A 72,089-nucleotide genomic window follows, 5' to 3' on the forward strand; every position below is an offset into this window, starting at 1 on the left:
TGAAGGCTAGACTGTGTCTTATCAACCTTGGTAAACCCTCCCTGACACTGTAGTTGCTCAAGAAATGTACTGTTGAGCACTGTTTCTCAAGTGTAATTACTAAGCATCTTCTGGTGATAATAAAGAAAATGATCCTTTTAAATTACGCATTTTAAAATTGTGACACATGCCACGGTAGCTCCTAAACCTTTAAGTCCCAAAAGGCTGTTTTTTCCATCTGTCATGTTTGCATTGAGCTGAGTAATTTCTCAGGAACTGAGATATAAATATGCATTAAATGAGTACACATGCAGAAAAGAACACCTGTGGTAATGGGGTCATGGATTGAATAGCCCAGGCTACAGTCTTCATACTTGAGGATGTATGTTCATCCTTATTTGGGGTTGGAGAAAAATCTCATACCCCAATATGGCAACAATGGGCTGCCCAGAGCCTTGAGCCCATATAACTGACTGCTCCCTGGGTCCTGTTGCAGCCGTTTTGGTTTCTGCCAGCCTTGATCACTGGGGAAACGTACAGAGTATGTGGCCTTTGTAACCCCAACACATAAGTCTTGGTGGAAAGTTGCCATTCTCAGGCGTCAGGCATGTCCATGAGCAAAGTCCCCAGGGGGACTCTAGGGCAGAAATATCTCAATTTAAAAATATTCTCCAAGTGGCTTATAAAATGTGTACAAGTTCAATTACTCCCGGCTTCCTTGTGCTGTGGCAGCTGGTCTGTCTGTGTTTATTTGTTCCTCTGACTTGTGATTATTCAGAGGGACTATATTTGTTTCACTGTGTCTCCTCTGTGAGAGGCCAAGAGATTCTCAGAACAGAGGTCTGTTACCTCAAATAAGTGGTGGGCCTGGCTGGGCAGGAACATTAATGGGGGGTGCTGATCCCCCTGCAGAGGCTGGGGACAGCCTGGGCAGCAGTGGGTGGGGCAGGATGTCTTCTGGTGGCAGTGTGGCCATCAAGAGACAATAGTGTGCTTGCGTTCTCTCCACTGGCAGTGGAAACCAGCCCTGGTGACATCTTGACTCTACTTACTGTAGGTGGCCAGTCCAGCCCATTCTGTGTCCTTGGAGGTAGAGTGGAAGCAGTCACTTGCCTAATAAGGCAGTGTCAGAGGAAAGTTGGCAAACATTATAATATGATTTAAACAATAGAATCCACAGTGTTAAAAACAGAAAGGCTTTCTCTAAATCTCCTCTGGCTGGCAAGGTAACTGGGGATGACCATACTAGTGGGCTAGGACTGGAGTAGGAAACTCCACACCAAAGATTTTGGAGAGATGTCAGCCAAAGGAGACATCCAACTAGGCTGCAAAAAGAAGGTGGGTTGAGGAGATAAAACGAGGCCCAGCCTCCCTTCTTCGGTCATCCCATGACCTCTGCGGCTCAAAAGGCACCAGCTGACCTGAAGTGATCCTGCACCCAGCTAGGACTCAAGCCGCCTCAAATACACAGGGAGGGACAAAGGGGCCATATTATAAAGCCCACCTAGGTAACTTTGGTTGGCAATTGATTCTCCACTTCATGTCTCCTGGTGTTATCCCCAAATTGATCCTCCTGGCCTTGGATTTCAGCTTTCAGTGTTGGTGCCATAGATACCCACCTCATATTAGTCTAATTTGCTCTCCACCTTTATGTGGCTCAATACTGTTGTAAAGCCCTTCATATTCCTGAACATGACAAATCTGAGAGGTAGATAGAATTACCAGGCCTATTTCATGGGTGAGAAGGATGATGTTCAGAGAAGGGAGGTGACTTGTACAAGGTCACTCACTCCACTAGTGAGCAGTGGAGCCAGAACCAGGACCCAGATATTCCAGCTGTATTTCCGCTTTGACACATCAGTTATGTCCTGACATCACTAATAGCTATATAACCAGGCCCTGCAATGTACGTTCATTTAATTACCCATAAATTATAAAATACATGAGGTGTTAATATACAAGCACGTTATACAACATATGGAAACATATTTTAGAAGAGTGAAAAATGAAATTAATAATATAGTTTTTAAAAACATTTGTTGGTAGGACCTGGGTACATGGGGATTTATTTTATTATTCTGACTAATTTTGCATATGTTTAAGATCTTCTCACTCAATGTTATAAAAAACAAACAAGGAGCAAAGAACCAAGAAAGGGCCAACAGTTATAGAAGCTCTGGGCAGGAGGCTCAGACCCAGGCAGGGTAAACTGAGAGAGGGGCCAGGACTGCCCTTGGAATCGCCTGCACTCTTGCCAGGCATGTGGGGTGACAAAGGCAAGGGCTTCATTAATTCTGTTTCCACCATCTCAGCTACACTCCTGCAGCACGTCTGTGCTCCTGCCCCTGTGCGGGGCCATGCAGGGTGATCCTCAAGAGGCTGGAATTCAGAGCTGGATTGTTGAGTTCATAATCCTGGCTCCGCCACTCCCTAGCTATATAATCCTGGAAAGTCTCCTAACTTCTGTATGCCTCAGTTTCCTCCTGAGAGGAGGGATAAGAGTGGCTGCTTCACTGAGTGGTTGTATGGATCTGAGAATATATGTACATTATTTGCTTAAATTAATATTTAAAGTAGGAGGACAATGTTTGAAACACAGTAAGTGCTGCACAGCCTTGCTATTGTTAGAATTGTTATAATACTATTATTTCCTCTACCCTTGTCCGCCCTTTCTAGATATAATGAAATCTGATTTCTCAGGGACCGTGTTTCCTCTATTTCCACCTCTGACTCAATCTCTGAAAATGTCTGAATTAAACAGATGCAAGTATTTCCTGGGCAAATGTGCTTTGGGAAAAAAGAAAACCAGCTTTGCCACATGTAATGGGAAACAAAAATCTGATAGAAAGAGGTGGGGTGATGATTCAGGAAAGCAGTAGAAGTTCAGCCACACTACATATGCTATCCACTTTAGTGGGTCCTGGTTCATCATTCCTAAAGTGAGTGATTTGCAGTAGGTGATCTCAGAGTTTCCTTTCAGAGTTGACATTTCTTCCCTGTGTTCTGCTCTACTTTGAGCTGTGATCCCTCTTTGGATTATGAATTTCAAACAGTCTCCTAGGTTTAGAGCCTGATCATAAGATCTCCTGATCTCAGGTTTTTTTTTTTTTTTTTTAAGATTTATTTATTCATTCATTCATTCTTTCATTCATTCATTCATTCATGATAGACATAGAGAGAGAGAGAGAGAGGCAGAGACACAGGCAGAGGGAGAAGCAGGCTCCACGCCGGGAGCCGGACGCGGGACCCCATCCGGGGACTCCAGGATCGCGCCCTGGGCCAAAGGCAGGCGCTAAACCGCTGAGCCACCAAGGGATCCCCATGATCTCAGGTTTGTATATATGCCATGTTACCACTGCCTTGTGACATGTGCTAGGTTAATCTTTAAAGTAACAAATCACAAATTATATATGAAACTTATAAAAGAACAAAATGGATCATATTCTTTGTTATACACACAGGATGATTGGTTGACAATGTAGGAATTCATATTAGGATGCCAAAAAAAACATACACATGTCATATAAGCTGATCTCTGTTTGGGCAGTTGTATATAGCTAGCTATACAAATCTCTACTTGCTTATAGATATTTTATGATACATATATCTAGTTATACATAGGTAGATAAAACTGAGATACATATCAGACACCACCCTATTTCCTAGATCTTTGTGTCAGGAATATATAGAACACTGCACTGAAGAAAATATAGGTCTTCATAATTTTTGAAAATCTACAACTTTTATGAAAAGTCACATATGTGTCTGCATATCTATACAAATATAAATATTGATGTATAGATTACATAGATATATAATCATTGAATGTTAATAGTTATTATTTCAAGGTAGTGGCATTTCAGGTGAATTTTTTACTTTTTTCCTTATGGCTTATGTATTGTGAATTTTTTTTATGTTGAGTATGTATTATATATATAATCAGAAGAAAAAAGCCCTTTCTATGGTGAAAAGGAGAGTATCTAAAGACACTAACTCAGATATTGGTATAAAGATAAAATTATCAAAGGGAAAAACTAACAAAATATCTGATGTAGTAACTGAACAAAGAAAGAATACCCCAAATCTCCTAAGGTAAGAAACGTTTAATGCATTTTTTAAAACAGATTTTATTTACTTGTTCATGAAAAACAGAGAGAGAGAGGGAGAGAGAGAGAGAGGCAGAGGCACAGGCTGAGGGAGAAGCAGGCTCCATGCAGGGAGCCCCATGTGGGACTCGATCCCGGGACTCCAGGATCGTGCCCTGAGCTGAAGGCAGGTGCTTAACCACTGAGCCACCCAGGCGTCCCTAGTGCATGTTTTTAAATGTAATGCTTTAGAGACTTTTGTTTGTAATTAAGTTCTAGAGCTTCTTGAACATTTCATAGGACTGGTTGTAGTCTTATGTTTGGAGTGGAAACTTTAGCCTTTTGAGGACAATCGAGTGCTTTAACACATTTCTTTGCATTTTCTTTTCTTTCCCCCCAAACTTCAATTTATCACATTTGTATTGGGGTTTTCAATATGTTAATATGTGGCACCCTTACATAGGTCCCCCATCTTAGTCTGCCCCTCCCATGACACCACACCTACACCCATAACCACCAGTCTTTATTTGAAAGAGAGCCCCCCTCTCAGCTGCACTCCTGCCCCAGGCCCCTGAGGGCAGCCGTTCCCACAGGGGACTATCAGGAGAGCCATGAGGGCTGGACAAACCCGGGAAGCAGGGGCAGGCTCTGAGCTGATAGCCTCACAGACTGAGATGTTCACCAGGGGCAGGTAAGAGACCTGGGCACACTTCCTCCTCAGTGGAACTTGTCTCCCTTGCTCTGGATCAGGTTCTTCTCGGGAACAAGGAGTCTCACTGAACAAAGGGTCTCAGTTCCCACTGCTGTGGGAATAGGGGCAGGAGGAGAGGGAAGGTGAGCATGGCAGGAGCTATTCCTCCTGGGACTGTTTAGGATCTGCTCATTGACCTCCTTGGTGAGGACACTCCCACCCCAGAATCCAATCAGGCAATATCCCAGGGGGCTGGAGAAGAATCCCCCTTAATGAGGCCAGCCCTCTGCATTCTTCTTGCCTGAGCTCAGTCTCGTTTTTAAAAATTCTACTCAAAATACTCATTTAGTAGTGAAAATACACTAAATAAGCACTTATAAAGTACCAGGGGCTAAAACAATTGGATGCTTTATATGTATGAGCTAATTTAATCTTCTAGGAACTATTATCACCCATATTTTACAGATGAGAATACTGACCATAGGGAGTCACTTTCTGTAAGTCCTACAATGAATTAAGTAGCTAAGTTGGATTCAAATCCAGGTCTATCTTCCCCTTGAGCCCATGTTTTTAACCTGTGTTCTATACAGCCACACACTGCGCTCAAAGCTGTGAACAAGACAGGCATGGTCCCTGTCTTCATGGAGCTCACAGTCCAACAGGAAGAAAGGCTGAAGAAGAGTAATGTGTATGTGTGTATGAAACATGAGGGAGAGAGGAGAATGCAAAGTCTATAGCACTTACAGCAAAGAGAGCTAACTTAGGCTGGTCAGATGCTTCACCTGTATTTGCAAAACCATCTTGTAGAATGTTTTGTGAACATAAGCCTAGCTTAGAAAACAGAATCTGGCTTGCCTAAATCTTGTCTGAATCTTTGCTGTGAAGGAACTGCAGGCACTTGGGTGAGCCAAGCTTCACAATTAGTTGGGGTTGGTGGATAGGAACGAGGTGAGGCAGAAATGCATGTAAATCCAAGGTGGAAATTAAGGACTCTCCTCTGGCAAATCCTTTACTTCATCTTGCCCAACAATCTTGGAATTCCATCTGGCAAAGAAAGTGGGAGATTCTTTTTCTCCCACAACATTTCTTTTAGCAAATATTTGAGGGTTCTAAACTGGCCCCTGATCTATTGGGTTTTGGTTTGAGAGGAAACAGAGTCTTCCAAGAATAATGGCAGAAGAACAGCCATGTGTCAGTTTCATCCCCAAAGCCTCTTTCCCTTCCATCTCTTAGTGGGGAAATTTAATTACAGACCAGACATAGTAGAAAGGGCTAATCCTGAGTGTTGGCCTCCTGGAATGGAAGTTTAATTTCAAGAAGTACCTTATATTCAATATTTATGTCTGTCTCCATGAAAATCAAACATTATATTTATATCCTAAATACTTTAGTAAATAAAGAACCCCTACCCCCAGTCTGTTCCTATAAAGATAGCAGAAGAGAGTGTCAAAATATATTCCAACAGATGAAGTGTCTTCATGGCAGGAAAATGGATTTGGAACTTTATAAAGCGTTTATTAAAGGAATGGCAAATGTCAAAGGTTTCAGCTAGAGCTTCTAATTGTCAAGTTAACAATTCTGGGAAAGACTCAACCAAGCTCTGTGGGGCCTGATAAATATCCTCTGGCCATTTTGATTCAACACTCAGTTTCTTAATGTAGTGGCAGAAAGGAGCTTTAACTTGGAGTCCAAAAGACAGGATTCCAAACCCATTTGTTAACCGACCTTGACTCAATTCTGAAAACTCTCTTCATCTGTTGACTAAGGGTCATATTTACCTGACAAGATCACTTAAAGGATTGATACAATGATTGCAGGTGTTCAAATAAAAGACATCCCCTTTTCTATCCAAGTCTGGAAAAATAGGCGAGAATGGCACAGCAGCCAGGTGGAAAGACATCAATATATCACATGTATTACCGATGAGCCTAAGGGTCAAGGCTTAGCCTATGGTATGTAACAGCAGTGGGCTTTTCTTCCCAGTCACCCAGCAATGCTGGACATAGCTATACCCCTGTCCAATGGTGAGCATGAAGGAGCAGGCTAAATGCTAGCTTACTGATGGCAGACAGCTCCCTATGAGGAAGAGAGAGTAAGGGTCACCCATGCCCACAGAGCTGCATCATGACTTTTATGGGTCATAGGCACTTTTGCCTTCAGAGGTCCCCTCCTCCATAACAAATACTAAAAATTATATATGCATTAGCATAAGGATGAATTTAGCATTACATTTCTTTATTAGCATTACATTTTAACACGTTTTCTTGGGGGTGCCTGGGTAGCTCAGTCAGTTGGGTGTATGGCTCTTGATTCTGACTCAGGTCATGATCTCAGGGTCATGGGATTGAGCCCTCTGTCAGGCTCCATGCTCTGCTTGGGATTCTCTCTCTCTGTCCCTCTCACTCTCTCTGAATAAAATAAATAAATCTTAAAAAATAATTTTTTGTTGGACCCAACCTAAAAGATTTTTTCCAATTTTATTTTAAAAAATATTTTATTTATTTACTTGACAGAGAGAGCACAAGCAGGGAGAAGGGCAGGTACAGGGAGAGGGAGAAGCAGGTTTCCCACTGAGCAGGGAGCCTGATGCAGGGCTCCATCCCAGGACCCCCAGGATCATGACCTGAGCCGAAGGCAGATGCTTAACCAACTGAGCCACCCAGTTGCCCCTTTTCTTCTGATTTTAAAAGAAATTAAAACTTTTTTGTGTGGCCCTACCAGTATTTGGGACCCTAGCCACTGTACTGAACAATCAAGTTGGCCTTGCATGGCCTATCCTTGTTCCCAAATATCCCAACTAGATAAGCCCCTCTTCTGTTCTTATGGAGTATTGGTAAGACCAACGTGGAGGTACTAGGTATTGCTCCAGACAGGATGCTCCCTAGAACCCATGAAAGTAAGGTGCTAAACAAATGCATGATGTAGCCTAGACTGTGAATAATAACAAAGTGTATAAGACAGTCTCTGTTTTCAAGAGCTGATTACAGCATACAGCGGAGGGATATACGTGCAAAACTGGAGAATAAGTCACATGCTGAGGGAATTTCCAGAAACAGTTCCTTGAGGTAGTGATATTTTACTTGGCCTTGAAGGATAAAATATTTTTGCTAGACAAGGTGGGACAGGATGAAATGGAGAGGTCATTCCAGACTGTGAGACTGGCAAAGAGATGGATTTGCTGGGACACAGGAATGTTCTGGAAATTAAGTTTAAAAAGCAGCCACTTACCTTATTCTTCTGCCCCCACCAGACTCCCTGTTTAATGTATGACTGTTTGTTTTATAACAGTGGGTGGAAGGGAGGAAAGCTATTATTTATTCGGCATCTACCATGTGCCAGGAGATTTACAGGCATCGCCTAATTTAATCTGCACTGTAGTAATTTGAGGTGGATATCACCACCCCCGGTTTTTCAAACAAGGAACTTGAGACCCTGAAAGTATAAATGACTTACCTGTGGCCACAGAACCTAGCTGGCATCAACAGATTGGCTCTTGATTGCCAGCCCAGGGCTCCGTTCTTTGACTCCTGGGAGATCTCAAAGGGGTTTTCTGAGAGTTATCCAAAGAGCTCTTACAATTATAGTTCAGGTGGAATGTTGTTCCAGAGCCTCATTTCTGGCCCTCCAGTATCTGGACTCTTAGATGAGGATTTTTTTCCCTCTCCTCACCCTGAGCATCTATCTGTTGAGGCCCCTTCCATGCCTGTCTTCATCTGTTCACAGCACTGACTTCCTTGGCTTCCTATGCTGGTCTAGATCTCTGCTGTTCTAGGCTTGCTACTTGTGATTCCAATCCAAGAGGGACTGGTTCTAGGGGCCGCTGTGTGCTGTCCCAAGACTGTTGGGCCTGTAGGAGCTAACAAATAGTGGCCCACCAGCTAATATTTGGTAAGCACCTGCTCTGTGCCAGGCACTGTGCTTAACACATTCTCACACTTTGTTTTCTTCTTGCAACCTTCCTCTGACATAGGCATTATTATAATTTTACATGTAAGAACACTGGAACCCGGAGGGATCATGCAACTTTCCCAAGGCACCACAAGTGGTGGTGCTGGGGGGTAGGATTTAACCCCAGCAGCCTGACTCTAAATTCTCATCCTGAACCTCAGTGGAGTCTAGCCTCTTAGAATACTTAGAGCCTCACATCACGTCTTTAGTATTTGTGAGAAATTGGCTTTTGCTTTTCTCCAGTTGATCTCAGTTTCTCAAAGTTCTTCCGTATTTGGAATCTTTCCTTTGTTGTCTTTCGAGTTAACTTTTATAGGCTTGGATTTTATTCCCTCAGAATTTTGTCATTTGGGGGTTTCCTGTTCAGAAATTTTTAATTCTCTTATATCTGCATTTCATTCGGTCTTTTTGTTATAGATATCTAACAACTTCATTGTTCTACATCTGTTATTTAATTCTTTTTGCTCCTAGCTTGCTTTCATCTTCCCCTTGCAATGGTCAGAGGGTAAGCACAGAGACTTGAATGTCGAATTCTTGGCTAGAAGTCACCTCAGGAGTCCTCCCTTTTTCCTCTAACAGGACAAAGCCATAAGGGAACATCTGTGGGTTTTATCTCTTCACATCCATTCCCCTCCTTCATCAGCATAAAAAATTCTGCTTTGAGGGACATGCTCTTTCCCTGTTGATGTTAGGGGGAGCATGACATGGTGGCACCACATGGCCTCGGCTTAGATCCCAGTTCTGCCACTAGACCGTCTGTGCTCATTTGGACTGCTAACTCAAACTCTCCGTGGTTCGGTTTCTTAACTAAATAGTATCCTCTTCATAGGTTTATTGTGATAAGAAAATGTGTGTAAATATAGTGCTTATAACAGTGCCTGGTAGAAAATAAACACACCACGAATATTAGTGATTTTTTAAAACAATCTTTCCAAGGCTAGGCTGAAGGAATGTTCTTTCCTGGAATTTGAATCCTTCACAGAATGGCAAAAAGACAGAAATCCATTAGAGCTAATTTATTTGGGTATTTGTGCCCCAAAGAAATGGTTAATTAGTTCCTGTTCCCTGGATCCTAGGCAGTCCTTCTTCTGGTTCTCAAATCTGAATCTTCAAAAGTTTTTCTTTCTTTTTTTTTTTATTCTGCATTCCACTCCCAACATTCTTCCAACAAATGTCCCCCCTCCTTCTCATTTTCCTCTTCCTCTCCATCTTTCCTCTCCTGTTCCTTCCATTTTCTTCCCCCACCCCCAGCCTCTCTCTCCCTCCTCCCCAAGCCTAAAGTGGTAAGCTTTGGTTTCTCACACTTTCTGCCAAAAAAGCATCCCATGAAAATGGCTCCTTAGCCTTAGCCTAAATACTCCCATAAAACAGCTCCCTCTTTTTTTAATTGACAACCTCTGAAAGTACCTTTCTTATACTAGGCAGAAAGCTTTTATAGGACTCTGAAGCTAGAACATTTGGTTTTGGAGGCTGGCTCAGTCATTTACTTACTATGTGGTTTGGGCAAGTTGTCTAGCCTCTATGCCTTGGATTCTTCACCTGTAAAATAGAAGGTAATAATAGTAACCAGTTCATGGTATCGTTGTGAAGATTTGATGTCGTGATACTTGTGAAGCACTTCGATTTCCAATAAGATTAAATTCATGTTAACCATCCTCCTTCTCCTCGTTCCTACCATAGATCCTAGCTCCACTCTTTTGAGCTGCCCAGAATAAGGCAGATCTTCCTCTTAGGCCAGTCTTTCAAATACCAGCAAGCTCTGTTCATGTCCCTTTTTCCTCTGGGTTCAGTATGCCTGACTTCCTTCTGCCCTACCTGTGTACTTCTTCCCATCAGGCCAAGCCCCTCTTTGTGATCTCAACTGATCAAACTAGAAAGATCCAAATCTGTCTTTGACTTGTCTACCTCATTACTTTATCAAAAGTAAAACACAAATAAACCTCTTATAGGGCTTCCCCCCACCCCTGGGGATGGTCTGTGCCAACAGCTTTTGGACTCTAGAGTCTTTGAGCACCACCCCACTACCTGGGCCTGGGGATAGAGATGCGGTCAGGAGGAGAATGGGCATGAAGGCATACAGGAACAACAGCAGTGGGAAAAACTTCCCGCCTCCTCTACCAGTCCCCACCCAGGTTTATACAGAAGCTGACTTGACATATTTCCTGCACTTTGCCTGTTCTGCCCTACAATTATGGGCACAGCTCCATGCTAAGCTGTTCCTGGTTGTTGACATGCTACTGGCAAGCCCTAATAGTTTCCACTCATAGGAAGAGCTCTCCCATGGTATGGGAGAGCAAGAATCTGATAATAATATAGGTTGCATGGCACTTTGTGGTTAGGAACACATTAGTTCATTACAATATTGGGATGGATTTGTCCCGGGCAGAACAGTCTTTTTACAAAAGAATACTTGTTTTACAATGAGGACTTTAGCTTTGAAGCGGTTAAGGGGATCTTGCCCATTCACACAGCCACAAGTGACAGAGCTTGCATTTGAGTTGAGCTCAGAGTTCTTTCTGACATACCTTGTTTTAAAGGCTTTGGAGCTGCTGTTGGATTGTTGCTGTGAGTGTGTTACTCTGCCCTGGAGGCCACAGGACCTCCAGTAGCCTCTTTCTTAATGGTCACAGAGACACCAAGAACCGGGTGGCCTGAAGCCTTAAGTAGGTCTAGCCTATTCTACTTATAAGTAGGGGAAACTCTTGGATGTAGAAACATAGTAACTTGAAAGATGCATGATGTTTAGTAAGACTGCAGGGGTGTCCTCGAGAGAATGACAATTGACTGGTGAATTGGAAGATGTGTTGTTGGAGGAATCAAGATATAATGTCTATTTACACCTTTACTTACAAAGTCCAAAGGAGCCTTCTGATGAAGGTGCTTATTCTTAGGGCTCTTTATGGAGATTCTAAGGAAAATAAGTTATTTGCTGACATTCCATTTGGATTTTCTTGGATTTGGGGGTCTTAGGGTGAGAGAGGAGCCCAGGATTCCATGGGAAAAGACTACTGTGGTGTTCTGCCCAGCTCTGCCTTCAAGCAACTATGTGTTCACCCAGCCCTGGACTGGGAGTAAGACTGAAATTCTTGGCCCTGAGCTCTGCCTCTAATTGCTGGGGGTGGGGAAGCTAAAAGCAGGGAGCAGGGAGCCAAAGCAGAAGTGATCTTATATTGGGTGTGATCCAAGATAGGGCAACTAAGAAATCATCCTGTGAATCCCTGAAAATTGGAAAACAATTCTGACTCATCCCGTTGTTTGGCTCTCTCCAGAACAAATTAATGTGGCTTGCAAAGCTCCTAAAAATCTGGCCCTAAACTCTGACTTCTTTACAAGCCAAGCTCCCACATACCTTTTGGTCTAACAATGTAGAATTATTTAGTGGTCTTTAAAAATGCCATCTCTCTTTCTTACCTCATGCCTTTGCTCATGCTGTCTCATACTGCCCGAGATGTACTTCTCCCCATTTCTCCATTTGGAGAGCTTCTACTCACTCTTCAAGACATACCACAATGTCATTCCTTTTGTGGAGCTCCCCTGGCACTTTTGTGACTTGCCCCATTCTCGGTTCCTACAGCCTTCTGACTTTAGCTCTACTGTGGCACTTCTCACATTGTCGTGTAGTTGATTTTGTGGTTGAGTGCACAGACATTGAAATCAGCTGCCTGGATTCAAATCCCAGCTGTACCACTAACCAGTGTGTGACCCTGGACAAAGTCTCTATCTTGCTTCCCTCCTATGTAGAATGGGGGCACTAGTACTTATACTGAGTTATTATGAAGATTCAATGAGCCACCATGTATTAAGGACTTAGATCACTGTCTGACACTGTGTTAGTATTGTTGCTTCTGTTATTATCATTTGTTTGACAGTCATACCCGTCAAGGTTCCCTCCTATTCAGGTCAGGTATATGCTTCAACCATCATGATAAGGCCACTTGCACATCCAACCATCATGGTAAGGCCACTTGCACATCCATGGTTAATAAGCCAGAACTAGAATGTGACTTTCTCTCTCTGCACCCTTGTGTATAGGGTGAATAGATGCCAACAGGCAAGGTTCCTAATTTCATTTCAATTTCCTTCAAGGTCAGAGCTCCACCTTGATCCTTTTTACAGCGTCTGCCATCAACTTCCAGCATGTATTGCACAGCCTCCGCAATCTAGATATCGGGATATCCTCCTAGACATGGCGAGCTAAACCAAGACACCATTTTTCTTCCAACTAGTTCTCCATACCCATGGAATTCTTGGCTGGCAACACCACTCATTTGGCTCTCAGAGGGGTCTGGGCACCCCAGACACTTTATGACACCTTAGGTTTTGGTGACTTTTAATGTAGATGTCATGTTTGGGTCACTTGTACATCTGTTTCCCAACACAGTACTAAACTCAGTGGGGTTTTTAAATGAATAAATACATGGATAAGTAAGGAGTAGGCCATCCATTGCCATTAACATACCCTCTACTTTCCCACAGTATAGTGTCAGTGTGATTGGAAGCACCTGGGCTTTCCCTTATTGTCAGCTGAAACCATCCTGATTGAAACACGCCTCCAAGTGTTTGCTTACTTCTGTTCTCCTTATCTGGTATGACCTTGAGTTTTCAATACAGTGCCACCAGCTGGAATAAAAAAGGTCTAAGGACATATTTTGTGCTACCCAAGAGCAACTACAAGAGCACATATAAAGTTGGGCACTCAAGTCAAACTTTAGCTTCTTCCAAGCTTTGGCTTGGTATAGAGAGAACCAATTGTCTAGAATCATAGACACTGAACTGGAAGGAACAGTCACTGTAATCTAACTCAATGTCTTCTTTTTACCAATATGGAAACTGAGGGCCAAAGAGCATGAGTGACTTCTCAAGTTCACTTGACTCTAAGTGTCACTTAGGACCTGAGCTCAGGTCTCCTAAGTCCCTGATCAGCACTTTTCTCCCTGGGCTCTCACTGTTCCATCAGCCTTTGTGTCTTGCACATGTCCTCGCCTCCATGGGCAGAGGCTGCTATTCAATCCCAGGGATACATTGGAGATCACTGAACCCTGGGCAGGGCTGGAGGCAAGAGGCACAGGAGATAGTTGTTTTGCGAGCAGCAGGCTCCACGGAGGAGGCAAGAGTTTTGACAAAGTTTGGTTTAGCTGCTCAGGATTTAAAATTCTACCCATGTTTCCCCATAGAAATCCCTTCTCAAGATTTTTGCAGAGTTTTCTCAGGGTCTGTCAAGGTCACTCTTATCTCCACTTATTCACCACTCACCCAGCCACTTCCTTTTATGTTTTACATGTGGTGGGGAAGGGGTTGGTTGATAGGGAGCCTAGTATTTTTTGTTTTGTTTTGAATTGTTCAGAAATTCTGCTTTTTCCCACGAGCTGTTTGCAAGGCTTTGAAATGAAGGCTCAGAATCACATGGAGTAACTCACTTGGGGCAGAGAGGGAATATGTTAGTAGCACAAATTACTTTGTGTTAGAAATTCAAAAGGGTACTACTTACCTTCAACAAGTGATATTTATAGTATCAAAAAATTGAAATGCTCAATAACAGGGAGTGAAATGAACTTTGGTAAATCCAAAGAGTAGGAAACTGTGTAACCCAAGGACTCAACAAGGGAAATAGGAGACATACCAGTCTAGGAGGTACCACACAGATGTCAGTCTTTGCAAATTCTAGTGTAGTGGTAACATTCTTCTAGACAGAAAGACACAAACAGATGAACAGATTGTTTTGCCTTTGGGTGCCATTTCCTTCACTATACTCCTGATAATCATTAAAAAGGTGAAGAAGATGTATATCTATCAACATAGAAAATGTCCCTGACATATTGTTAAGTGAAAGGAAATCAGATTACAAGACAATGTTCATAATACAATTTCAGTTTTGTAAAAAAAATTTTAATGATACAAATGTGGTGAATAAAAATAGGTATCAATATGTTAACAGTGATTATAGGGGATTTTAAGTCCTGTTTACACTTTTTCTGTACTACCAAAAAGCATAATATGCTTTTACTTTTGATACTTGGAAAACACTAGAAGGGTTGGAAAAAATAAAGCTTTCTATTTGTGACTGGGGCCAGAGATTCCTTTATGAAAGGGATATTGTGGAAGGGGTCAGTTCTTTCATTAACAAAATTAGGAGATAAGTATATGTTATTTCCCTTTTCTATGAAGAGAAGGAGGCAGGAAGATGCCAGCCTCAGTGTAGTGTGGGATAGAGACTCTTTGGAAACTCTAGAGAGGGGGATGTATTCCTGGAGTCCCTAGTCAGTACTTGGCATCATTATTTCCCATCCTGAGACCATCTTAACTAGGTTGTTAGAGTCTCCAGTACTCTCAGCGCTGTAGTTAAGCAGCATAATGCCTTAAATAAGCTTTTAGGGTCTAGCCTGGGAAGCTACCTACACTTTACAACATTATTTCTACAGGAAAATGTACTCCAAATAGCACATCACCAATTTACATTGGGGCTTTTAGGACACAGCTGTTTTCAGTTTGGAGACCTACTTGGCCTTTTCCTCTTTATTCACTAAGTATTTGAAAAATCCCTATTAGTTTGTGAAAGATTGCAAATTTAGGGACAAATCCTTTGGTTTATGCTGCATTTGTTAGCCCAGCACCTAGTCAAAGGGGCTTCAAGACTGAAGGGTTCTTGGAGATTGGCACCATTAACTAATTTTTTACTTCTCATTAATCAAGTTGGCTGGAGACACCCAGGGATCACTAGTTATGCTAGTGATTTATGTCTTCCCTAGCACTCTTTTTCTTACTACGGTGGTTAATGGTGGTTAATTTTATGCGTCAACTTGACTGGGCTAAGGTCGCCCAGATAACTGGTGAAACATGATATCTGGGTGTGTTTGTGAGGGTGTTTTCAGAAAAGATTAGCATTTGATTCAGTAGACTCAAGTGAAGAGATCCTCTTCCCTTACCAATTTGGGCAGGCATCATCTAATCTGTTGAGGGCCCAAAAGAACAAAAAAGTAGAGGAAGGGCAAATTCTCTCTGTCTCCTTGAGCTAGGACATCCATCTCCTGGATATTTGGATATTGGAGCTCCTGATTCTTGGGCTGTTGGATTCTGGAACTTACATCACAGCTTCCCTGGTTCTCAGACCTCCAGACTCAGACTGAATTATATCACTGGTTTTCCTAGTCTCCACCTTGTAGATGGCATATTGTGGTATATCTCAGTCTCCATAATTCCTAATTTCCATAATTGTAGAATAATAAGCTATTGTGTGATCTCCTCACCCCCACCCCAAGTATTAATATATACTAGGAAATGTTATGAGGCAGCTTAAAGAGTGCTGACCTTGGCATGATTAAAGTTAGGTGCTGGCCTTTGGTAGTTGTGTGGCTTTACAAGTTATAAAAGGAAGGGATGGACGACCTGATCTCAGAGGGCCTTTTCATATCCAACAGGTGAAGACTGAACTGAGAAGCTCACCTCATATCTGTGCAACAGATTTCAACCTGTTTGATAAGAGGCTTCTAGGTCAGGGACAGGATAGGTCATGTTGACCTCTGTTAGATTTATCAGCCATTTCAATTACCTTGGAGGTTGGTAAAAAAAAATAACCTTTCTTGAACTTCTCAACCTAGAGCAGTGATCTTTAACTTTTTCTGGATGGAGAATGCTTTGTGAATAGATCAAGACTGTGGTCCCTCTTCCCTAAAATTTTGTCTATGAATGCAGGGGTTCCTAGGCCCCATGAACCTCACCATAAATCTTCTAGGGATCCATGCATGTAATAGAAGATCCTTTGGCTAAAGTCCAAATCAGCAATTTCATGATTTGGCCAGAGGTGTTTAAAAATAGCTTAAGAGCAAAAGTTTTACATATCCTCTCAAAACCCTTCAGGATCTAGAGTCATCACTAGATCTTGGAGACAAGTTGTATCAGGACCCAAAGAGGTGTTTTTCTTTAGTTCTTAATAGGTTAAACTCCAGGGACTTTCAGCTAAGAGACCCAGCAGAGGTCAGAGGATCTGTTATCAGTTAATTGGTCTGTTCTGCCCTAAGGGAAGTCCCCAGATTTCCTCAATTCTTTGAAAGATCTGGCTTCTGCTCCTGATCTTGGACAAGCTGCCTCACCACTGTGGGCCTGAGTGTCCTCATCTGACGTAGTCGCCCTTTAAGTTCTTGTCAAGCTCCAGTGTTCTGTCATTTGTGAGTCCTTGAGATCGGTGTGGCAGAGACAACCCTCTAAGAAGTCATGATTCTGGATCATAACGTTGGTCTGCTCCTGTCACTGAGGGAATGCCTGTCCACAGAAATTTCTAGAACACCCTGCCTGAGAAGCATCTTGCTTCCCAGAGGCCTTCAGGGGGAAGGCAAGGAACAGAGTTGGTTTTTGTTTGTTTGTTTGTTTCCTGCTTTAGGAAGAAACTTATTAAGGGTCATCTTGAAAGGCAGATATCCACAGGGCACTTATCTGTGATGAAATGAAACTCTCCTCTCACTCTAAGGAACAGGAGAAACAGGCTAGCATTAGGGATTTAGCTGTGCTCTGAAGAAACAGAAATCTCTTCTCTGCTCCCAGACATTCTCCCATTTCCATGACTCACCTCCTCTCATTGCAGAAAGTCATGCACAGGAATTAATTTATGGGCCTTGTCCAGAGGTCTTTAAGTAAACAGTGCTACCAGTCCTTTTAGCTACCCAGACACGCTTGATTTCAGGCCCCAGGGAGGAAGCTAATGACTTGTAGTTACTTGGCTATTGTTTTCCGAAAACAATTTGACTTCCTTTCTGATAGCCTCAGAATTCCTTCTTTACAAATTAAGATGCTGGAGCCAGGGAAGGGCTGAGCTCACCAGCTTGGTAGCACAATGCTCCAGGATAAGATTACCTTTCTGTAACAAGTTACAGAGGCTCCTTAGAGGCTGGTGGGCAGGCAGCTCTGGGGATGCAAACCCCAAATGGGAATGGAAGGGCCTTCTGGGCCTTTGCTTCTCTCTTGAGATCTTACCTCCATTCCTTGGCATGTAATAATAATAATGAAGGTGTATAATGTCCAAAGAACAAACTTGTGAAGTCAATGTTAAAACCATTTTATAGATGAGAATGTTGAGGCTCAGTGGTTTGCCCAAGATTACACAACAAGTAACGGACAAGGTTGAGGGTCCATCTTCAGTCTTCTGACTCTGAGTTATGGCCTCTTTGAGAGAGACATGTAGATCTAAAGAGAAGCCATATGTCTAAAGTTGAGAGTTTTGTCCATCATCTGAGAACTGAGTCTTCATGTTAGATAAGAATCTATATTTGAAATTCACTGGAGATGGGGTTTAAGTGATAGATCTCCATCCCTTTTCCTCTTCCCCCTCCACATACTCCAAAGTTGGGGTTGGGTTGGGTCCAGTGTTAGGAGAGCTATTTTTGAACCTTCCTCCTGCGGGAAAGATTTGGGGAACACTCAACAGAGTGTCCAGTCCCTTTTTGTCAATAAAGAAGATTCCCCACGGGCTTTCTCTAGCAGTGTGGGCCCCATGACAGAGACATGTTAACTTTTTTTTATTAAAAAAGGAATTTTTTAATTTTTGGGAATTAATTCTGGGATTAAGGAATTAATTAATTTCTGGGAATTTTTATTTTTGAAGAGAAGTAGACTTTCTCATTTTTTTGCTGTTGTTAACCACTCTGCCTCTACCCCACTACTACTATCACTAAGAAGGAAACCTGGTATAGTAGTGCCCCCTTATCCACTGGGATATGTACCAAGACCCCCAGTGGTAGATGCCTGAAACTGCAGATTGAACCAAACCCTATATATACTATGTTTTTTCCTATACATAAATAAAACTGTGATAAAGTTTAATTTATAAATGAGGCAAGTAAGAGATTAACTAATAATAAAATAGAGCAATTATAACAATATACTGAAACAAAAATATGTGAATGTGGTTTCTCTCTCAAAATACTATTGTACTGTACTTACCCTTCTTGTGGTAATGTGAGATGATAAAATGCCTGTATGATGAAGTGAGGTGAATGATGTTGGCACTGTGACATAGTGTTGGGCTTCTATTGACCTTCTGATGATAGGTCAGAGGGGTATCATCTGCTTCTGGACCACAGCTGACCACAGGTAACTGAAACCACAGAAAGCTAAACCATAAATAAGGGAAGCTATGTAACACACTTGTACCATTTTGTACACATTTTGTACACTCATTACATTGCATTCTACTTATTGCTGCTCAGGGCTCTCTCCTCAGCCATGAGAAGTGTTGAGGGTGAGGGCAGGGACCTGCTTCTCCTTTACCTTTGTATGCCCTGTCCTTGCACATAGTATGTCTTCAGCTTACCTTCACTGAATTAATGATTAGCAAATGAATGACTCTATAGGGTAGGTGCTATTCCTCAGACTTTGGAGGGAGATGCTGTGAGGGAAGTGTAGTGTCACCTGGAAAAGCAGTTGTTCCGTGCTCTCAGGTACAAAGGGAAGGTTACATTTGATGACACCTTTGGATGTCTGTAGTGTACAATCTATATGGCCAGATCTGGTGGCCTTGTTCAAAGGAGGCAATGAAGATGGGCATAATAGTTATAGCTATAATAATGATAACACCATGTTCCCATTGTTAATCAGTTATCAAATGATTATTTCTTTCAAAGTAGTTTCCCCTCTATTATTTAATTTTAATCTTCAGAACAGATGCAGGATTCATTATATGCTATATGTATGTATGTATCTATCTATATCTTTTTTTTAAGATTTTATTTATTTATTCATGAGAGACACAGAGAGAAAGAGAGAGAGGCAGAGACATAGGGAGGGAGAAGCAGGCTCCCTGCAGGGAGCCTGACATGGGACTGGATCCTGGGTCTCCAGGATCAGGCCCTGGGCTGAAGGCTGCACTAAACCACTGAGCCACCCGGGCTGCCCGTATGTATCTATATCTATATGGGTATGTATATATATCTGTATTATATATATGAGAGAGAATATTTATTTAGTACTCACTACATTCCAAACATGATATATATCTCATTCAGCCTCCATAACCAACCTCTAAGTTTCATAGTTACTATATTATTCTCATTTTAAAAATAAGCCAGATGAAGCTGCCAGGCAGAAAAAAATTTCCTCTACCCTTTATGTTCAGTTATTGGAGGCTTGAGAATTAAAGTGACAGAAGATAGATAACTGGGGAAAAAGAAGTTTATTCATATGCATAGGGAAACTAACAAAAGTAGCTAGCTCGCTAAAAGGTTAAAGGTTAAACTTAGTGAAAAGAGAGGAGGGAGAAAAGGCTTCTATGGGAAGAACAAATTGGTTTCTTTAGGAAAGACAAATGAGGTTTTAGAACAAATGAGAGATAAGAAAGTTTGTGATAATGTTTGTTTATGCAGGTGCAGTGGTCTTTCTGTCTTCTTCATGGCCATGCAACTCCCTCCAAAGAGGGGATTTATGGCAGCCTCATTTCCCAGAAGTTGCTGCTTTAAGTCAGATATAGGAAGTTCCAACAAGGCTTCTTCCTGTGTCTGATGAATCTCAAATGTCTTCAGCTTACAATAATCTCCCTACCAACTCCAGGGTTTCAAATAGTTCTCCACATGGCAAAAGAGGGTCACATAGCTGCTGAATGGTAGGGCCAAGATCTGAACCCAAGTACTCTTACCCACAAGGTTATTTGACCCAAGCCCTGTCCATTCTACCATGAATATTTAGCTGACTGAATGTGACATAAAACTTTGAAGAAGTGGAATAATCTTAATCTTCTAAATGACTCTTATCTTCTATAATAATTTGACCCTAGTAGCTAAAGTTGAAGCTGGACATTAATTTAGAAGGAGGTGTAAACTTTGTTGTTGAATTAGGTTTTGAACATTATTGTTCAAAATGTTCAAATGTTTTGAACATTATTGTCTAAATTATCAAGACAGGCATGGGATTTTGCATCTCTATTTTATATGCAAGAAAATGCCTCTATTTTGACATGATTTGTCTGAGGGCACCTGAGTTAATGGCATATTTGGTAGAAAGTTTCCTGACCTTGTATTTTATTATTTTTGCCAATATACCACCTAGTATCATACCTTGGGTGTGACTGAGAACACTTTTCAAAAGGAGAAGGGGAAAAAGGAGAAGCAAGACTTCCTTGGTTCTTGTGAGGTGAGTAGGTGGGGATAGGCCAAGGATGCATAATTTGTTAGAGGAAAAAGAAGTGTGCTCAAGGTATTCATTGCGACTCTAGATGTTGCATATAATGATATAATAACCAAGATAACATCAAATTCACAGTCTTCTTGCTTTCAAGGACTTCCTTTCAGATCTAGAGGGCAAAGGCCATCCCAAGATCTCCTAGACAAAGGTCTTATTTTTGTCATAAAATGAAATCCCTGGTCCAGGGACTCCAGAACTCCAGTGAGGCTGCATCCAGCTGTTGCCTTCATGCCCTGAATTTAGTGGGAGAGAGTCAGGCTTGGCTGATACTGGATTCCTCCACTTTTCTCTCCTCCTCTTCTCACGTCTGTCCATAGAGGCCACTTGCCGACACTCGCTACAAAAGAGTTCTTAAGTTTGGGATCCCAAAAGATCCCATCTGCCTTAAGCCCAATAAAAGGTATGGATGTGACTTTGAGCTTTTCTTTGGGATTAAAATTTGAGATGTATTGAGAGTAGATTCATAGACCAAAGCACCAGGGGCAAGGAAGTCTGTGTTTCTTTTGCTTTCTGCTTCTTGGAACAGGATGTTCTTGCCCATTTTAGCCACTATCTGGAAAGCAAATGTCTTAAAGGGGACGGCGTGTGCCTGTGGTGTCTGTATCTCTACCAGCAGAGAAGTGTGACCTCAGCCCACTAACCATGGCTTCAATTACCTCTTTATGACCTCCAGTGAGGCATGGGGGACTCATCACTCTCATAATTAGATGCTGACAGAACTTATTTGTATGTGTTATGGTTGTAGGTTCTAAGGGAGGAGGATCTTTAAACATCTGGACTACAGTGTCTTAGGAAAGAAACTTGGGGAGTCAGAGATTCATTGGGTAGAGGGGACATTGAAAAGTCTCCTCATCTGCCCTCTCGCCTCTAAGGAGAAGCAAAAAAGAAGTAGTTTCAAAATGCCACCTTTAAAAGACTTGTACAAAGGTAATTTTGCCTCTGTCTGGAAATCTCAGATGGAGCTATGCCACCTTCATCGTCATGGTCAAATACAGGTTTCTCTTGCTGTTGGAGCCCATTCTTCTTGTGGCATCTGCAGGCCTGTTGCTCCCACCTGGAGGGCCCTGTGCCCTCCGCTCTGACCAGGCCAATGGGTTTCATGAGAATTCCTCTATAGCCATGGTGAGAAAGTGCCTTTTTTCCACTTATTAACTGAGTAATCTTGTACAATTTACAAAACTTCTCTGAATTTTCTTTTTTATAATACAGAAATAGTAATGCTCTATCTACCTTGTAGTGTTGTGAGGTGAAAATGCTCAGTACATAGAAGGCCTTTAATAAATGTGCCTTGCCTTTTCTCCTTCACTAAAACACAACAAAGAAATCATACCATATGAACCTGTTTTCCAAAACATTTTTTTCCTCACCTAACTTTTTTATATCATCATGCATTGAGCACAAATACATATTGAATACTGCCATTTATATTAATTGTTTTGTCTACACTACATAGCTGACTAGAATGCCAGCTTCTTGTGGACAAAAAAATGGCCCTTCTCTCATACTTAGCATAGGCTGTGCCACAGGAGTGGCCAGCAAATCCTTATCCTGGAGACCCTGACAGATGGTTCATATGATCTTTAGAAGGTCATCCTCTGTTTTTTCATCTCCAAGTAGAAGAAGGTGAAGAGTGCCTCACATAAACCCTATCACATAGTAAATGTTGAATGAAGCCTATTTTGCCATCCTCTTCTACAGCCTTTCCCTTACAGGTGTTGTTGACCAATTCTTTGGCTTCCTCTCCAGATCCTCTCTGACTTTTGTCTTATTTTTTTAATGGGTAAGACCTCTTTGTAAACCAATGTAAGCCAGAAGAGGCAACACCTCTTCTTTGGCAGCAGTGATATAGGAATTAATACTTCACTGAATCTTCCCTGCTCCCAGATTATCTTTCAACTGAGACTTATGCGTTCTTTAAGTAGCGAATCTTCTGGGTGGAGATAATAATGTATTTCCAGGAGCCCCTGGGTATCATAGAGTGACTGGGATATAGGGACAAGGCCATAGTGTAGGGATAATCTCTGTTGTGGAGAAGAAACTGGTATTATTAGAGCTCTCTATGGTTTCACATGATAAATTCTATCCTAGGAGATTGGCCCAGCCATGGTAAGAACAGGCAGGAAGAGACTGCTATCGTATTGTGTTGATTGTGCAGTGACATCACATCATGGCATTTAGCATGCACCAGACATTGTCCTAAGTGCTTTACACATATTCATTAGTCCTTATGACAACCCTAGGAGGTAGTTATTATCTTCAGTTTGTAAAACTGAGATGCACAGAGGTTAAGTTAACTTGCTCAGTATTACAGAGCTAGTAAGTGGTAGAGATGTGCCGATTCAAACCCAGACAAGTTAGCCCCAGACTCTGCTCTGATGCTACAAAGGAATAAAAAGAAACTTGACTAAGGGATCCAGAATCCAGAATTTGTTTTCAATAGGGCTGCTGCCTCCCTGGACAGAGGAGATTTGGTCCCACATTCTTTCCCCTCTTGCCGACCCTAAGCTTATTCACCCATGAAAAATATCACCCACTAAAGAAACAAACAGCTTTTGCAAAATGTTGGAATGTGTGTGAAAAGTGCTATTTGTGATGGTGATGATGTGGAGCAAAGGAACGGATCTGGGTTCTGGTTCTGCCTTTGCCACCTATTTACTGTGCGTGACACTGACAAGTGGCCTCAACTCTCTGAGCCTCAGTTCCCATGGCTGTTCCAGATGATCTCTGCAGATTTCTTCTTGCTGTCATAACATGTGGGCTCCTGGTCATTGGTTTGTCTCTGTTCAGTCCACTTACAGCAACCTCTGTTGTATATATTTGTCACACTCCCACTGGGTCCATCTAAGTGCTTAATTTGAGGAGTTGGGAATGAGGCGAGCTTGAGGGGAAAGGTGCCTCTCAGTCTCTAAATTTGCTTACCTGTGATAAATGATCTTGTAGGAGATAAGCTTACTTCCATCCACTGGATTCCAGCCAAGAGACCTGTATGCTTTTCTAGGAGCACAGAAGTGAATTTTGGCTTTGACTAAAACTTCTGATCCCAACCCTACCATTTGCCAACTGGATTACCATGATTGAATATCCTCAAATGTAGGAATGTCTACCTTGTAGAATTGGAAACTGGAATGATTAAGTGAAATAAAAATTGAATATATATACGTATTCTAGAGCAGTGTTGGGCACATAGAAGGCGCTCTCTTTCCTTTCGAGAAAGGGGAGAGAGGCTTATGATCCTGGTCAGTAGGAATGCCCTCTCTCTGTCCTTTGGAGCTTTCTGGTTACCCCCAGTGTCTATTCTGGGTGCTGGCAGTTGTGAGTTGTGAGACTGTTTCCAATGCTATCTGGAGGGTGGAGATCCCAAAAAGACCTGTTCCATGAAGGAACATTCTTTTTCTCTGACAGCAGGAAAAGGATGGAGAAAAGAGATCTCTTGCGTAATGCCAGTTTTCCCCTGATGCCCCAAGACAGTGATGGCCAGAGGAACCTGGGAGGCTCTGTGGAGCCTAGGGAGGTAATGTGGTGTCTCCCCCGCCTCCCCACCAGGGAGAAGGAGGGTGTCAGGACTGTGGTGACAATGACAGTGGAGGGAGGGCGGTGGAGTGGTGGGAAAGACATCTCTGTCTCCTTGTCTCCTCCGGAAAGAGCAGTGAGAAGAGACTGCAGGGAAGTAGAGGGAAGAAAACTTTTGAAGTGAGCAAGGATTCTAAGAGCAAGTGGGAGAGCAGGGAGGGAGGGACCTGGGGAAGGGGGTGGAGAGTGAAAGAGTAGGAAGAGTGGGAGGAGGGAGGGCGACAGACACAGAGTCAAAAGGGGGTGAGAGAGTAACTGACAGGCTGAGAGCTGAGAAGAGTGGGCAGTGGAGGAGGCGGCTGGGAAGCCTGTGGAAATTCCAGAGAGGAGGACCAAGGAAAAGGTAAGGATAGATTTGCTTTTAAGAGATGAAACTACCAGTTGATGGGAAGGAGCCAGAAGAGAGAGCCTGGAGTTGCAGGCTGGAGAACAACAAAGCTCCTTCTCTGTACCTGGGGGCTTATTCTCTCTATCCCTACTAGTCATTGGGATAGTGAGGTTGGGATATATTGAGGAGGATGGTTGTGAAGCAGCAGAGAAATTACTCACTTGATTTATAAGGAGCTGTAGAAATATGAGTGGAGGGCCCTTGGAGTGGGTCTACCTCTGGAGAGTTGCTGCCCTCCAGGGGCATCTTCCAAGCAGCTCAGCGGTCCATTTCCAAGAAGTTTGGTTAAGATGGAATTGGCCCTTTAAAAACAAAAACCATCAGTGTTTTACTGTGCTTCCTCTAGGCTTGGAATCTTTTTTGAAATGCTTTCTGCAGCATCTACGGGAGTGTTTTGATTTTTCCCCCCTAAGGCATGTTGGGTGGTTTAAAAATATTCCCTGCTTAGTTTCCTGCAGAGTATCATGTCCCTGCTGTGTACTCTGAGCAATCTGGCCGCCACGCACTCTTGGTGTTGGGGGAAGGAGGCTAGTGAAGACCCAGAGTGGAAGTGGAGAGAGATGCCCACTGATGGTCGCCTTTCCTCCTGGGTACAGGGTGAGGTAGATGGCTGCAGGGCACAAAAGTTTCTGTTAGCAACCTGACCTTTCTTGTGAGCCAGTGGCGAAAGAACCCAGATTGGGGGTTGAGATACCTGGGTTATGGTGCCCTGAGTGGCTGTGTGTCCTTGGGCCAGACACTTCCCCTTTCTGGGCCTCAGTTTCCTCATCTAGAAAATGAGGGGTTTGCAGGTGACCCCGGTGGCTCAGTTGGTTGAGCATGCCGCTCTTGATCTCGGCTCAGGTCTTGAAATCAGGGTTGTGAGTTTACTCCAGCGTACAGTCTACTTTAAAAGAAAGAAAAAGAAGAAAAAGAAAAAGAAGGAAGGAAGGAAGAAAGAAAGAAGGAAAGAAAGAAAGAAAGAAAATGAGGGGTTTGAAGTGGAAAGATCCCTCCAGTTCTGTTCAGCAGTAACATTGTACAAGGTTATGATTCCTTAGGCTCAAATATACCTCAAAACCATGAAAAAGGGAAGCTCAACACAAAGATTTCACATCTTTACTGTGCTCTTGTTCACTTTTAACTTGATCCCCCCTCCCAGTATGTCATCATGTGGAGGGATTCCTGGTGTTTCCTCCTCAGCCTCACACAGGGCTCTGGCACACTGGGTCTGACTGGCCAGAGACAAGGAAGGGCAGAGTGAAGAGCACTGGACAGGGAGTCAGGAGACCCAGGTGAAATCTAGCAAAACTGGAGGAGACGAAACCAGTGTGTGGAGGTGTAGTATCCTCATTGGCAATGGCTCACCACTGGGGACACCAGCTGGTATTTATAGGCACCCCAGCCTGACTTTCATAACAGTGGGCCTTCATCTTTTCCGCCCAAGGCCTCCAGAGTTCCGGCTCAGCTCGAGAACCTGATTCATTGCTCCCTAGGGACAGCTCTGAACTTTCCACCTTCCAGCAGGTTCCCCAAGGCAGCAGGGCTGTTTGGAGCTTGCTTCCCTGGCGTCCCTCCACATATTTTCCTTACTCAGCAGCTGCCAAAGAGCAGTCTCCTGATCACGGTGTGCGTAACAGAGAAGAACTGGAGGTGTGTTCCCTGGCTTCCAAACTGGTACCCTCTGGCCATCCCTCCACCCAGGTACATGAAGTTTGTCGAGCCACAGCAGTGACACAATTGTGTTGTCCTGCTTTGCCACAGGCTTAGAACCCCATAGATGTTCTTACTGGGCTCTTGAAAGTGGTTGTTGTTCTTGTCTCCTAGCTGCCTGACTCCTATCCGCGTTCTAATCCTTGCCAAAAGGCTTAGGCCATTAGGACTGGAAGAGGCCCATTAGATCGCCTGTCCATTTCTTTGACTAACAGTAAAAACAAAGTCTAGAAAAGAAAAGTGACGCACGAGGGATGACGCAGTGAGTCAGGTCAGTTTGGTTGGGAGAACACCCTGCTCTGCTCACTCATACCCAGGCCCCTCTGACTTCCATCCTCAGCTGTGTTTTCTGAGCCTCCGTTTCTCCCTAGGCCTCCCTGCTTCTTCCATTTAAGTATCTCTACCACCTTGTTTTCTGGCAGCAACATTTACTTGCTCACCTGCTCCTCATCGTCTCTGCTGGCTGTTGGGGGGTGAGTGCGGTGGAGGGTTCTGGGCTCTGGCTGCCCGCAGGGTTACCACAGTGCAGCCTGGCCTCCTGGGGGCTCCAAAGGTGAGAGATGCCCATTTTTCCAGGAAGGCTTCAAATCTCCCTGCTGACTCCCTTTCTATAGTCAGAAGCTGCGGGTTCTTGGAGAATGATAGCTTGATGCCACTTTGTGATTCAGTTGTTTCTGGATATTAGCAAATCATGGGCAAGAAAAATTCAGTCACCTTCATAAAGAAAGGCACTCAGGAGGTCTCAGAATCAGAGGTATTAAAATAGCACAGAGGGATCTTAGAGTTTAATTCAGGAATTGGGCAGAAGGAAGAGCCTGGGCATCTGGAGTCACATTTGGGTTAGAATTTCAGCTGTGTGACCTGGAGCAAATTATTTAATGTCTCTGAGCCTTGGTTTCTTATCTGCCAAAGAGATTAATAAATGCCTTTCTTGTAAGATTTTATAAAGATTAAATAAAATAATGTAAAATAAAACGAAGGTTTCCCCACTAACCAACATTTGCTTTATGCCACCTCGGTTTTACAAAAGACCTATGTTACAGTACCTGCTTTCACTGGTGGAAATTTCACTTTTATGAAATGGTCATTGCTTCTTCGTTTTATGCCATTTCAGCTTACAAATGGCTTCACAGAACACTCTACTTTTTTGGATAGTGAGGAAACCTGTATTTAAAATGGCTATAGGGGGGATCCCTGGGTGGCTTAGTGGTTTAGCGCTTCCTTCGGCCCAGGGCATGATCCTGGAGACTCGGGATCAAGTCCCACATCCGGCTCCCTGCATGGAGTCATAACAGACACAGACATAAGCTCTGTGTCTCTCATGAATAAATAAATAAAATCTAAAAAAAAAAAAGAAAAAAAGAAATAAAATGGCTATAGGGGCACCTGGGTGGCTCAGTTGGTTAAGTGGCTGCCTTTGGCTCAGGTCATGATCTCAGCGTTTTGAGATCGAGCCCGGAGTTGGGCTGCCTGCTGGGTGGGGAGCCTGCTTCTCCCTTTCCTTCTCCCTGTTTGTGTTTTCTCTCATTCTCCCTTTCTCTCTCAAATAAATAAATAGAAGATTAAAAAAAAAAATAAAATGGCTATAATATATTAAGTGCTCAATGAACAATAGAACAATAGGGTAGAATTCAGGTTGCCTGGTTCTCAGTCCTCAGCCCATTTCTCATTTGATTGTAAAAACTTTCCCACAGTGAAGGCTCACCATGACATGTAATTCTGAGAATGTACTGCTTGGTTTTTATGACCACAGATTTTGTTTTCTGGGACTACTTTTGTTGATCTTTAAGCTGGAGGTGGGGTCAGAAAATATAGCTTTGTCTTTTGGCTTTGCCACTAACTTGCCATATTATCACAATTGGCCAAGTCACAAACTCCCCAGATGTTCTAACTTAGAGCTAAAAGGGCCACTTAGACCTAGCAACCATCCAGCTTGACTGATTTCTTTTACGTGTGAGCAAACTGAGGCTCATGGAGGGGAATGTCTCATCTAGAGTCACACAGAAACAGCTGGGACTCGAAAGAGCCCCTCTTTCAAGGCTCTTGTTCACAGATAACTTCCAGAAAATCTTTTTCTTTTTTTAAGATTTTATTTATTCATGAGAGACAGAGAGAGAGAGGCAGAGATACAGGCAGAGGGAGAAGCAGGCTCCATGCAGGGAGCCTGATGCGGGATTCAAAACCAGAGTCTGGGATCATGCCCTGAACCAAAGAGATTCACTCAACAACTGAGCCGCCCTGGTGTCCCACTTCCAGAAAATCTGGAAAATCCATCCTGGCATCTTCATGATTCAGAACTTCAGGAGAGGCCAGGTGTGGTTAGCGGTTGGGATGGCCCTTCTCCGCAAGTGACCAGTTTCTCTACCAAGAGGAACTGAACCAGCTTCACACCTACTTTCTGGATGTGCCTTTGGACTGCGTGGTGATCAGATTCAAAAGTGCTGCAGCATTTCAGAAGGCAGGAGTTACACGAAGCACACATTTTATAGTATGGACTTGTATGCAGTCTATCTCCAGGCCCAAAGACTTGACTTAGAAAAGTCTGGAACCACTCTGGACCAATGACAAGAATAAGAGGGGCCTGATTTGAGTGGAGACTTGTACCTCCCTTCTTCTCCACTCTTGTCTCCCAGGGTCTGAATGCCTAGTGAAATAACAAATGCACAGTGAAATTAATATCCTCCCCACCTCTCGTGTTTGCCTCACTGACAGTCACCTTCCCCCACCCAGTGTCCGATGAGCATCCTTGTTGTGTCACCCTAACCAGCGTGCTGCACTGCCGAATTCTGCATCAGGTTGGCTAGTTGGATCATACTTGAGAGGAGTCTTTACTGAAAACATTAGAAAATAAGGAACTAACATATTGAGTGTCTACTATGTGTCGGATACTGTTCTGGGCGCTTCCCGTCCACATATTATTTAATCCCCATGAATAAACATTCCCTTTTTTCAGATGAGGAGGAAACTATGAGGCTAAGTGACTTGCCTAAGGACACACAACTGGAGCATGGAAGCAGGGTTTGAATCCCACTATTCCGTAGGAAACAGGGGGCCCACCTCTGATTTTTGTTTCAGTTGTTCTTGTTACAATTTGACATCAATGAAAAAAAAAAACAATTTGACATCAATGGAACACCAGAGTCTGTTGTTTGGTCCGCCAAAAACCCGGCAGTAGACACTGCTGCAGCCAAGAGCACTTAGTGGCTAAAAAAGGAAATAACTTTCTATATGTGAATTCTGGCCAAATGGTGGCAGATGCTGAAGAGTCTGGGAATCCTGACCACTGTGGGCTGAGGGCTTCGATGGAATCATTAATTCTAGGAACAGCATATGCAAGGGATGGCTAGCCAATAAGCCAGGGGCTAAAAGGAAAACCCTGGGCCTCTTAAGGGAGAGTGGGAAAAGCCCTGCCTGGGGAGCTAAGAGACCAAGCAGAACTCAGGTCACAGGTTTGTCACCAGCTGTCCATGCCAGGGCCTCTTTGATTTTCTTCCCCTTTTAGAGACACAGCTTGAAGGTAGGCTTTGGAGTCAGGCACACCAACTGCGAGACACTTATGCAGCATTTGCCACTTGTGTGACTTTCTACAAGTTACTTGACCTTCAAGCCTCAGTTTTCTCAGCTGTGAAATGGGATACTAACTACTTCCCTAGCAGAGTTAATATAAAGGTTAAAAGTATAGTTGTAAATGTGTCACACATGGAAAACACTCAATTTAGTGTTATCTGTTATCACTATTACTTAAGTTCCCTGGACCCTGGTCTTCAGCTTGTATTAAAATAAGGGATTGATTTTGATTAATGTCTAGATTCCTTTCAGCTCCACCATACTATGAATCTATGACAAGAAGGTGGAAATAATAAATAATAATAATAATAATAATAATAATAAAGAAACCTAAGTGTCTCATAAATATAATTTTCATTAATAACTGCATAGGTTTTAATCAACCTCTTAGGAGTAATTAATAAGAACCTCTCAATATTTCATTAAAATCGAGTATTTCCATTTGCCACCACCTCCTACCCACGTCCAGTTAAGTATTTCTTCTCCTAACAATTTAATAAGAAAATTACTTATCCCAGCATAATTCTCCTTCCCCACTTTGCTCCCTTTCACCTCCTTGGCTTTGAAACCATTGTCTGCTAGCAGGGTGTTTCTGAGTGAACCACTCTGTCCTTGCTAGAATAAAATAATGTAATTGGGAGAGGTTAATTATCTGCCATTGGCTGGAGTCAAAGGAAAACAAAAGTGACACTTCATCTTCTCCATCTGTCTCCTCTCATCTCAGTCTCCCTCTCTCCTCTTCAGTGATCAAGGTTCCGGGGTACAAGCCCCCACTGGACTTGACCATAAGGAGAAAAGTTGACCATAAGGCCTAGCTCACTAGTTGTAGCTGTATCACCTACCCAGTTGTTTCCCCTGAGGTTACCCCAAACCTCAGTCAGGAGAAGAGTGGAAATTCTAAATGTGAGAATTACCCCCCAAGCACTTACAAATCAACTCCATCAGTCACCTGCAGCACTCACCTTCTGTCAAAGTGGCCAGCCTCTGGTAAGGTTTTTTTAAAAAAAGGAACTTTAGGTTATTTAGATAGAATCTAGCACAGTTGTTAAGGCAGGGGTATTGCTGTCAGACAAGATCAGAGCTGGGTTTGGTCTCCAACTCCACCACTTAGCAGCAAGTCCCCCTCAAGTGATGTTGCTTAATCAACCTCTCTGAGCCCGTATAAAGGGGACAATCAAATGAGAAAAAATATATCAAGAAACTCATAGAATGTCTGGCAAACAAAGAGGTCTCAATAGTTTAATTTTATTATTATCATTATCACCGAGATTCGTTTCTTGTTATGTAACTTAAGATAAACTGGGAAATGGAGCTGAGAATCTCCAAGGATAATCAAAATTGCTGAAGTAGCTGAAGATCAAGACCTCTTTCTTCTGCAATCTTCCCTATTTCTCTCCATTTTAGTGAGAAACTATTGGGGGGAGGGGAAATCAGAAAGATGTATATTAATGAATAAGTTACAAAGGAATTCTGAGATGATGTTATATTTGGTGCTTTACTTTATAAAGCCACCTTTGATGTCTGGCATAGCACTGGAGCTCAATAAATACTTTCTGAACTGGGTTGCATTCACGTGATATTCTGTCCAAGGATCTTTTAAGTGAGGCCCTTTGGGTCCTTTTACAACAGAATTCTCTTACTTGGGAAGCAAGTCAACCCTGCTCTGTACCACATTCCATTGTGTCAGGAGTGGAATTCTAACATGGGCCCAGAGTGCTGTTATTATTATTGTAAATAACAACCTTTATTGAGAACCAGAGATCTGTTAGATAATGTACAGAACATGTGTCATTGTCCAGAATTAGACTCAGACTCTGTGGAGTGGTCTTATAATCTAATTTTGACAAACTTGGGTGAGCTCCCCAGTGATCTGTGGGGAGGAGGTAGGGAAGAAATAGTCCATGGTGAGCAGATGTGTCTCTGTTCTAGATACACCCAGTCCTGCTTGGCTGAGCTGAGGGCTCTGTTTCGGGCAGAAGGAAGGCTCAGTGACTTCTGTCTCTCCAGTGTTCTAGTCACGATAGTCATTGTTCAGGTCCCAAAGGTCACATTCTAGGGAGCCCATCTACTGACATTAGATGTTTTGAGTGAGCTGAATGTTGTAATTCGTTTACTGTTGTTGATTTTTAAAATTCGTTTTACTGTTGTTGACTGTTGCACGAGTCAGCCTACCAGGTGCAAGGCACAGTATTAAGCACTAAGGGGGAAAGGGGGGTCCAGGGACTTAGGGGAAGGCTACAATGATGAACAAATATGGGCCTTGTCTTCAAGGAGCTTAGGGTAGACTTAGAGAGATAATACACAGTCAGTAGAGCAAATAATTCTCATTATGTGTATGAAACCCTAATGGTTTTACAGTTCAGTCCAAGGCCCAGCTGCTGACCTGGGGTGGGGGTGGGAGGCAAAGAAATTATAAAAAGTGCTATGTGTGGCTCCAGAGGATAGAATAGAAGGAAGAGAATTTTCAAGGCATCCCTCTGGTAGCTTCTTGCCCACTTGCAATATGCTTTCTTGAGCCGGAGAGACAGGGTGCTGTTTTAGGAGTGTACTGGGTGGCACCTGTCAGCCTACCTAGTGTAGGCTGCAGCTACTACTAAAGGGCTGCCACCAGCAGGGTGATTATTGACTGGGCCATGCCTTATGTCCCCACCCCATTTGAGGGCTGTGTACCATAAGGGTCTGCCCACAGGAACAAGTCATGTACTGAACATGGTTTATCGTAGGGGTTGAGAAATACTCTAAATTCCTAGGCATGGCCTCCAAAGCCCTCCATCCTACTTTGCAGACTACTTCCCTGTTTTGCTCATTGTCCTCTAAAACCATGCTGGTTTTCACTTTGTGGATTTATTTATGTGGTTGCCTTTTTCTGGAATGCCCCCATCTCTCCTGCACCTCCCTCTACAAACTTTACCTCTACCTAACTCCTACTCAGGGATTGCCTCTTCAGGAAAGCCCAATATATTTGCAAGTTTGGTTGTGTTTGTATCCCTCACTGGACACTGAATTCCTTCAACATAGAGTGTTACTGATCTTTGGGTCCCTAACTTCTAGCAAATAAGTGGACACTCAGTAAGTGTTTGTGAAGGTGAACTGAATTGTACTTTCCCATAACCCCCTCAGCGCCCTGCCCAATGATGGTCATATCAAGGGAGCATCATAAATATTTGCTTCATTGCTTAAAAGCTGACCCCCAGGTCTTATCATTAAATGGCAGTCATGTCTCAACGCACTTCCCTAGGGGACAAAGGAGTTCTTGAAGTTCTGAAGTGGGGAGACATAAGAATTGATGGACTCCACCCTCAGAGGAAGGATGGAGGGACACTTTCTGGTGTGCATCAGACTTGATCAGAAACTCTGGAGTGGTCTAATTTCTACCTCCATTCATCATCATTTCTTTGAGCAAATCTCTTACCTTCGTAGATGTCTCCTCTGCAAAAACAGAGGCAATAACCATCACCCCACAAAGTGGTTATGAGGATTCCTCCATTTAACGATAAAAATTGAGTGTCTCTATGTTCTATTTGGTCACGAACAAAACAAATATGTTCGTCTTGAAGTCAACAAGAGAAGGGAGGAGAAGCACATCTTGAACTGTATACAGTTTTATTTATTATTTTTTTTAGATAGGGAGAGAGGGGGAGAGAGAGAGAGAGAGAGAGAGAGAGAGAGAGAGAGAGAGAGAGAGGTGGGGAGGGGCAAAGGGAGAGGGAGAGAATCTTAAGCAAGCTCCACACCAAGCACAGAGCTCAACACAGGGCTCCATCCCACAACCCTGAGATCACAACCTGAGCTGAAATCAAGAGTTGGACACTTAACTCACTGATTCACCCAGATGCCCTGTAAGGTTTTCTTTTTCTTTTTTTTAATTGCTAGACTTAAGAAGAACGATTTGATCCTCCCTAGGATCACTTTGCAATCTTACTGCTAGATCAAACATTTTTTCAGTCATTAACAGAGCATTTATTATGAACCTAATGTGAGAACCTAATGCAATAAAAATACAAAGTAGAATACAGGGCTTTTGACTTTAAGAAGTCAATTACTTATTTGAAGGGAAAAGCTGTTAAATCCTTGAGGGCAGGAATCATGCCTGATTTTATTAATTTAATAGATATCATTGAATAATGCCTAATATGTGCCAGGTCTGATACCTCTTAGGTATTATTTTCAGTACCCAGAACAGTGGTAGGTACATAGCAGGGACTTAATAAAGTACTTGTGGATTGGCTGATAGAAAATTTTGGAAAATTGGTGTAAGGCCACGTATAAGTGAGAAGGTATCCTACATCCTGAATGGTAATTTGGAGTGTTTATTATTTAGGAGACCAAAATAGGTTGAGATCAATTTGAGAAAAGACGTCTCCATTTCAACCTAGATCTGGGGGGTCAGAGGAGGAGGTCCTAGCTATGAGTTTATGTTAACCTCTAAGTTGGTTTTCATTGAAAACTTTGGCTGTGTAGGGAGGCAACGATGCTAACACTGGATTGGGAAGATAGGTACCTGAATTTTATTTGTAGTCATATAATACACAAAGTAAGGGAATAAAATGATCCATGCTCATTATGCACAAAAGTCTTCCTTTGGACCTTTCCCTCTTGTCTAAGCACCATGTCACTATTACCAAATGAGTTCCCTGGTGACTCTCCCAAGTGTTTGTTTTGTCCCAGGATATGACACATTGACAGTAGATGCTGGAGATTTTGGAGTGAAGAAACTACAGAGTGGGGATATTCTCATCTGGGTTCTAGGGACCATTTCTTTTGCCTTGGGGTTTCAGAACAGAACTTGTATCAGTTGCAAAGCGCTGTAGAATTCAATTACCCTGGGCTCCTTAGAGGGCCCTGACCTAATGAGGCCCCCCAGCCCCTAAGTCAGAGTCAACCTCTTGCCATGTGTTCCCATAGCACCATATACTTCCTTAATGTTAACACACATGATGCTTTTTTGCAATGTGTTTGATCTCTCCCCTTCATTAAGGGATTTAAAGGCAGTTTAGTTCAGTAAAGTCAGGGACTCTTTGTCTTTTTAACTGCTGTGTCTTCAGTGCCTTATATGACACCTGGTAACCACTCCTATTAAATGGATGAATGAAAGAGAGAAGGACTCTATAGACAGAGGGAGAATGAGGAGCTAAGACAAAAAAGTGAGATGGTGTGGGCCATATACACATGTATGGGGAGTCATGTAGCCTAAGTGTGGGGTATGTGACTGGAGAAGGAATAAGATAGGATGAAGCTGTGCTGTGGAGGATCTCAAGTACAAGTTAAAGAGTCTGAACTTTATAAGCAGTAGGAAGCCAGTGAAGATCACAGCTAAAGCAGTGAGGTATATTATTACCATTGTATTTAATAGAATTTATTCATGGCATGGGCAGCTTCCTTTGCCCCTCCTAACACACTTCCTGCCAAGAAACAGATAATAATCTACAAAGCATTTTATACGCTCTACACCCAGTAAACTCAATGGGTATTTAATCTACATATTTCTTTGGCTGAGGTTGTAGGGGCCTCAAAGAGATGCAGTGTAGCTGGGAAACTGACTTTCATATTATAAACTGAGCAGCTGGTACATGGTAGCAATGGTAAGTTTCTCTGACCTCACCTGGGTCAACCAGGAAGTCACAAATGGGAGGTCCTGCACACTATTTCCTGCCACCAGGGCACACGGTTGGGGGGGTCTACCCCCCAACCCTGTCAGCTAGTCTCTCGTTCCCTCCCCATGAGGCAGCCTATCTGATATAACCGTCTTTCTCCTCTTCCACAAGGTTCCTTTCTGGTACCTTTCTGAGTGTCTCTATGTCTTTAGATAGGGAGAGAGGGAGAGAGAGAGAGAGAGAGAGAGAGAGGTGGGGAGTCTCTCGTTCCCTCCCCATGAGGCAGCCTATCTGATATAACCGTCTTTCTCCTCTTCCACAAGGTTCCTTTCTGGTACCTTTCTTCCAGGTGGGATTTCTTGCACCACAAGTGAGGGGGTCAGCAGTCAAGCCTCTTGGCAGACTAGACCAGAGTGTCACATTCTTTGCCTGGCCCTATTTTTAGACCTCCCAGGGGACTTGCAAGGAATGAGTGGCAGAGCCAGAAGATCAAGGGAAAAGTCTGCAGGGATTGAGGACAGTTTGGAAAACTTGCCCCAAATTTTGGAAGAATATGACATTTGTTTCTCTTTTTTTCCTTTTTGTTTCTTTTTTACTTCCATTTCTGTTTCCCTTTCACTTTCTCCCTTCTGGTCTTCCCCGTGTTTCTCTCTTCCTTGTAATGCACTTCTCTCTACTTTCTCTTTCTTCCTCCTCCATTCTTGTCCTCCCCAAACACTTTCTTTGCTAGTAAAGCCTGCCTTTTATTCTTTAGTTCTTATATCCTGAGCACTGTGCCAAGTGCTTTTTATACATCACCTCGTAACACTTGATGAGCTAAATAAGAGTATCCTTACTTTGCAGTTAGGGAAACTGAGATACAGATCCAGTAACTTCTCCAAGCTCAGAGATATTACCAGGGATTTGAACTCCCCTTAGCTACCCCCAAACTATCTTCTCCTAACCACTACCTGGTCTTTCTTTTTCCATTCCCAGCTTCTGCTTGTCTTTTCCTTCTTTTTGCTCCTGCTCTTCCCTTCTCTCCCTCTGCTTCCCTTCTCTCCCTCCTCTTCTTCCCCTCCCCTCTCTCAGACACTCAGCACATCCTGGTCCCTGCACATATGTGGATGACCCTGAAGATGCTGAACACTATGCACGTGCCTAGAAGAGATGACAGATGGTTCGAACTCTTATCTAATCAGCCATTTTCCCTTTGAGCAAACACCACAATTTTCCACATTTGGCGGAAGGGAGGGGGACCCTTCACCACTTAAGGGAAAGGGCAGATGTCTGATCACAAACCAGAGGAAAGGCCTCACCACCTGTTGGGTCTTTGATATGGAGGATAACAGAGATAAATCCCTTTCCACTCATGTGTGGACTCTCAGGGTTGGGAAGCTGGGGCAGGGAAAAGACAGCGCCAGGAGGCTGGTCTCTGTCAAGGTTTCAACTCAGGAATCAAGGATGCCTGCACGGAGAAATATGGCACCCTACCCTGTCCTTCCTCATTTGCCTAAAGAATGTTCAGATAGGAATCAGGGGCACATTGGCAGCAAAGATGTAAAGGCCAAAGCTTGAACTTGATAATATCTAAGATCCCATTAGATTCTGAGGTTTTATGATTGCAAGAGGGAAATATTTATGTTCAGTTCTTTCCTTTTTACTTTCTTTTCTTTCTTTCTTTCTTTCTTTCTTTCTTTCTTTCTTTCTTTCTTTTTCTTTCTTTCTTTCTTTCTTCTTTCTTTTCTTTCTTTCCTTTCTTTCCTTTCTTTCTGTCATTCTGTTGGTTAGAGGCTTAAGCCATAAGGACACTTATTGCTCATTAAGTAAGAATTCTGGAGGTAGGAGATTCAAGAGTTGATTCAGAGGCCTTAGGACATTGGCATTGGTTGGCATTTCTGAGAACAGCCTGGGACATCTTGGCTCACATAGCTCTGTCCATGGGCAGGAAGTAGTGGGGGTGGTGGGGTGTGTGTGGGAGGGGACCTCCAGTGAGGAACCTTCCATTTATCCAGGAATGGAAAAATAGTTTCTAGAGTACTCCCTTTACGTCAAACTCCTGCCATACTTGACCAGATCTAACTGCAGTGTAGAAAGTGAAATCTGGCCTTTTCATCTTGCTGATGGGATGCAGGCAAGGATTAGGGAACTGATTTGTCACACCAGAGTGTGCCACCCTTCATTCACTCAACTAAGATTTACTAAGCACCCACTCCACAGGTCAGGCTCTGGGCCAGGTGATGATGATGAAACAGAGGAAAAGGCAATCTCTGTTCTCAAGGAGCCCCTACTGGAAGAACACAGATGGACAGAGGGCCACAAAACAAGAAGGCAAGTGCTAGGAGGGAACTGAGGGTCCCTAGGGCACCACAGGGACAAGCTGACAAGGTTGAGCTTGAAGGAGCAGGGAGCACTGGAGGGAGCCATAACTGGGTTAAATTCTGAGGGGTAAGAGGGCATGTAGGAGGGCTTCGAAGAGAGCACCTGGGAATCTTCCAGGATGTGGCATGGTGGGGGGAAGAAAAGGAACTAATGAGGACAGACAGGAAATGAGGCTAAAGAAGCAGGAAACAGCCTGCTGAGAGAAGGTTCTGTATGGGACATAATGGCATTTATTCTGGATGAGCAGGTCTGTGCACGGGGATCTTCTGCAGAAGGACAAGGCAAGTCATACACCAGGAATGGCTGCATTGCACTGAGATGTTGGAGATGGGCATTGCCAGCTGCCTACCAGCTGGAGAAATCTGAGCACTCATCTGCAGCACCCAGAGCTGGTGTGACCCAACACGGTTTTGTTCGCCACCTCCCAATATAGCTCAGGATGGTTCTGAAGGTTAGAAGATGCCTTCTGAGAGGCCAAACTTGCTAACTCTACCCTCACTTCCTCCTCTTCACCTAGTTCTGCCTTCTGGACCAAAATAATTCTTTTTCACCTCAGCCATTCAAACATAGGAATATTTGAGTTATGATTCAGTACCCATGTACTGCATCTCATTTTACCCTCAAAACTCTGATGCAGCTGTTTCCCATCCCCATTTTACAGGCAAGGATGCAGACTCAGTGAGACACACAGCCAGACTCATGAGGGCAGAGAGCAGTCCTATGTGCTTCCCACCTTACCAGTGTTTCTTCAGACTTGGTCTTTGTACTGCCTGCCTCACAGTAACCTCAGCAGCTTGGGGCAGATCCTGGTTCCAGGGGCATCCCCAGATCTCCCAAAGTAGACTCTCTGGAGGTAGCAGCATAGAACCCACACTAACATGCTCTTCAGTTGATTTCTAGATCCATTCAAATGTGGGAATCACACTCTAATCTTGCTAACATGACAATTTCTAATATATTTCCTTTTACTTTTGCTGGTTTGAAAACAAGAGAGTTTTTTAGGTGAATTTGACTCATGAGCTGCACTTTCTTAAAGAATGGATCAGTGGAATCCTAGAGCATGATTGGACCTCCAGATTTTGCAGAAGCATCCCTCTCCTCTTCTCTCTTTCTTTCTGTCCCCTTTACAGAAGTCCCGGTGGCCGTCTGCTGCTGAGCCAAGATGGGTGACTGGAGCTTCCTGGGAGAGTTCCTGGAGGAAGTACACAAGCACTCCACAGTGATAGGCAAGGTCTGGCTCACTGTCCTTTTCATATTCCGCATGCTGGTGCTGGGCACAGCTGCCGAGTCATCCTGGGGGGATGAGCAGGCAGATTTCCAGTGTGATACCATGCAGCCTGGCTGTGGGAATGTCTGCTATGACCAAGCCTTCCCCATCTCTCACATCCGCTACTGGGTGCTGCAGATCATCTTCGTGTCCACACCATCTTTGGTGTACATGGGCCACGCCATGCACACGGTGCGCATGCAGGAGAAGCGGAAGCTGCGGGAGGCTGAGAGGGCCAAAGAGGCCCGGGGCGCTGGCTCTTACGAGTACCCAGTGGCAGAGAAGGCAGAGCTGTCCTGCTGGGAAGAAGTGAATGGAAGGATTGTCCTCCAGGGCACTCTGCTCAACACCTATGTCTGCAGTATCCTGATCCGCACTACCATGGAGGTGGCCTTCATTGTGGGCCAGTACCTTCTCTATGGGATCTTCCTGGACACACTGCATGTCTGCCGCAGGAGTCCCTGCCCCCACCCCGTCAACTGTTATGTATCCCGGCCCACAGAGAAGAATGTCTTCATTGTCTTTATGCTGGCTGTGGCTGCACTATCCCTCTTCCTCAGCCTGGCTGAACTCTACCACCTGGGCTGGAAGAAGCTCAGACAGCGCTTTGTCAAGTCTGGGCAGGGCATGGCTGAGTGTCAGCTTCCTGGACCCTCGGCTGGCATAGTCCAGAACTGCACACCACCCCCTGACTTCAATCAGTGTCTGGATAATGGCCCTGGGGGGAAATTCTTCAATCCCTTCAGTAACAAGATGGCTTCCCAGCAGAACACAGACAATCTGGCCACTGAGCAGGTGCAAGGCCAGGAGCCAATTCCTGGGGAGGGTTTCATTCATATCCGTTATGCCCAGAAGCCTGAGGTACCTAATGGAGCCTCCCCAGGTCACCGCCTTCCCCATGGCTATCAGAGCGACAAGCGCCGTCTCAGCAAGGCCAGCAGCAAGGCCAGGTCAGATGATCTATCAGTGTGACCCTCCAATGTGGGGGAACCAGGACCAGGTGGGAACAAAGGAAGCTCAGAGAGGGAAGATGTATCCCTACTGACCCCATCTCTCATTCTCATACTTGCTCTGTTCCTTTGGGGCTTCAAGTCCCAATGGCATTGCTCATTTATTCCAGAAGGTAGGACCAGGGCTCTGTGAGTGCAGGCAGAAACATGGCTTCCCTCTCAGGCTGCTGTCCCTTCCCATCCTCTACTCAGTGTATGTAGAAGGCTTTTGGGTTCTTTAGTCAACTGGGTAGAGGAAGAAAAGGGAACAGTGGTAAATCTGGCCTGGGAGGGATAGCCAGAAGGATAGAATGGCTCTCTACATACCAGCCACCACATACCAGATGGATCTCCAAGTCTCTACAGCTTCCTTGACCTGATCACCCTTCTTCTTGCAAGTAATAGCCCAAAGTTCCCAGCCAATAAAGAGCATCGATCAAGGACCTTACAGTAGATGTGCTCTTGAATCTGTTGTCTCAATGGGTTAAATCCTGAGTGACGGTGAGGTGGCCTTGGGCTGTCCTTGGCTGCCTTCCCTCTACCCAGTCTTACTTACAAAGACATCCTTGGAACTTGACCAGCAGCCTCAACTTTACAAGTGCTTTGGTATGTACCTCTGGCAAATGTCCCATCTTGGTGATGCTGCAGCCTTTACTTCTGCCAGGGTGACAACTAGCCCATGGGGGTGCAAGCTCCCCCAGAGAGTGACTGTATACACAGGCTCCACTGGAATCCTTGCCACCACCTGTCATCCTGGGGCTCTTTTACAGCTCAACCTGATGATAGAAACCATCCCATCCCTTTCTCCCTTGGCTGTTCACCCAGTGCTCCCCGAAAGACCTTATTGACCAGAGTGCCCAAGAAGCCATCGTCCTTTCTCAGATCCTGACCAGATCACCAGTCACGAAGGCCATTGGAATTTCCCCAGGTCTTATTAAAACAAAGAGGGCATTGTGCTTCTCAGATTCCCTTTGGGAAAAAAATAATTCTGCTGTGAAGATAAAAATAAAAAAAAAGAGAAAATACTGGAAAACCGTTTTTCCCTCCTATTTATTTCCCTTTTTGACTGCCAACTTAGAGTGCCAAGAGGAGGTGTGATGACAGCTATGGAGACCCCAAATCTCTCTCTCCCTGGAGAGTTTAGCAGGGGCATGGAAGCAGTAAGGGAGTCTCCAGCTCTCTTAGCAGGGGCCTCATTTAAGAGCACAGAGATTCCTATGCTTCCCTGGTACTCCTAATGAGACTGCTGGAAAGCAGTGGTGACTGCAGACTGTGGAAAAGCCCTGCCTTCCCAGGGACTGGCCTGCTTTCTTTGTTCAGTCCATCCATAATGGGGTGGTTGCCATTTTGGATGAAAGTAAAGGATGCTTAGAATTGGATACTGAGATTTAAAGGGAGATGATTACTTTTTAAAATGCATGCATGTGTGTGTGTGTGTGTGTACACTGATAGAGTGGGTGAAGGTGAAGGGAGTCTGAAATAAGGAAAGGAAACCTTGGATGAACTTGTGTCTTTCTGCCCTCACCTCCAGAAGCTGGTGGAGAGGCTGAGCCTCACTACTGCCAGTGGCATTGGCCTACACAGATGAGAGGAGAGGACAGAGGAGAGTGAAAGCTCAGGAGGCTCAGCCTCTGCCCCCCTTGCCCATCTCTAGGCCCCTCTGCTGATGTTTGGCTGCTATTGGTAGGTGGAGAGAAGGATGAGGGTAGAGAAGTAGAGGGGACTAACCCAAATGCCATTTAGGGAAGAATGACTGGTCATCAGAGGCCCCTGGAGAGGACATCTTTTTATCTATTGTCTGACATTGGCATTAAGACTGTCTCCAAAACGAAACAAAACAAAACAAAACAAAACAAAACAAAACAAAGACTCTCCTTCCATCTCTGAAATGAGTTTTGTGAAATGAATGTTCTTAGATTAGAAATCCTGTGAGATCAGTCCTTGGTGATGGGACTTTCAGGAATGAAACAGGAAATAATATGTGTAGTTTGTCTTAATAAAATTTGGCCCTGTACCTATTTCTCTTTTGTGTCCCTTCCATGCCATGACCTTGAAAAAAAATGGCAGGGCACCTGGTGGCTCAGCGGTTGAGCCTATGTCTCAGGGTGTGATCCCGGAACCCCGGGAATGAGTCCCACATTGGACTCCCTGTGGGGAGCCTGCTTCTCCCTCTGCCTGTGTGTCTGCCTCTCTCTGTGTCTCTCATGAATAGATAAATAAAATCTTTTAAACAAAAGAAAGAAAGAAAGAAAGAAAGAAAGAAAGAAAGAAAGAAAGAAAGAAGAAAGAAAGAAAGAAAGAAAGATGACAGACTTTGTGGGGTAGGGAAGCACTCAGACTCGGCCCCTCAATCAGTAATGCAAACAGCCTTGGTATTAGACATGCAAGGGTTAACAACTCCCAGCTGCTAATTTACAGCTGGATTCCAGCAAGCTACTTAATCTCTGAACTCTGCTTTTCTCATTTGTATATTGAGCCTCAGAATATGTATGTTGTTGGGTTGGTTTTTTTTTTTTAAATATTTTATTTATTTATTCATGACAGACACACAGAGAGAGAGAGGCAGAGACACAGGCAGAGGGAGAAGCAGGCTCCCTGCAGGGAGCCTGACGTGGGACTTGATCACACCCCCGGCTGAAGGTGGCGCTAAACCGCTGGGCCAAGGGGGCTGCCCATTGTTGGGTTGTTAAATGAGAAACTGTGAAGAGTTCATTAGAGTGCCTGTCACTAAATGTCACTGAATGTCATTAAATGTCACTAAAGGGTAATCACTGACATTGTTGTCATCATTATCTTTATTATGTTCATTATTATGTTGAATACATTGTATTTGAAAACCTGGAATGTCTATAGATGATTCCACAACTTCCCCTTATGGAATTCACATCTACCTGGTCAGATTAACTCAGGTCAAATCAACTCAGATTAAGGCAGAGGAAACAATTGGAATAGAATTAAATGAGAATTCATTTATTATCCATTCTAAGAACCACAGGTTCCAGGAAATGAAACGTATGACAAAACCACATGGAAGACAACACCTGACCTGGGCCTTAAGAGGCTGGAGTTTTAGACAAGGGAAGACCTCAAGGATGACTCTGTCAACTGGGTCTTGGTGTTCCTATTTTACAGACATGGAAACTGAGACCCAAGAAATTTCCATGACAGTGGTAGCTTCTCATTGGCCTCTCCAATTGAGAGCACATCTTTTTGGAAGGGGAGAAATTATTCCTGCTCCAAAGGGTCAAGGGACCACCGAGCCCTTGAGCAACACATGGGTGCTGTTTCCTAGAGAAAGAAACAGAGGGTGGGGAACACGTGCAGAATTCTATTATCTTAACTACCAATCAATGTTGTTCATCAGGGCAAGAAAGCTCTTTTAAAGTGGCTTGCAAGGAGATCATAGAACACCTCTTATGACAGCAGACTTGAGACTCGGGGTGTACCTGGCATCTGTTCAAGGGCAAGGTGTTCAGCCCAGAGGTGCCTGAGTCGTTTAAGTGGAAAAAGCATCCGAGATCCATTTTTTCTCCTAGGAAAGAAGCAGTGCATCTCATGGTTTTATAAACATAGCTATTAACACTTAACAATTTGTATTACACCCAGACAGCAAAAGCTAAGGGACTTATTTTACAGTGAGTATGATTACAACCTCATGTATCTGCTCTCATTTTCTCTTCCTCTTCCCTTTAAAAGTTCACCACTGAAGAGGGTTAGCTGTGTGGTAATATGGTGAGCACACTCTGGGTTGTAGGCCCCTGCAGTCCCCTTTCCTAATTTCTTCCCTCCAGTGCCAGATAAGATCAGAATTTCTACCACTAGTGTTTCATTACTGTGGTTAAAGTATCTCAGTGCTTAAATGCTAATAACACTCTTATGAAGAATCATAGTATGAATGAATTTCAGATTTCTTCTTAATAGCAAATTTACCCAGCAGGCAGAAAAACAGAAGAATGAGGGCACTGGGCACCTCGCAAGTCTCATAAAGGATTGCTTTCACGATATGCAGATGAAGAAAACAGTGAGTTTGGAGGGGGTGCTGAAAATAAGCTTCCCACTTCCCAATCCTCCTGTGGATACCAGAAGTCCCTGTGGTGGGTCCAAGGATTGAACAATGAGAGGAATTTACAAATGATAGATATGTAAATAGAATAGGAGGAATAGTTCTTCCTCTCCTTACTTACTTGATGGTCATCAGAAATGAGTAGGATCTATAGTTTTTTTATTGTTCTTTCAGTTGGAAAAGAGAAAAATTTCACTCAATAAACATCTATTGAGCACCCACTTTCGACTGGGCACTATGTCAGTTTTCAGGAATGCAATTTGATAAAACATATGATTCCCCTCTTTTGGAGCTTACAGTCTAATAGGAAAAACACCCTAACACAAGTAAATAAAGAAAATAATTACAAATTGTGATAAGTGCGGAGAAGGAAACAGATAAGATGCTAACAAAGGTGGAGGAGGGACATTCCTCAGAAAGGATGGGCATTAAGGAAGTATCAATGAGGCTGAGTGAGATCTGACAGCTGAGAAGATGCCAACCAATTATGACTAGAACAACCCAGAGGAGAACCCAAGTTTCTTCCAGAAAACCCCAGAATACAAGTGACCTGACTTCAGTTTGATCCAACAATCTTGAAAAACAAAGAATTCAAGCAGCACTTAAAACAACACCACTTGGCACCAACTGTTATAAAGCACACATACTATTTCAGTAAAAGTCTCTTTACTCAAAGAAAAGAAGGGAGTTCTTAATTAAAACAACTAAATATCATATGTCAACTTTCTAAAAAGCGCTATTTGACGTTGCAACTATTATTTCCACCATAATTGATTCTTGTAACATGCGTGGGGCCTTCTAAATTGGGCCCATTGCCTAGAGTCCAGGCTGGTAGGCAGAAGACTGAATAGAGGGGGCTGGGAAAGAACCAGCAGGGGTGTGGTCTGGAGGAGTCCTGGCATCAGAAGGAGTCAAATCAATGAGACATCAAGTGCACAGAGGTAGGGTCAGTGAGGAAGTTTGAAGAGCACAAGCAGCACAGAAGCCAGACCACAGAAGTTGTGCAAGACTCCAGGCAGCAGGGTAACTGCCCTGATCTGGGTTTTTTGGAGTTGTGCATCCAGACTCAGAGAAGAGGGTTGACATGGGCAAAGCTCAGCTTCATCTGAGGGACTGGGTTACTAGGCAATGCATCAGGACAGAGTCTTGAACAGAGTACAAGATGGGTGACTATTATCAGAATTACAGTGAGGTGTTGCTAAATACATTTATTGACGGCAACATATATGACTTACTAGATGCCTTCAAAGTCATAAATCTAAGGAATGATCAATACTGAGACTTCCAGGTACCTCATCAAGCATTGTGGTAGGTGGGGAGATGATTTTTGGCAAGTGGATCTGATACTGCTCTGAAATCATCCCCAGTTGGTGCCTCTTTCAACCACAGGGAAGGCTAACACAGCACTGGGAAGTCATGGGCAGGAAACAAGGCTTAAGCCCTTTAACCTAGCTGATTTTCCATTATTCTGACTCAAGGCCCTATAGGATGGGGCACATTTACTTGCTAACAAGGGCTTCCTCTGAAAGAAACGGAGAGAGCCAGAGAGCCGGAGAGCTGGAGAGCCGCTGTGCAAGAAGCCACTCAGGAGAGCTCTTGCACTGGGCTCTGCAGCCCGGCCTAGCTAAATCCCATAGCCTGCCTTCAAACAATAGTGGGCATTCAGACGAGGGTGGAAAGTTGTTGTATGCTTTCCTGGGACTTTTCTTTGAATGGATCAAAATATTACTTGGAGCGGGTTAAGCTTACAATGTTTAAGCCAAAACTGTACATTTGGAAACCAATGTCAAAACTGTTTAGGATGCCATTAGCTGGGGAAAAATCAATTAAAAAAAACTACCCCGTATATTTTGGTAATAATTATGAAACAAACTTGGAATTGTTAAGTGTTATTTTCTAGGCCCTGTGCTAACTTTATGAGTTATCATTTCATCCTTATAATAATCCTATGAGGTCATTTGACCCCCCTCCCGCCCTCTTACCAGATAAGGAAACAGATTCAGTAACCTACACAGCTAGTTGGTGGTAGAAGTGTGATTCAAACACTCATCTCTTTGTCTACAGCATGCTTCTCTTAAGTGCTTATCATATATTTTTATGTAAAAAAGCAAGATACAAGATTGTACCCATACCACGATTATTATGTGTAAAGTAGGCACTTAAAAGAATGAAGGAAAACTGTCATCAGAGAGGGAGAAAAACCATGAGAGACTCTTAACTCTAGGAAACAAACTAACGATTGCTAGACAGGAGGTGGGTGGAGGGATGGGGTAACTGGGTGATGGGCATTAAGGAGGGCACATGATATGAAGAGCACTGGGTGTATGCCCAACTGATAAATCATTACACACTACATCTGAAACTAAGAATGGACTTTATGTTGGCTAATTGAATTTAAATTAAAAAAAAAATAGCCAAATGTGACCTGAAAAAAAATTAAAAGAACAAAGATTTGAAAGAAACAAACAAAAATGAAAGCAGTTGTGCCAGTACAGCGGATCTGTGGGAATGCTTTAATTCCCTTATTTCTAAACTATTTTAATGTTATCATGTTATTTTTATAATTAAAAAATTTTAAATGTATTTATGTTCAACCTTCAGGCTAAATTTGGTGCTCCCTTGGGGTGACTGCTGGGAGCTGCCTCTCTTCATTTCCGCAGTTCTCATGCCTGGGAAAATCTGTCTTTATTTGGGTTCTGAGTGCCACCCTTAAATGGAATAAGATTAGCAGGAGGCACCCACCATAGGGTTGTGGCTGCTGACTCTGAGACAGTAGATGGTCAGCCAGCTGCACCTCTGGATGTGGCCAAGCACTGGAGTGAGTGTGGGAAGCCCTTGCTCTATATTAGGTCAGGTTCACAGGCTGGCGCTGTTTGGATGGCTCAAGAGCATACCCATAGGAGAGCCCCCAGGTGCTCAGACCCAGTAGGAGAAGAGAACCATGGCATATTCCAAGGGAAAAGCTGAATGTGGCTAGAGGAATGACAGTACAGGCCCTCAGTTTAAGGTGAGGACCTGGGGAGAGGGAAATATTCGCAGGAAAAGCTTCATAGAGTAAGTGCCATTTGAAATTGGCTGTGAAAGTTGAATAAGATGGTATGTTCCAGGAGCTACAAGGAACCAGGAGGGGAAGATGAGGCCAGGAGGTGGGAAGTGCACTTGTGGAAATTGCTTGAGTGTACCTGTAGACACTCTGTAGACAGTAAGGAACTACTGAGTTTGTTTGGGCATCTGAGGAATGGGATGAATGATCAGCATGCGTTGAGGTTGACTAGAGGTAGGAGCTTGCATCCCTAGGCTGCAGGGAATAGACCCTGGAGGCTGGGAGGCTGTGGTCAACCATGAGGCTCCCTTTTGAACCAGGGATGAAATGAGAGAACATAGACAGAGCCTCAACCATGGGAACTAGGTATAGGGTGAGGATGGTGGTAGGAGAAGGAAGCCAGGGATAATGAAGTGATTTCAGGTCTGTGTGACCATTTATTTATTTATTTCAACAAAATTCATTCCATTCATTCAGTTAACACAAATATAATGTGGGTCTGCTCTGTACCTCATGCAGCGCCAGGACCTGGGGAGGAAATCTGTGGTAAGACGGTGATTATTTTACAGTAGAAGGACAATGGGTATTGTAGATCCCTTTTTTGGTATCACTTCGAATATTTTTGCCCCACCTGCCTCTTGTTCCAGCTGCCCATGGGTGAGGACCAACCTTACACAGGTGCATCTGACACCCCTCCAGATTTCCCTTACTGACACAGTGGTAGAACTCTCCTCAGCACCTATCCAACAAATGAACAACCCAGAACTGTTGATTAATCTGTGTAATAAAGGGCAAACCTCTGACCAGGAGTGGACAGAAGCGCTTCCTCCACCCCATCCCTACCACCCCGGTGGTTCTGAGACCTGGTTCTTAGCGTTTCTCCAGGGTATAGTAACTTAGATTGAATAGCTGGGCCTACTTAGCAGTGCCCAGCTCCATAATATAACTCCCTATTGGCTCTGCCTCCTTCCCTGCCTCTCTCCCCTTGGTCCCACTCTTGCTCCTGGAACTGTACATCTTAATAAAGTGTTAGCATATCAGTCTCTGCCTCAGACTCTGCTCCCTGGGGAATCTTGATTGAACCAATGATTCTTACTTGAACTCTAGCTGTCCTCACTCTACTCAAAATTATATAGCATTCAGACCAAGCCTGGAACGTCAAGGTTAGTAGCAATACTTCACTTCTAGAACAAGTACAGCATAGGAATGTAGGTCAAAAATCCTGGCATTTCTGTTCAGCATTTATAGAGATTCCCATAGTTTCTTGTGTGTTAGTCTTTTCTGCCTGGATAGATCTTACCTCTAAGACTCTGTGCCTCACAGCATTTAGGCAGGGATGGGTAGGCAAAAGATGCCAGAAAACATCTGCCAGGTTGAACCAAAGTCATTCACTTTAATTTCCCTGGATTACATACTGTCTTTCACTGCCTTGCTTTATCTACAAACTAGTTTCCAAAGGGCATTTCCTTCTACTCCTTGTACTGCTTGTGCACAGCACTGATGGAAACTTCCAATTAGTGTGAAAGTGTAACCATGCTCCAACAGATACCCTGAGACTCTACAATGATTTATCCAAAGAGTTCCCCTTTCCCAAGCAGTGGTTTTGGAAGTTCTGCCTAGGAAATATCCAAGCTGGTTGCTGCTCTCATGCCCTTACGTCCCTCTTTCCAGGACAAGTCTGCTCTCCCATCCACAAATCATAACAACTTCCTACTTTTGTTCAACTTTTTAGTAGGAAAGCAAATTAAAAGTATAGAAAGAAATTATTTTCCCTTCCCCAGTTAATCAAAGACATCACCATCACTAATTTGTCTTTCTTCCTCTCCATCCCTAAAACAGTCTCAAGATTTGGGGAAAATAAAAAGTTGCTGACACACACACACACACACACACACACACACACACACACCTGGAATGGCCTCTTATCTTAATATTTATAGCAGCCCTTCACCTAAAGGGCTTATGGAGGTGGGAGGCAGCCAAAGTGATGGTGGCCTTTCTCTCAGCCTTCTCCATCAGGAGACCAGGAGAGGAGGTATTGAGTTTGGAAAGGCCAGGGCAGTTTGGCTGGTTAGAAAGACTGAAAGGTACCCTCTGACTTCAGGGGCTGGGAGCTGTCAGGGCATGGATAGAATGCTCAGATGGCAGCTAAGCTTTCAAGAAGCATGCCTGGCTTTTCAAACATGCACACTTTCTGTTTCCTTTTCCTGGCACCCACTTAGACCCTGCCATTCCAAGCCTTCTGCTCATTCCTTCCAACACTTTCTGTCTATACTGCTGACTTTCTCTGCCAATCCAGCAGAGCACTGGGCCATGGGCAGCTCGGTTCATGCACAAATGATTTGTCTTCCCAACTAAACTTTGCAACATAATAGAGTATATATGGCATTTCTTTCTATCACCCTCTGTCTCTAGCACATGTATTATAGGATTTTTAAAACAGAAAGTAGCCTCTAGCAATCAAATTCAAGTCTTACTTTCCAGGAAACTGAGCCCTGGAGAATGAAGAGTTATAGAAATTCAGAGTTGAGCAGTCACCCAGCCCAACCTCCTAATTGAAGCTGTGATCCCTCCCCTGCCTGCCAACAGTTATCCAGGTTTTTCTGAGCACATCTATTGGCAAAACAGCAAAATGGTTAGGATTAGTTAGCTTGATTTCACAGATGTGGGGTCAGAGCCCAGTTTTCTACTTACACTAGTTGTTGAGCTCTTGTTTCTCATCTATGAAATGGTATGATAGTATCTAATTCATAGGATTGCTATGAAAAGTAATTTAAGCAAATAATACCTAATACCAAATGATTACTAAATAAATGTTAGCTATTATTATGCCATTCTCAAGACAACCCAGCCTATCTTCGGATAGCTCTGTTAGCAACTTCTAAATTTTCTTTTAGTTAAAATCTGTACTCATGGAGTTCCCATCATGTGTGAGCTGCCCTTAGTCATCAAGTGATTTAGAGTTAGTGGTAGAGTTGGGACTAGAATGGGCCAGGCTATCTCTGAAATACATGCTACATGAATGAAAAAAGAAAGCAATGTGCCATAATAAACTGCTGTTATAATTATTCCCATAGAAGCTAAGACAACAAAACGATTTCCACTAGCTTCAGAGCGAGTTATGATATAATCAGTTAAAATCATATGTCTCCCTTCTAGTCTGGTGCTCTGTTCCACTCCAGGTATGACCTTAATGAGCTTCTTTCTGTCCCTTCTGTCTTGGAAAATCAGAGAGGGAGGTATTTGTAGACGCAGGTAGATAGCAGCCCACGATGAGATCCCACCCATCTCCCCTGCACACACTTTCTTATGCTAATGAGTGAGTTAAAGGACAGGAATAGTTCTGACCTGTAAGTGTATTGGAAAGATAAGATTAGTCCTTCAGTTCCACAGGGGTCTTGCATCAAGACTGCAAAAACCTTCTGCTTCCAGAGAGCCTATTCTGTAGAGATGATGGTGCAAAGCATAAGAGATGCTTTTGGGAGCATCCTGGGTTGTTGAGGATAGGATAAACACCTTGAGCATCTGAGAAGACTGCCAGAAGTTTGTTTGGAAAAGCATTTACCAATTCTATAGCAATGGGGTGGATTGAGCATAGGCTGAACCTCACACTTTCATTCCACATCACACATGATAAATAGAACATTTAAATGTAAAGCACTAGAAAGAGAATTCTTCATGAACCAGAAATAAAGTTGTCACCCTACAAGAGGAGAAGAAAATATATGGAAAGAACCTAGGCAAGGACTGGAGCCTCATGATCCATAGAAAGAGAAAATACATAAACATCATCAAAACTATAGTTTTGATACCCAAGCAAGGATAAATAAAGGCCAGTGTTTCTGTTGGTAGCCCCATTCCTGGCAATGGGTTTGAATCAGAATTCCTGAGTAAGCTGATACCTAAAAAAGGAAGTTAGAAGAACTCTACCCTCCCTCCTGGAGCTGTATGCAAAAATGAGGTATCTACCAGTGGCTAAGGAAGAAGAGTCACCTGAATAACACCTACCCATTAACCTTTATGATGAGTTCAGGGCTTAGTATGACTATTTTCTCAGACCCTGAGTCTTGAGGCAAGCCCCAAACTAAAGATCTGCTTTGGTGCTGTGCATCGAAACTGCTCCACAGGGAGGTCATCATAGTAGAGGAGAGCATATGGGACATGCCACAGAAAGTGTAATGAAAAATTGATTGTGGTGATTAGCTTAATACAAGCTTAAAGCTTAAATAGTCTAAAAGCAATTGAATTATACACTTCAAATAGTATTTTAGTATCTTCATTCCCAGTATATACTCAGGAACATGGTGGGGAAATGGGATGTGTTTGTGATCTACTGGGACTATTGTGATATGAACAAAGCCCCAAATTCCATGTATTTCCTTCTTACCATCTTGGTCAGGCAGAAAGCCTGAGGTAAAGCCTGGTATCCTGATACCCTTGATTTAAAAACCCTGATACCACCTACCCTGATACCTTATAACATACCTCCCCAAAAGATTCCACCCTGGCTTATGTGTTAGAGTGGTATTCTGGGTCCTCCTGGTTTAGCTCAGAGCCAGTGTTCAATAATCTCTGAAAATGTCTAGAAATTTCCTTCCCCCACAGTGTACAGTTACCTGGGAATTAGTTATAGGAAGGCCCACTTGCGAAATGCTGGAAAGATTTGTAGCACATACTGTGGCAATATCTCGGGGTACTTTCTCAAGGGTTTTTGTCTTCCTTCCACTCAATGGGCTCTGGGTCTTTGAGTTGATCCTGATCTAGATTCTCTACTGTGGTAATTCAAGTCAGGCTTACATTTTCTAGACCTAGAGTTCCTTTGGTTATACAGGTCAAGAAGGAATGTATTGAGCTGCTTTTCTATGTTGCTCCCAGGGATGCACCATTAGCTTAACACTTATATACCAAAGTGTATAATTCAATTGCTTTTAGACTATTTAAGCTTATACATCCATCACCACAATCAATTTTTCATTACACTTTCTGTGGCATGTCCCATATGCTCTCCTCTACTATGATGACCTCCCTGTGGAGCAGTTTCGATGCACAGCACCAAAGCAGATCTTTAGTTTGGGGCTTGCCTCAAGACTCAGGGTCTGAGAAAATAGTCATACTAAGCCCTGAACTCATCATAAAGGTTAATGGATAGGTGTTATTCAGGTGACTCTTCTTCCTTAGCCACTGGTAGATACCTCATTTTTGCATACAGCTCCAGGAGGGAGGGTAGGGTTCTTCTAACTTCCTTTTTTAGATATCAGCTTATAATGATTCCTGTGGGTCAAAATTGCTGATTAGACCCTGGCTTGGATGCCCTTTATGGTAACCATGCCCATCCTGCCTCTGAGAGCTAAGTGCTGCTACATTGCCTCTATTACTTCAGGGTCCCATCATCTCCTATGAACTCAGGGAGCACATTTCCATTGCAGTATCTCCCACTTTCAATCCTAGCCTAAAAGAACCTGGTTTACAGATGGATCTGCTCAATATGCTGGCATCAGCAGTAAGTGGACTCCTATAGTGTTATGGTTCTACTTAAGGGGTGGCTCTGAAGGACTGTAGAGGAGAGAAATCCTTCCATTGTGCAGAGCTTTAAGTGGTACTTTGTCTGAAAGGAGAAATGGCTTGAGATCTAGCTCTAAGCCAACTCCTGACAGTGACTAATGGTTTGGAAAAATAGGGACTTGGAAGGGGTAAGTGAGGGAGTAGTGACAAAGCATTTTCGGGAAAGCAGCACATGAATGGACCAATCATCATGGGTCCAGGATGTGAACATATATTATTCCATGGGAATGTTATCCCAAAGATGTCCATAGTGCAGGAGACTCTCAAACAGTATACAAGTTATCTTGCACTGTGAATGTCAATCAGCCTCTTTCCCAGTCATCCAAGTATTTAATCAATGGGGTTATGAACATCATCATAGTGGCACAGTTACAACTACAGACAGGCTGCAACATGTATTTTCCTTCACGGAAGCTGCCTGGCCACCATCACTACTGAGTATTCAATTTCCCAGAAGCAGTGACTAACTTTGAACCCTCAGTATGGTACCATGATATAGAGGTACCAATTCAGCACTTGCCTGGAAGGCTGACTATGTTAAATCCTTTTCCTTTGGAGGGGGCAACAATTTTGGTTCTCACTGAAATTGGTATTTATTTAGATATGCATTTTTGTGTCTGCCTGCCATGAGGTACTGTGTCAGGAATGTCACTTAAGGGCTTAATGAATGTCTGATTCAGTGTCATGAAATCTTACATGAAGTTGTTTCTAGCATTATGATAATGCTAGGTTGTATACCCCCTCACCACCAAATTGTGCTTTAACACAATCTATATATATTTCTTGATCAAGTAATGTCTAATGTACATGTTTTATATGGGTGGGTTTCAGCATTCCTTTCTCTGGAGTATAAGAGCTATCTTGTAGCTATAGCATTCCCTAGAAAGTCAGAGTTCTCAACATTCAGATGGCAGACAGGAGAAGAAAATGTGGATATTCCCCATTACCTTCTTCAAAGTCCCGGCCTGGAAGTGATACACATCATTTCTATTCATATTCCATTGGTGATAGCTAGTAATATGAATATAAGGGATGCTGGGAAATGTAGTCTACCCCAACATCCTTCCCATACTATATGACTATTGGATAGACAGCTAACCATCTAGGTCTAATGTTATCAGCCTGCCAAAGAGGTAGACTAGTCATCAAATATTAGTACATACCTTTCTTTCCATACTTACACACTTAGCATGCACACACACACACACACACACACACACACACAATCCCATCCAGTCACTATATCCAGCTCCAGCTCCAAGACCAGGCTTTCTGGGTAATATACAGTAATCAATCTCTAGCAAGTCTAGATGTATCTCCTTGGTTATACCTATTCCACTCATCTGATCAATAGACCCAAAGACAAGTATTTTCTCTCCACTAACCACAACTCAAAATACAATATGGAGGCAGGAACAGGAAAGCCATAATAAAATGCCATTTCAGAAAAGGGAAGAATGGGGAGTAAAGGGCAGTCACTTGTCCACAGCAATGATAAAATCTTGCTGGGTAGGTACAGTAAAGATTATTTGCTCCAGTGTGTGAGGATGAAATTCCTTGACTAGACCTTAATTCTGATCTCTGGAGGAATATCCTTGTCCATTGTTCTTTCTGGTGCCTGACTACACCTTTGGAAGACTGATCCATGTCCATTTTCCTCCATGGCTTTATCTGAAGTGAGCTTTGCTGAGTCAGGACTATCTAGCATTCACAGCATGCTTCCAGCTAGTGCAAATTTAGAAGCCTGAGAGTTGTTTTATATTACAAGGTGTTTTGGGGGTGGGGGTTCTGCTTTAGTTCTGGTTTTGTTTTCACAATCAGGATCATGATTTGTCTGACAGCAATATCCTCTCAAAAACAGTAGGCTTCTAGTCAATTTCATGTGCCTGTAGCCATACCCAGAAACTTTCCTAGACATAAGTCTGCATACTGCCTCATTTCTCTGCTTTCTCATCCTCATGCCTCTGTCAACTCATTGGAGCCTATCCTGAGGCCATCTGAAGCAAAAGCTTGAATGTGGAGGTTGAAGTTGATCTTTCCCATAGACTAAGTCTATGTACTGAAATCTTAATGGACCTTTGTTATACACACATATTTTGTCTCAACTCCCATTGTTTAGGGCCCAGATGGTTTGATTCTTCCTATCCCACGAGGTCTCATATTTCTACTATTCCCACCACCTTCCATTTCCACTTCATTAATAGATCATTAAACTCAAATCATTTCAGTGTAGGCTTGTGAGGACCTAAGATCCTTGACCTAAGATCTTAGTGTATGTCTGTCTCCCTTTTATGATATAAATTCTGCCATGTTGAAAACTTTTTATGCTCATTACTGTATCTCAGTGCTTAGACCAGTGTCTGGCATGTAATTTAAGGTACTAAATAAATATCTATTGATTGAATGAATGGAATAGGTACAACTAAACACTTATTTGGTAAATGAGTGAAATAAATTTAGCACTCTCCTTGAAAGATGCACTGGTAAACATATTTTCTTTCATTTCATTATACTCAGTGATGCTTTATAGCCCAGTAATAGAACCCTTATGGATTGGCACTTTGGAAGTCTGCCTGCTTGGCCCGTGCCCAGCTTTCACTGAATGAATGAATATGGTGTGTGCCTACAGCTAGGAAGAGAGCAGAGGACACACAATGGGGGGAAGTGACGTAAAACAGGGCTTGCCTACTAGGTGCAGTCGAGTTGGGGCAGCCCTACCACTGGCAATCAAGTATGGACAGGGAACTCTGCAAGCTGCCACCACCCCTCTATACAAGTAGACACACTTCCTTTTGGCCAAGCAAGGAAAAGTCACCCTTTCTTCGTGGAGAGGTGGGAGAGGAGGGATTATGGAAGTTCTAGGTGTTTCCCCCTGATAAGACAAACTCTGGGGCCTGATGCCTGGTCCCATTGTTAATCTATTGCTTCTTTAGAATTTTGCAGAGGGTGGAACAGGGTTGGGTGGAGTTAAAACTGGCTAAAAATAAGCCTTGAAATAGACACTGTCTGTCAGGAGCAGGTGTTTTGGGGAAGTAGAGTTTGACTTCTGAAAAGAAGTACCTCATAGGACCTTTGCAAGGGGAGAATGGGCACCTGATGGAAGTGATGAAGTCTATTTTCCTATCCCAGGCTCTCTGAAGGAAGGTTGTCTGAGTCTTCCATCCTCTAATACTCTAATACTCTAATACTACCACATACCACATCCCCATCATGGCTATCCTCTATTGCTTTGCCACCTCCTGCCCAATATAGATTCACAAAGTCACCACCTTCTGACTCAAGGATTATAGAGTCTCTCAAAATAAGTTGTACTGAACAACTGCTGTACCCAGAAACAGACTGAGGGTAAATTCCAAGACCGTGGCTCCTACTCCCTCATGCTTAAGCCACTGTCCTGTGCCCTTGTAGGCACCTGACCAGGAAGCAGATAGAAAGAGCAAGTCTTTTTGACTGTGAACTCCATTTTTACACTAAGAAGAGGTTGGCCAAGTCTAGGTCCCCTGTAGTGTGAAACACTTCAAATACAATGCTCTATCAACTCACATACAGAACTTGTCCAATGGAGGATTCCCAAATGAATTGTGGAACAGGGAGAAATGTGTGGCTGAGCCTTACCCACTTTGCTCTTCCTCTGTCTCTCCTCCTGTGGGCCTAGACAAGCCACAAGAATCCCTTCTGATATACTCAGGAAAGAACAATGTGAGGCCCAGAGAGCCCCGGGAGAAAGAACACAATGAACAGATCTAGGACCTGGAACTCAATCCTACCTCATGTTAGTATTATACCAAGGAGGCTAGGCTGAACTAAGCTTTTACACCTGTATATATATATATATATATATATATATATATATATATATATATATGTAGGGGTGTAGATGCAGGGTGTCAGGTGGCCTCAGCTGAGAGGAGAGAGGCCTTGAGGGTCAGGGATTCAGGCAGAGCCAGAGATTATGAGCAGATTGTCTTGGCCCAAACAGAACTACAGTGTTCACAATGTTAGCATTTGCAGATGACAGTGGAGAGGAAATCATGAAGGATCCAGTTACTGGACAACTTTGAAGGTCGGAATGGGAAGCCTGGATTTGATCCAATGGGCAATAGGGAACCACTGTAACTTTCTGAGCAGAGGAATATCTCACGAAAGAGACCCTGGAAGGATAGTGGCCATCTCATTTTATGAGATAAAATCAGCCTAAAGAGACCTGCATCTAAACTATAAAACCTTTTAATAAGCACTTTACGATGTCTCTTGCAACCTTCCCTTCCCTCCTGTCATCTCTGTCCCACCTGAGTTTCAATGCCCAGTTATTCCACCTAGGCCCTCACTCAAGCTTCCTACTGGCGCTCACCTTCCATCCCCCTGTATGAGCCCATCCTTCATTCTGAGGTTGTGGTGGTCTCCCTGAAACACAAACCTGCCACAACATACCTCTGCCTCCTTCAGGTATCCTAAGCCTGGCTCCTCCACAGTGATGCTACAGCCTCCCTTTCCTGCTTTCTCCTCACTACCCCCACCTTCACCTGTGGCTTTGCATGCACTTCCCTGCTTCCTGGCTGGTGCACGCTGTTCCCTCCACTTATTCTCCTTCCACTCTCCAGCACCCCTTACCTTCCCTCAGAGCCTTTGCCAGAGATCTGTTACTCTTTAAGGCCTAGTTCTAATCTCGTGCCCCTCAAAAACCCTTTTAAGATCCTCTGAAATAGTCTCTCAAGTCACTGTGTTTGTATATCTAGTGTATCTGGTCTAGCACTTATCTGTCTGCTTAGTGTCAGGTTTATTTATAAATGTCTATTTCTCCTATTATGCCCCATGTTTTAAGAAAGCAAAAACAGAGTTAACAAAATATAGTTGAATTTCCTGTATTGGTTAGCAGAGCTTATAAATTTTGGGGGGTAGATAGCTCTATAGAAAGTTTTAAAACTAAGAACAGCCATGCTGAACCCAGGTTACTCTGAACTTTCGAGACCCACATGCTTCCTAGCCCTGTTCTATGGTAGGTGAGGTCAGCACTAGATAAGAAACACGGAGTAGGCCAAGAATCTCCCGCACCCCTCCCAGCCCAGTGTTATGTCTAACAGTGGAGCCAGGCTGGCGATTTGGGGATAGGCATGGCGTCAATATCATAACACTAGGACTTTACCCAGCATGTGGCTTAAATCCTTTTGCTCCCACTCTGGATCTATCATCTGATGCTGACATGCTGCTTAGACTATGAAGACTTTGGGGGAACACAGGCACTTAGCAATGAGCAGAATGGTTATTTAAGAGAAACAGTAGCCATCTGAAATAATTTACTGATCCTGTCTCTGTGCAAGGGCTCTGGGCCAGAGTCTGTGGGAGACATAATCCTGAAAGGTTAAGAATAAGGGTAAGTACAAGTCAGTCCTCAGTGTACAGATAGGTTGTATTCCTAAACCACATGTGTTGAAACTTAACAGGCTTATTTCAGAGAAACCTATGAACAGGAGAGGGAGGCTTCCAGGCTAGTCCACGGGAGCCTATTAAACTCACAATGTACCTAACTATAGTACCTGAACATTACAGACCTCAAGCAGCCTTTAAAATCTGATTCCAGTAGAAAAAAGCATTCTGCATTCTAATATGGAATGCTGTCTCTGCCAAGGGCAGCCCCAACACAGGCTTGGAGATCCTGTTCTCTGCACAGGTCCACCACAGTGACAGAAGTACTAAGTTTCTTGTGCCCTCTGCTAGCATAAATATTAGAAAAGGAGAGTCTCAGGAACTTCCAGTGTTTGTAAGTGGGTGCCTAAATGTCCTCAGCAGCAAGGGGAAGAGAGGACTTCATATGCTTCCTTCAGAGATGGGAGTCCTTGGCTGGAATGGATTTCGGAACTTATATAGGATAAATGTTCACTGAAAATTATTTGCCAGCTGAGAAGAGCCTATATACTGAATTAGGTGACTTGGAAAATGTCAGAGGTAAAAAGACTGTTTAAGGTCAGCTAATAATCCACCCCCCAACATTTTATAGAGGAGGAAGCTGACACTAAAGAAGCTTCAGAGAAGACGTGCTTGCAAGGGACAACATTAGAAGCACCCCCAGGTATCTGTCTGAGTGGCTCTGGGAGCCCACTGGTGTCCCAGAAGGAGGCCCTAGAGAGCAGGGAGTAAGTCTCAGCAGAAGACCCTCCTGAAGCAAGCTGCTCTCCTCCATGTGCCCCCTTTGTCCTTTCGAATAGACTGGTTTAAGTTGTCTGCCCATGTTTCATCCTCTCCCACGGTACAGATATTTTTTGCAATAAGTTAAACAGTATTTTGTAATTTTTGCCATTGATAGGTCCCTTGTTTTTTCTCAATCACTTTATGCCACTTTTAGAAATGTACCATCTACTACAGCTATTTGGATATAGGGTTCTGATGGCTGGTGGGAGCCCACACATCTGGGTGCCAGTGGCTTGCAAGGAAGCCTTTACCGAGTTCTAGCTGCTTGGTTTTTCATTGTGGCCCTGTTAAGCCCAACATCTCTCTGCACAGGGTGTTCATAAGATGGCAGGTAATGGTACCTCTCTCACAGTGAAGTTACCTGGCAGGTGCAGTATCTCTTGTAAAGCATAGAACAGTGCTAAGTAAAGATCATAGTGGGAATAAACATTTATTGAGTAGTGAATATATCAGGCAGGCCCTGTGATGGGGGTGTTACTTAGAAGATCTTATTTAACCCTCACAACAACCCTCTGAGATGGAGTAACTATTTTTATTTACATTTCATAAATGAGGAAACAGAGGCTTCAATAACTTGCCCAGGGTCACACAGCCAGTAGAGGAAATGGGATCTGGTTAATGTTCATTTAGGTCAATGGATTTGGTATGTGAAATTCCCTAAAACTGACTTAAAAATAAAGGCACCTTTAAGCTACATCATTTATGAAAAGTGCTCTCATGTGCATAAAATGGAAAAATGATCACCTGTAAGTGTTCCTCTGTTTCAGGCCAGCAAGGGGTTTGCTGTGGTCTGACATGAGCCTGTGGCCCAGAGAAGACCTTGCATGTAGCAGACTGTAGATGGCCACCAAGTTCTCATGATGGTAGTCACCTCTGTGGGCCAGTCTAAGATACCCCAAGAGGGCCGAGCTGGACCCCTCCCAAGGTCACCTGACTCTTAACAACAACAGGAAATTATGAGGCACTCCAAGGAGTGCCTACCTGCCCAAGTCACCCGTGTGCTTATCCTCATGGGTCTGAGTGTGAGTTGTGTGCTCTTGTGGGTGTGGTACCTGAGCCAGCACTAGATATTGCACCATGCACGACAAGGCTGATGCAAACCCTCCTCAGCCTCTCCTCCTGTGGACTCTCCACATCCTTCACTCCCTTCAGGAAGCCACAAGAGGGATATTTTGTTGGCAAGCTCAGTGAATAGGGAGCAGTCAGGATAGGAAGGGAGTGGACATGGCAATCTCCTTGTCACCACAAGCACAGCTGAGACTGGACCCCATCCAGTCACACTCTAACACCAGCTCCCACAGCAGCCGCGCCCTCAGCTCAGTTTCCAAGAGTCAGAGTGGCTGTGCCCAGTGCTTCCTGGGGTGCTGACAGAGCTGAAAATGGACTCAACACAAAGAGCTTAAAAATAATGCTTTCCCAGTCCATAGTCCTCATTCTGCTTCTGTTTCTGTGTCTTCCCCAAGAAGTGTTCAAGCTATCTATTACATGCAGAAGAGTACCACACACAGAGAAGTGTTAATGCTGTGATGGTCCTGTAGAACTCCTCTGGAAAGGATCTCAGTGAACACACACATTCACAGACATACAGGAAGCCCAGGAGGTCAAAAGCTCATGTCAAACAGATCATGGGTGATCACATGACTTCTGTCAAACTTTGAGGTTCATTAAATATTAATCCACAAAAACTCATTGTCTCTTCTTTAAAAGGGGATAGCATGATAAAAATCCAGGAAGACATCTGGAAAGAGGAATATTTTAATTACCAAACAGAAACCTTTCACCTCAAGGCGAAACTGCACACACACACCCCCCCCCCCGCCCCGCCCCTGCCCTGACCAGCCCCACCCCAGCTCCCTTACAGACAGTGGTAGAATCTACAGATGGGCCTGAGACTGTCTAAAGCAATGTTATTGCTAAGCTTGATAGCGATTGTCTAGGCCAAAAAGGGACCTAACGCAGTGAGCCCATAGTTCTGACCTCCTGTGATCTGGGGAATTCATTAGTCGTTTGGGGATGCTGAAACCACCAAACTTCACAGATCAGTCTCCATAATGTGAATAAGACAGGCACTGGGGAGCCACTGAGAACCCACATTCCTTCCTCTGTGTATGCATTTTGCATTGCTGCTTTGCTCACTTCCTGATTTGCTAGCAAAACAAAGTCAAATTAACTTCAGCTCAGTCTGTGGACAGACATTCTGGACAGTCCTCCAGTGAGACCCACTCTATGTAATAAGTGTATGGATAGTGAGTTGAAAGGACATACACTAAAAACACAGGAGCAGTGTGGGACAGGGAGAGGGAACAAAAGGGAAAACTGTATGGGACAGGGATCCTTGGGATAGGGAAAAAGACAATTAACAATTTAAAAGGTTCTTGAATAAACTAACGGTGATAAGGAGCCATGAACCGAGGAGTGTGAACAAGTCAATTCACTGCCCCTGATGGCCGATAGAAAATAAGTGAATAAATAAATAAAGTGGTCTGTTTCAAATTAAATTCTGAGAGAGTGCACTGGATTGAGACAAAAAAAGATGTCACCACTCATTCACAAAATAGCCACTGGAGATTTCGGGAAAACTCATTTATATTTACACCCTGATTCTGATTTGATATATTTGAAAATGTAAAAAATAGCCCATGGAAACATTCAAATCATTGTGGGAAAACGTTCAAATCATTGTAGAAAATTCTACCACTTTTCTTCTGTTGAGTGCAGAGATATATATAGTAAAAACGCCAAGAAAGGAAGAAATACCAAATGCTTAATAAATTTTTATTGCACAGTAAACAAATTCAGCAATGCATATTTTGTATACCATATGTATTACAGACACACACTGTTGTGCAGGTTTTATGTATGTTTTCTTGCATTGGCTTTCTTAAACTAACATTTTAACTAACTCATGAAATCTTCCCTCTATGTATCTTTCTTGCTTTAGTTTTTAATTGGAATTTGATTTCACGAAGTAACCTCAAGAAACTTACTTTCCAAGCCTCTCTTTGCAATGTGTCTCTGTCCCATTTCTTCCCTTTCTTCCTTACACATACACCACACTCACACAACACACACTACAATCTAGTCCCCTTTATTTAACTCATACATAGTTCAAAATATACCTTTTTATCAGAATTTAATAATTATCCATGACATTAACAACATTTTATTGAGTTATTTACATATCTTATTATAAACAAAGTAATCTTGTTCTTCCCATATACTTAACAGGCCCAATGATAAAAGTCTTTGGAGAGCAACACATAGTTATTAATTAACACATAAATAAATGTTTTTGATGGCATAAATTGTTTCTATATAGTGACATTTCCTGTGACAGTTTTGAAGCATGTTCAATTTTCAAATATACTTTTATGTCCTATATTACATAAAAATGGATAGTTAATAAGAATTCTAAGATTATTTTTTAAAAGACAAAGTAAAAAAAATGCTTCTAAACAGAACTTCTTACCTGTTAACTTGTCAAGATCTAAAATATGGTTTTCTTGCAGGATATAAAATGAATGTGTAGAAATCTGTTGCATTTCTATACACTAATAATGAAGCAGGAGAAAGAGAAATTAAGGAAATAATTCCACTTACAATTGCACCAGAAACAATAAGATACCTAAGAAACAACCTAATCAAAGAGGTGAAAGATCTGTGCTCTGAAAACTATAAAAGACTGATGAAAGAAATTGAGGACAACACAAAGAAATGGAAAGACATTCCATGCTCATGGATTGGAAGAACAAATATTGTTAAAATGTCTGTACTACCCAAAGCAATTTACAGATTTAATGCATCCTTAAAAACACAAACAGTATTTTTTACAGAACTAGAACAAAAAAATCCTGAAATTTATACGGAACCACAAAGGACCCTGAATAGCCAAAGTAATTTTGAAAAAGAAAAGGAAAGAAGTAGATATCACAGTTCCAGACCTCAAGTTCAATTATGAAGCTGTAGTAATCAAAACAGTATAGTACTAGCACACAAATAGACACACAGATCAATAGAACAGAATAGAAAATCCAGAAATAAACTCATAATTATATGGTCAATTAATTTTCAACAAAGTAGAAAAGAATATTCAATGGGAAAAGAGTCTCTTCAACAAATGGTGTTGAGAAAAGTGGTCAACTACAGGCTAAAGAATGAAACTGAATCACTTTCTTACACCTTGCAAAAATAAACTCAAAATAGATTAAAGACGTAGATGTGAGATGTGGAACCATAAAAATCCTAAAAGAGAGCATAGGCAATGTCTCTGATATTGATCATAGCAACATTTTTCTAGGTATGTCTCTTAAAAAAAAAGATTTTATTTATTTATTCATGAGAGACACAGAGAGGGAGAGGCAGAGACAGAGGCAGAGGGAAAAGCACACTCCATGCAGGGAGCCCAATGTGGGACTTCATCCCAGGACTCCAGGATCACATCCTGAGCCGAAGGCAGGTGCTTAACCACTGAGCCACCCAGGCGTCCTTCTAGGTATGTCTCCTGAGGAAAGAGAAATAAAAGCAAAAATAAAATATTAGGATTACATCAAAATCAAAAGCTTCTGTACAGCAAAGGAAACAACCAACAAAAGTAAAAGGCAACCTATTGAATGAGAGAAGATATTTGCAAATGATATATCTGATACAGGGTTAGTATCCAAAACATATAAAGAATTGATACCACTCAACACCCAAAAAACAAATAAACCAATTAAAAAATGGGCAGAAGACATGAATAGACATTTCCCAAAGAAGACATACAGGTGAACTAATACATGAAAAGATACTCAACAATCGTCATCAGGGAAATGCAAATCAAAACTACAATGAGATATTACCACACATCTGTCAGAATGGCTAAAATAAAAAACACAAGAAGCAACAAGTGTTGGCAAGGACGTGGAGAAAAAGGAATCTTTGTGCACTGTAGGTGGGAATGCAAACTGGTGCAGCCTCTGTGGAAAACAGAATGGTGTTTCCTCAAAAAGTTAAAAATAGAACTACCTTATGATCCAGTAATCACACTATTGTGTATTTAACCAAAGAATACAAAAACACCAATTCAAAGGGATACATGCAGTCCTATGTGTATATGTTTATAGCAGCATTATTTACGATAGCCAATAGCCAAATTATGGAAGCAGCCCAAGTGTCCATTGATAGATGAATGGATAGAGAAGAGGTGTTATATATATATAATATTCAACCACAAAAAAAAAGAATGAAATCCTGCCATTTGCCACGACATGGATAGAGCTAGAGAATATTTTGCTAAGCAAAATAAGTCAGTCAGAGAAAGACAAATACCATATGATTTCACTCATATGTGGAATTTAAGAAATAAAACAGATGAGCAAAGGGAAAAGAGAAAGAGAGAGACCAAGAAACAGACACTTACCTATAGAGAACAAATTGACAGTTACAAAGGGAAGAGGGGTGAAAGAATAGAGGAAGTAGGTGATGGGGATTAAGGAATGCACTTGTGATGAGTACTGAGTAATATATGGAACTGCTGAATTACTGTATTGTACATCTGAAACTAGTATAACACTGTATGCTGACTATACTGGAATTAACATTAAAAATTAAAATAAAATACAATGACAAAACTAACATTAAAAAAAAAACCTAAAAACCAAAACAAACAAACAAATAAATACATTATGGTTTTCATGATTGCTGAATGTCTGTCTACTCATACATAGTCTTGGATAGTCAACTGAGAGTCATGCCCTACTGAGTCCTGGAGGAAATATCCTGAAATATTTTAAGTAAAGTGATGCCTATAACAATATTAGATTCTTCCCCATCTGGGGAACACTAATCTGGACTAATCCTATCCCATCTTTAATTTTTCACCCTCATTCACCCTCCCTTCAAGTCTGGCCACCTCTGTCTATGAATGTTCACGACTTTGTCCATGTGTCTCTCTGTGCCTAAATGCCCTTAGTAATTAGACTAGAACTTACTTCAAGGCCAGCCTCAAGATCACTTCCTTTGTAAGGTGGCCTTAATAACTCATGACAGTAAAAACCATTCTCTTCTCTGCGTTGCTTGGTACTCCTGTGGCACTTTTCATCCAGGGATGTCTATTTCCCTATGTGACTTCTCCTTTGGCTTCAAGATTCTTAGAAGACAAGGACTGCACATGGTGTTTGACATATGGTAGAGAGGCAATAAGTAGTTGTTGAATAGACTTATTGAAGAATTTCTGGTCTGCATTAAGTATTTCTTTTTATACCTCTACTAATGATGCCCTACAGCTGTGATCAAAACTGACCCCAGCCTCAAGAAGCAGAAGCCAGATGTCCTAACACCTTTGTTGGGTCTGCTTCTTTGGCAACAGCCTCTAGTTCTCCCAGTTTTCTCTTTCATTCTCTTTTTTACTCATCTCTCTTCTGTGTTTCCCCAGAAGTGAGAATGGGAACTAAGCCTCTGTAATACTCACTATTTGACAAAGTATTCCTGCTAAAAAGTGTTTTTTTAAAAAATGCAATTATATACTTCTGTAGCCCTCCAGCAATGCCTATCATGGTTCTTGCCTTGAAAACTATTTGCTCAATTAATACATGGTTTTATATAAAGCTATGTAATTCCAGGGAACTTAAGATACTTAAGATAATCAAAATTATTTATTATGAGGATATAATTTTTATGGGTTTGGGGAAACTAAGTGCCTGAAAACTCTGTACCTGCCCTAGTATTACCCTGACAAGCTACTGGGAGACTTGGTATATGCTATTGTGGTTAGCAAACCTGTTTCATAAACTTAGCAAAGGTAGACTTTCATTCAACCCATGTGAAAGTAAGAGCAATTTTGAATCATCGTATCAAAATGGATGAAAGTTGATTGTACATAGACGCACAGCTAGCCCCCACATGCCTCTTTTGGTTGGACCTCTAGCCTCCAGCCCATTTTATTTTAGCCCATTTACAGCGTAAAGATGTCATAAATTTAAAGCACTTTTGGAGTAAAAAGTACTTTAGAGATCACCTAGCCAACTTGTTCCAGCTCAGAAACTGTAGGCTCAGGAATATACTAAAGAGACAACCATAAAGCCAGAGCTATCTTTAATATTTCAAAAAGTCCAGTGGAAATTATGCACTTAACTGGGAACATATGATAAAACCTCTTTTAAAAAGTCTGGTCTAAAAAAAAAAAAATAAAAAATAAAAAATAAAAAGTCTGGTCTATTTATATTTGCTTCTAGTTAGGTTTTTGTCAATTCTGGGTTATAAAACTCTCTCTTGATGATCAAACTCTCTGATTAATTACAAATGGCAAAATAAATTCCTTAAAATGCAGAAAATTTTTGGAGGAAGATAAATCCTTGAAAACATGAAGTCCATGCAGAGAGAAACAATAAAAGAGGTCCATGGTGGTGAAAAGTTTGCAAACTACTGATTTCACCCAACACTCTCACTTTACAACCCAGAAAAGGAAACTGACTAGGGTAGAAAGACTTGCTTGGGTCACATGGCTAGCTGGTGGCAGGGTCAGGGAGCACCTGTTCTCTATTTCCTGGACCAGTGCTTTTAAACATTCCACACTAGAATATTATCAGTTGCCTTCCTTTAACCCTGTTTTTGCTTCCTGGTTTTCCTAAAATCCCTGGATGGTGCAGAGAGGTAGGAGTACACCACACCCAGAGGGGAGGAGAATGAAGCAGATACCCAAGAGCAGGAAAAGCTGGAGACCAGCGACACCCACTGCTCAGGCTGTGATGTGAAGCCCAAGTGTCCTGGCAAAATGATCTCAGGACAGGAGCTCAGGGGGTTGGTGGGGATGACTGACAGAGGTGGCTGAAGGAAGTCCAATGGACAAGAATAAAGTTGGCTTCTGTTTCCTGGAAGCAAGGTTTCCTCATCAAAGGGGCATTGAGAATGGGAGCCTCTCACTCTGCCAGCTCATGATGGCAAATCACTGGCCCTATGGGATGGGGTCAGGAGGCATGTGTTTTGGTAGACAGCCAGGGAAGATAAAAAGAAATAAATGCAAAGGTGCAGAATGACCACCAATTGTATAGGGGACACACTTGCTTCTTGAGATTTCTAAGATTCCACGATTCCCCACTAGCTGGGATGGATTTTATTCCATTATCTCCACCCCAAGCCCTATTTACCCAACAGGCTTATTCTTGTGAGCGGTGTTCCCTACTCAGAGTATTTATTTCTCTTTCTCTTCCCTTCACCCCCCAAAATCCTACAGGACCTCTAATTTGACAAAACCCTATACTCAGCAATCAGAAATATTTTTATCTTATAACATGTTGCCTCTCTTGATGGGATTTCCTAGCCCAATGGAAAAATCCAAATTCATTAACTGAGACAATTCAATTGTTTACAGTCTGATTCATAGAAGATTAAGGAAAGACAGGACTTTAAAGCTCATCAAGGTCAATCTCCTCATTCTACCAAGAAGGAATCTAAGTCCTGGAGAAGGCAGTGACTGGTTTTCGATTATACAGCCACTTAGAAACAGAGCCAGCTCTCTTCAGCCTTTTCTATTGGATAGGAAATGGTTTTTCCCTTTCAAGAAGTTTGTGATGGAAGAATAGCTACAGGCACTAGCAGGGGTGGGATTAAGGTAGAAAGACCTTCTCCAATCATTCCATGTAGGTGACCACCTACGAGGTTGCCCCCTGTCTTGGGCACCTAATGGTGGTTCCTAGAAATCTGGACCAGAGCTGGGGAGCCTGCAACAGGTAAGTAAGGTATAATTACAGCCAGAGCCAAATATCACAAAGGCCTCACCCCTGTATGCTTATAGTTTTGTTCAAGCAGCACCAGCTGCTTGAAAACTCACTTTCAGATCTTTGAATTGATAGAACAGACCAAGAAAAAGACATTTATTTGTCTCAGGTCTTAGATTTGGGGGAACATTTTAGTTCAGTACAGTTTTCTTTTGCTAGTACTCTCTGTTGGCTGCCTGTAAAATGCTGTATTCTTCAGGCTCCATTCTCCTCTTTTTACTTATATACTGCTGACTAATCTCATCCACTCTCTCCCCTCATTTGATGACCTCCTGGCAGTTCTCCCTGAGCCCCAGATCTCTTTGTTGAATGGGCATCTTCCCTCAGATGATGCACAATCTGTTAGACTCCATAACTTTCAGGCAGCCTTCATCAATCCTTTCCTCCAAGGCCTACCCTACACTGCCACCCTGACTGATCAATATCCTGTGATCTACTCTTATAGCACTCTCCATCCACAATATATTATCACTGGTAATAATTATAATGGGTAATTTTGTGTTTTAACTGGGCACTGGTTACCCAGTTAATTGGTTAAACATTATTCTGGGTATTTTTGTGAGAGTATTTTTGGTGAAATTAATATTTACATTGGTAGACTAAGTAAAGCAGATTGCTCTCCATCATGTTAGTGGGCTTCATCCAGTCAGCTGAAGTTTTGAATAGAAAAAAAGCTGACCCTAATGGCTAAAATGAGTAGCTCAGGAAACAACAGATGTTGGCAAAGATGTGGAAAGGGGAACCCTCTTAGACTGCTGGTGGAAATGCAAACTGGTGCAACCACTCAGGAAAACAGTATGAAGGTTCCTCACCAAGTTAAAAATGGAACTACTTTATGACTCAGCAATTGTACTACTAGGTGTTTATCTAAAGGATACCACAGGGGATCCCTGGGTGGCGCAGCGGTTTAGCGCCTGCCTTTGGCCCAGGGTGCAATCCTGGAGACCCGGGATCGAATCCCACATCGGGCTCCCGGTGCATGGAGCCTGCTTCTCCCTCTGCCTATGTCTCTGCCTCTCTCTGTCTCTCTCTGTGACTATCATAAATAAATTTAAAAAAAATTAAAAAAAAAAAAGGATACCACACAAGGAGCACATGTACCCCAATGTTTATAGCAGCCATGCCCACAACAACCAAAATATGGAAAGAGCCCAAGTGTCCATCAATAGATGAATGGATAAAGAAGATGCAGGAGATATATATATCCCCACACAATGGAATACTAACCATCAAAATGAATGAAATTTTGCCATTTGCAAGGACGTGGATGAAACTAGAGGGTATTACACTAAGTGAAATAAGTCAGTCAGAGAAAGACACATGCCATATGATTTCACTCATATGTGGCATATAAGAAACAAAACAGATGAACATAGGGGAAGGGAAGGAAAAACAAAGTAAGATGGAAACAGAGAGGGAGGCAAACTATAAGAGATTATTAACTATAGGAAACAGAGGACTGCTGGAGGGGAGGTTGGTGGGGCATGGGGGAAACTGGGTGATGTGCATTAAGGAGGGCAGTTGATATAATGAGCACTGGTTATTTTTTTTTTTTTAAATTTTATTTATTTATGATAGGCACACAGTGAGAGAGAGAGAAGCAGAGACATAGGCAGAGGGAGAAGCGGGCTCCATGCACCGGGAGCCCGATGTGGGATTCGATCCCGGGTCTCCAGGATCGCGCCCCAGGCCAAAGGCAGGCGCCAAACCGCTGCGCCACCCAGGGATCCCTGAGCACTGGTTATTATATGCAAATGATGAATCAACAAATTCTATCCCTGAAACTAATATACACTATATGTTAACTAAATTAAATTTAAATAAAATTTTTTTAAAAAAGAAAAAGTAAAAAGGCTGACCCTCCCCTGAGTAGGGGAGAATTCTTCTGTTTGATGGCCTTTAAACTGGGACATTGGCCCTTCCTGGTTCAACAACAGTCTTCTGGCTTTGGGACTTGAACTGGAACATCAATTCTGCAGATTTTGGACTTGCCAGCCTACATGGCTACGTGAGTCAGTTCCTAATAATAAATCTCATATATCCTATTGATTCTGTTCCTCTGGAGAACCCTGACTAATATAATAGTAATGGTTATTTTTTTCACTGTTTTACTATGTGCTAGCACAAACACATCCCAACCGCACTTACTCCTCTATACACCATACATAGTAGGTATGTTTTATTTCTATTTTATAGATAAGGAATCAGGCTCGGGGAGGGACAGTAGTATGTTCCAAGTACTCTCACTCCAAAGTTCAGCATCATGCTGTACTGATAGGACTCATCAGTTTTATGGTCACCTGTGTGTGACCCTCAGCGAATGGGAGGTTTTCTTCCTCTCTCTGCACTGCTGACATTGATTAAAGTCAAAACCAAATATTTTAACTTTGCCTCCAAGTTGCTGTTGACAGACATTCCAGTCACCTGAAGGAAATTGAAGAGCACTAGAGATGCCAGATTTGACTATGCTGTCAAGTGTTACTCTAGAATGCTTAAAAAACAAACAAACAAACAAAAAACTGATGGAAGTTCCTACCACTAAACTTCTCAGTGCAATGCCTCATGCCTATCCACCATATAAACTCTTCCTCATCAAGATCTTTAAGTCTGTCCATTAACTTTTAAATGTTAACCTAGAAAAGACAAAACTCCAGTTTCATTATGAAAGTCAGTGGGAAATAGAATGCACTTCATTCATGCATTTATTCATACATTCATCACTATCAAGTGGCTACCATTTGTCAAGCATTGGACTAGATATTGAGGTTGACAGGTATTTCTAGATAATATAGGATAATATGTTCCTATATGTTACCAAGTATACTTTATTTGCAGAAATAGAAATGATATGAGATGCACTATACAAATGCAAGACTTTTTTTTAAAAGAGTATTTATTTATTAATTTGACACAGAGAAAGAAAGAGAAAGAGAGAGAGAGACCACAAGCAGAGGGAGTGCCAGGCAGAGGCAGAGGGAGAAGCAGCCTCCTGGCTGAGCAAGGGGCCAGATACAGAGCTCTATCCCAGGACTCTGGGATCATGACCTGAGTCAAAGATAAATGCTTAACCAACTGAGCCAACTAGGTGCCCCACCAGACTTTTTGAAAAAGGAAATTTGAAGTGATTGGAGGTTTTTGAGTAGTATTTGAAATATGGCAGCATTCTGCAGAATGAATTAGAGAAATAAATAAGAGAGAGAGAGAAAGAGAGAGAGAGAGAGAGATAAGGCAGAGAAGGCAGAGACATATATTAAGGAGCAATTGCAGGAAGCTGGAGAATTTTGTAATTAGGTATAAGTTAAAGTGTTCGGGCCTCAGGTAAACAGAAAACAGAAATGAAAAGGGGATGGGGTGAGTGAAAAAGTATTGCAAAGAATTTAAAAGATGTGGTGACAAGCAGATGTTAAGGGAAGGAAGAAAAAGTGACTCTTGGGTTTTGAGTAGGGGTGGCCAGAAGAATGGAATTTGGAAGGAGGAAATGGTTTGGAGGAAAAGCCCTGTTTGAGATACACTGAAGGTGTGAGAATTTGGTCTCTGAAGGAGCTATGTGGTGGGAGATGGATGAGATAGAATACAAGATTGCATAAACCATGCCTTCTTGCTCCATTCAAATACTCCTTTAGTTGATTCACAGGAATATTATATGACCACTTAAGGTATATTTGGAGGGTGATGTATGGAATTGTTGAATCACTATATTGTACAGTATGCTAACTAACTAGAATTACAATTAAAACGTTTAAAAAGTTGAAAAAAACCCTTATATCTTCATGAAAAAATAAAGTGATGCATTTGAAAGTATATTTATTGATATGAAATAAAGTTTGCATATTAACTAGAAAAAGCCAGTGTAAGTCTGGAAGGACTTATCCCACATGTTAACAGTGGTCATCTCTGTCTGGTGGTATGATTAGGGGTGGTTTTTCTTCCTTCTTTATGAATGGCATTTTTAAACTTTTAGCATAAATATGCTATGTTTGCCTTTATCTGAGACTGTCCCCAGGTCAGGAATTGAACAAAATCTGCTGTTCTCTTCAGTCAGTGTGGGCTCATTTTTCCTGGACTGGTGTCCAGGATCTTCCCATAACTCTCTTCCTGGAGAATACTTCCTCCCCATTGCTGGGCAGTCAACAAAACTGCAGTGGCTATAGTTCATCTATTCTCAGCAAAGCTCCCCAAATGCAATGTG

At 42.7% G+C, this 72,089-nt stretch overlaps 1 protein-coding gene across 1 annotated transcript; it reads left to right on the forward strand.

The window, feature by feature from the left end:
- Nucleotides 1–24,341: 24,341 nt before the first annotated feature.
- Nucleotides 24,342–42,307, forward strand: GJA5 (gap junction protein alpha 5). The gene is made up of 2 exons (XM_025983095.2): nt 24,342–24,778; nt 39,168–42,307. The coding sequence occupies exon 2, from the start codon at nt 39,200–39,202 to the stop codon at nt 40,274–40,276; it is 1,077 nt and encodes a 358-aa protein (XP_025838880.1). The 5' UTR covers nt 24,342–24,778; nt 39,168–39,199; the 3' UTR covers nt 40,277–42,307.
- Nucleotides 42,308–72,089: the final 29,782 nt, after the last annotated feature.

The sequence above is a fragment of the Vulpes vulpes genome, chromosome 8 (assembly GCF_048418805.1).
Source record: "Vulpes vulpes isolate BD-2025 chromosome 8, VulVul3, whole genome shotgun sequence".
Lineage (NCBI taxonomy): Eukaryota > Metazoa > Chordata > Mammalia > Carnivora > Canidae > Vulpes > Vulpes vulpes.

Bases quoted from the DNA above. Each gene is read 5' to 3' on its own strand.
- GJA5 (XM_025983095.2), top strand. From the start codon at position 39,200: ATGGGTGACTGGAGCTTCCTGGGAGAGTTCCTGGAGGAAGTACACAAG.